At 36.2% G+C, this 60,948-nt stretch overlaps 1 protein-coding gene across 1 annotated transcript; it reads left to right on the forward strand.

Moving 5' to 3' along the window:
- Positions 1-35,663: 35,663 nt before the first annotated feature.
- On the forward strand, positions 35,664-36,197 carry LOC138925610 (uncharacterized). The gene has a single exon (XM_070276455.1). The coding sequence runs from the start codon at positions 35,664-35,666 to the stop codon at positions 36,195-36,197; it is 534 nt and encodes a 177-aa protein (XP_070132556.1).
- Positions 36,198-60,948: the final 24,751 nt, after the last annotated feature.

The following is a 60,948-nucleotide window of genomic DNA, read 5'->3' on the forward strand; positions in this document are numbered from 1 at the left end:
TTTCCCAAAACAAGTCAATTCAAATTCGAGCGCACAGTAACAGTATGTAAGTACCAGTATGTAAGTTAACAGAAAGATAGAAACTCAATGGAAGATTATTCTTGTCAGTCTTGTTTTTATTGATTTCATAGCTTTTATTTTTTAATTTTTAGCATTTTTAAACATTGATAAAAGCTATGAAATCAATAAAAATAAGACTGACAAGAATAATCTTCCATTGAGTTTCTATCTTTCTGTTAACTTACATACTGGTACTTACATACTGTTAAAAATTTAAAATCGGCCTAAAATTGGGCGTTCAGGAATTTTTAAGAGCAAAACACTTTCGAAAAACCGTTTTTTCGAAATAAATCAAGATTTGAGGGTGTAGGAAAAATTTCAAACATGGTTTTATACTATACTCGACCTAATGAACAATTCCTACTAGGTCTCTTCAAAAGTTCCTCCAACTTTTCTTTTTTTGTCGCACTGTGTAATTTTTGTCAAAACAAATGTTTGCCAAATGTCAATCAGTTTTGAAAAAATTTTTGGTAATGTGAAATTATTTTAATTTACTAAATTTCGTCTAGTGAGGACATCGGAGTTTCCAGACAAGTATTTTGACAGTACTCCAGACAGAATAAATAACATTCTAATTATACCCTTGCAGAGGGTATTATAATTTTGGTCAAAAGTGTGCAACGCAGTGAAGGAGACATCTCCGACCCTATAAAGTATATATATTCTTGATCAGGATCACCTCCTGAGTTGATATGAGCATGTCCGTCTGTCCGTCTGTCTGTCTGTTTCTACGCGAACTAGTCTCTCAGTTTTAAAGCTATCGACTTGAAACTTTGCACACTCCCTTCTTTCCTTTGCACGCAGTATATAAGTCTGAACGGCTCGGATCGGCTGACTATATCTTATAGCTGCCATATAACTGATTGATCGGAAATGATATAACTTTGGTGTTTTTAGAGTTAGAGAGTTCAAATTTTACATGAGAGCTATTTTTGGCAAAATAATACGACATGCCAAATTTCATAAGGATCGGCCGACTATATCTAATAGCTGTCATATAACTGAACGATCGGAAATGACACAACTTTCGTGTTTTTGAAGATTGAAAGCTGGAACTTAGTACAGATTCTATTTTTAGTCAGTTGATCCAGTAAAAACACCAAAGTTATACCATTTCCGATCAATCAGTTATATGGCAGCTATAGGATATAGTCGGCCGATCCGAGCCGTTCCGACTTATATACTGCGTGCAAAGGAAAGAAGGGTGTGTGCAAAGTTTCAAGACGATAGCTTTAAAACTGAGAGACTAGTTCGCGTAGAAACAGACAGACAGACAGACGGACAGACGGACAGACGGACATGCTCATATTAACTCAGGAGGTGATCCTGATCAAGAATATATATACTTTATAGGGTCGGAGATGTCTCCTTCACTGCACACTTTTGGACAAAATTATAATACCCTCTGCAAGTGTATAAAAAGTCCCAAACTTCTATCTTCAAACATACCAAAGTTGGTATTTCTACCAAATACCATTTCCGATGGTTCAGTTATATGGCAGCTACAAGATATAGTCGACCGATCGTTATGAAATTTGGTAGGTCGGATTAAAAAATTTAATCTGACCAAAAATATAATCTGTACTAAGTTCCAGCTTTCTATCTTCAAAAACACGAAAGTTGGGCCATTTCCAATCGTTTAGTTATATGGCAGCTGTAGGATATAGCCGGCCGATCCTTATGAAATTTATGAAATATATCCGGACAGACGGACATGCTTATATCAACTCAGGAGGTGATCCTGATCAAGAATATACATACTTTATAGGGTCGTAGATGTCTCCTTAACTGCGTTGCACACTTTTGACAAAAATTATAATACCCTCTGCAAGGGTATACCAAAATTTATAACAATCGGCCGACTATATCTTATAGCTGCCATATAACTGAACGATCGGAGATGGTTTTTGGTAGAAATACCAACTTTGGTACTTTTGAAGATAGAAGTTTGGGACTTTTTTTTAGATTTTTATATTATAATAAATTGGGTTATATTATCATATTCTCATAAGGATCGGCCAACTATTTCCGATGTTTGCGATATAATTCGGTTTTAACTGCAAGGGTATATCAACTTCGGCTCCGCCCGAAGTTAGCTTTACTTTCTTGTTAAAATATGTATTTTAAGAGATTCTATTTTTGTATTTTCATCATATTGTTTTTTTTTTAGAAAATAAATTTTATAGTAAGAGATAATACGCTTTATATCCTGATACATATGATACATAAGCATACCTTGTGAAAATCAATACGCGTATGTATCTATGTTTATATATTTATAGCCTATGAAGCTAAAATGCACTTGAAATGGGGCTATGTGAGTGGAAAAGATATGGCCAATTTCAATATCTACTGTCATTAAGTCTATTCACTTGATGACGAAGGAAGACGAATGAAATGGAGTTCCCGAGTCGAGGTCAAGGGCAACTGGGAGCATTTTAGTACCGAAATATCCAAAGACGAAGTTCGTGTTTGTTTTGTGGCCGATGGTTTTGTCCGGTTGCACTAAAATTGGTTTGCCTTTGTTTGGGGCCGGACAAGGCCACAAAAAAAAAGATGAGAACGGCCAAGGAATAAAAAAGGTTGATCCACAAATTACTCTTATTTCCTTAAAACGGCACAAAGGCAGTATCGGCGATGGCCAAAATAACAAAACGATATAACGTTGCAGATTTATATGTGGTTTAAACATTAATCATACAAATTTATGAAGAACAAGAAAGCAATGCTAACTTTGGGCGGAGCCGAAGTTGATATACCCTTGCAGTGAAAGCCGGATATATATCGCAAGCATCGGATAAAGTTGGCCGATCCTTATGATTACATCATAATAAAACCGATTAATTACAATAAAAAATCTAAAAAAAAGTCCCAAGCTTCTATCTTCAAAAATACGAAAGTTGATATTTCTACCAAATACCATTTCCGATCATTCAGTTATATTGCTGCTATAGGATATAATCGGCCGATCCTAATGAAATTTGGTTGGTTGGATCAACTGACTAAAAATAGAATCTGTACTAAGTTCCAGCTTTCAATCTTCAAAAACACGAAAGTTGTGTCATTTCCGATCGTTCAGTTATATGACAGCTATTAGATATAGTCGGCCGATCCTTATGAAATTTGGCATGTCGTATTATTTTGCCAAAAATAGCTCTCATGTAAAATTTGAACTCTCTAACTCTAAAAACACCAAAGTTATATCATTTCCGATCAATCAGTTATATGGCAGCTATAAGATATAGTCAGCCGATCCGAGCCGTTCAGACTTATATACTGCGTGCAAAGGAAAGAAGGGAGTGTGCAAAGTTTCAAGTCGATAGCTTTAAAACTGAGAGACTAGTTCGCGTAGAAACAGACAGACAGACGGACAGACGGACATGCTCATATCAACTCAGGAGGTGATCCTGATCAAGAATATATATACTTTATAGGGTCGGAGATGTCTCCTTCACTGCGTTGCACACTTTTGGACAAAATTGTAATACCCTCTGCAAGGGTATTTTTGGCAAAACATTACGTCATGCCAAATTTCATAAGGATTGGCCGACTATATCCTATAGCTGCCATATAACTGAACGATCGGAAATGACCCAACTTTCGTGTTTTTGAAGATTGAAAGCAGGAACTTGGTACAGATTATATTTTTGGTCAGTTAATCCGACCTACCAAATTTTATAACGATCGACTGACTATATCTTATAGCTGCCATATAACTGAACGATCGGAAATGTTATTTGGTAGAAATACCAACTTTGGTATTTTTGAAGATTGGGACTTTTTTTTAGATTTTATTTTATAATAAATAGGGTTATATAATTCTCATTATATATTCTCATAAGGATCGGCCAACTATATCCGATGTTTGCGATATATATCCGGTTTTAACTGCAAGGGTATATCAACTTCGGCTCCCCCCGAAGTTCGCTTTCCTTTCTTGTTTATTATACTAAAACTATTGAAATGGACAAAATTGAACTCACCAGTAACTCAAATTGGTTATAATAAGATTTAGAATTAAACCAACAAATTGAATTCCACCTAAAAACCTGTACAACAACAACTCAAAATATAGTGGGTAAACGAAGCGCTTATGTAGCATTATTTTGCCAAAAAATGTATATCATTTGTTCATATATGTATGTATATGTATGTAGAAACCTAAATGACCAAGTTTTGCATAAGAATGAAGAAAAAAGGGGAAACACAATATAATAAAATGATTAATCAGTTTCGACGAATCAACGCAGTGCTAAAAATTCCAATTTGGTGTCGGTCCCACAACGTTCTACCAGAATTTGGGTTCGCGTGAGGCTATATCCGATGTTCAGTTATGAAGGATGATACCAGCATTCATAATGGGAAATTGGAGGACTCAGGAATAATTTTCATCGGAACATAATAATAAATTAACAAATAAAATTTTGGCAGGCAAATGGATTTGTCGATGCTTGAGGATGTATGTATGTATAAGGTTGGATGTAAGTGTATAAGGATGTTAAATCAAATAAAGACAAATTTTCTATCGTTTTGATACCCTTTGTTATTATGCACAGGGTATTATAATTTTAGTCAAAATTGTCTAGCGCAGTGAAGGAGGCATTGGCGGCTCTATAAATAATACATATTCGTGATGAGGATCACCTCCTGAGACGATATAAGTATGTCCGCCTGTCCATCTGCCTGTCTCTTTCTAGTCGAACTTAACTCTCAGTTTTAAAGCTAGAAATTTTAAAGAACTACTTCCGTAGTAATTCGTTTTACTATTGCTGCTGCTTTCACTTTGATGACAGCTGGAGAGAGCACGCACATCCTTCTTCTCTTTAAAGTTTAAACGCATGTCAGAGCGTCCGAGAACGGCCCACTATATTCTATACCTGCTATATAAATGAACGATTTAAATAAAATAAATCAATTGATTTAATATCATTTTATGATGAAAAGGGGACTGACCAACTTTATTCGATATTTGCGATCTGGCCGTCATGAGCCATTCGGGGCTCTCCTAAAATCTACATTATTTAAAACGAAACCAATCGCTGCCGGGACTCTGACTGATTCGGGCCCCGGGACAACAACTGGATGGTCACCAAACAAAATAAATATCAACGACAAATCCGCTGGTTAAAAAATGTGGTTGATGAGAAAAAAAACATGGACCCATCCGTCAGCTCCGGTTTGAGCCATTAAAAGATATCAAAGAAGACACTGCAAAAACTAATATTAACTTCAGATTGGCTTATAGAATGAACCCTAATGAAATTTAACTCAGAATATTCACCAATCGGCCGGTGGGTGTGTCCTTCTGGCTGTAAAGTCAAAAAGTTGCATCCAAAATCCAGACAGATAGGTGGACACAATATTTTTTTTGCAATTTCTTAACCACTTTTTCGTCTGCATCCTTTTCATACGTCTTTTGGTGGTATTATTATTATTGCCGGTTTTTTAAAGCTACTTCAGGTCCCTAAGCGCCGTCAACTCAGAATAATACGATGATCGTTCCTCGCATTCACACGGACAGGCAAAAAGACACCATCATGAACAGACTGCGAGGACTTGAAAAAACCATGTCAGAACACGCAAATTGTCTGCCATCGAGACTAAGCCGCGATTTTTAACGAACTTGGAAAAAATCGATCATCTCACGCACTGTTTAAGTTCCCAAAAAAAAAAAAAATTGCGGCAGGAACTGGAGGCAAAGATGCAAGTCAATCTCTCGGTTGAGAAAAAGAAGATGAACACAAATGATTTTGGTTTTGGGCTTGGTCGTTTAATAATATTTTATTCATATATTAATATTTATTAAATATTTATTTATTATTAAAATATATTTATAATTTTCGTCGCAAACGTCGATAGGGCTATGTCCGTCGGTTTGTTTGTCTTTTTTTACGCGAACTAGTCTCTCAGTTTTAAAGCTATTCACATATATGTATGTCGATACGGCGGGAATCAATCGACTATATCCTATAGCTATAAGATATAGAGTTGGATACGACATACAAAATTTCAAACGTATCAGCCAGGGCCGTAGCTAGAGCCTCGGGGGCCCTGGGGCAACAAGTAAATTTGGGGCCCCTTTACAAAAGTCTTTTGCCCCGCGGGGCCCCTTCCCTTCGGGGGCCCTGGGGCACCGCCCCACCTGCCCCATGCCAGCTACGGCCCTGGTATCAGCCTACTATAGCTTCAATATAACTGAAAGATTAGGAATGACCCAACTTTCGGGTTTTTGAAGATAGAAAGTTTTAACTTTTTTTCCACGCAGTGAATAGGTCGGAACAGCCGGGATCTGCCGACTATATCCGATAGCTGCCATATAACTGATTGATTGGAAATGCTATACTTTGGTGTTTTTAAAGATAGAGAGTTTGGATTTTGTATGAAGGCTATTTGGCCTAAATACCAAATTTCATAAGAATCGGCTGACTTATAGGATATAGCTGCCATATAACTGAACAATCGGAAATAACCCAACTTTCGTGTTTTTGAATATAGAATATAGACCAAAGTTGGTATTTTTACCAAATACCATTGAAACAAGAAAGGAAAGCTAACTTCGGGCGGAGCCGAAGTTTATATACCCTTGCAGCTTAGACCGGATATATATCGCAAACATCGGATAAAGTTGGCCGATCCTTATTAGAATATAATAATATAACCCTATTTATTATAAAATAAAATCTAAAAAACGTCGCAAACTTCTATTTTCAAAAATACCAAAGTTGGTATTTATACCAAAAAACATTTCCGATCGTTCAGTTATATCGCAGCTATAATATATAGTCGGCCGATCCTTATAAAATTTGGTACATCGGATTAACTGACAAAAAATATAATCTGTACTAAGTTTCAGCTTTCTATCTTCAAAAACACGAAAGTTGTGTCATTTCCGATCGTTCAGTTATATGGCAGCTATTAGATATAGTCGGCCGATCCTTATGAAATTTGGCATGTCATATTATTTCGCCAAAAAAGTTCTTTCTCAAATATGAACTCTCTAACTTTAAAAACACCAAAGTTATACCACTTCCGATCAATCAGTTATATGGCAGCTATAGGATACAGTCGGCCGATCCGGGCCGCTCCGACTTATATACTGCGTGCAAAGGAAAGAAGGGTGTGTGCAAAGTTTCAAGACGATAGCTTCAAAACTGAGAGACTAGTTCGCGTAGAAACAGACAGATGGACAGACAGACGGACAGACGGACATGCTCATATCAATTCAGGAGGTAATCCTGATCAAGAATATATATACTTTATAGGGTCGGAGGTGTCTCCTTCACTGCGTTGCCGACTTTTGGACAAAATTATTATACCCTCAAAAAGGGTATAAAAATTATAATTCTGTATAAAGTTATAACTTTTAAACTTTGAATCCGTGGCGAACGTCGCCCAATTTCAAGTGTTAATAGCGCATGAGTCATATTATTCTTATAAACAACAAAAGTTCAAACACAAACAAAATGACGACGGAAAGAAATCATTTGTACTGTATATAAACGAGCTCTCGAAAAGATTTGTAACAATACATTCCAAAATGAACGAGGCATGAACCAAATGTCTACTTTTGTGCAGAGGGGGCGACTACGAAAATGCCTTTAAGTGCTTTATATTTGTTTACTTTCAGCTAAATATTTACCCTGGATCGAAAAAAAATTATAGAAGGCATTTAAATGTTATACGTTGTTCACCCACCATCCCGACCAAATCGGTTCTGGTATTCTGGCTAAGGAGGTGGCTTAGGTTTACAAATTTAATTGAAGAGCTGCTACCAGTATATGTAAGCATTTTTTCGTTTAAACACATTTTATGTCTGACTAGGTTGGCATTTTTTCTTGGCACTTGAACGATCAATTTAATCTCTCAAACAGAAATTAACATATAATTAACAAGAAAGGAAAGCTAACTTCGGGCGGAGCCAAGGTTGATATACCCTTGAAGCTAAAACCGGATATATATCGCAAGCATCGAATAAAGTTAGCCGATCCTTTTGAGAATATGACAATATAACCCAATTTATTATAATACAAAATTTAAAACAAGTTCAAAACTTCTATCTTTAAAAATACCAAAGTTGGTATTTCTACCAAAAACCATTTCCGATCGTTCAGTAATATGGCAGCTATGTATAAGATATAGTCGGCTGATCGTTATGAAATTTGGCATGTCGTATTATTTGTCGTCGCCAAAAATAGCACTCACCAAAAATTTGAACTCTATAACTCAATTTATTATCATATTCTCATAAGGATCGGCTAACTATATCCGATGTTTGCGATATATATCCGGTTTTAACTGCAAGGGTATATAAACTTGGGCTCCGCCCGAAGTTCGCTTTACTTTCTTGTTATTTCTTAAAGGCATACTTTAAAAATACTTAGTTAAGTAAAGTAGATCAATTAAGCTTGATAATAATAGTTATAAATCATCATTAATAATCGTAATAGTTGCTTATTGCGCCAGATCGCTAGATTAAATATTTGTCTTCTTTAAATTAGTTTTTTTTTTAATAAAAATGTAGCCTCGGTCGGCCATATATGCATGTACATTCAGTAAGTTAATACTTGGTGTATTCACTTTACCGGTGTGTATCTCTCACGCTTTAGTAAAGACACGCTTTTGTGAAAAAAGAATCCTGAAAAAATAAGTTAATTTAACAATGTAAAATAATGTAAGTAAGTTTAAGTCCTTTGCTGCAATTGCTTTACCAATAGTGTTAGTATTAATTTTAATTATAACTCTAACCTTTTAAATAATAATAACAATAACAATGTAAAATTTGTGTGATGGCCTGTGTGATAAATGTGATGTGATAAATTGTATTGCGTGAAGTCAAGCGCATACAAATGTATTTAATATTAAATGTTAGTACTCTTAACATAATTTGCAAGACTACCATGTTCACCAAGTAAACGAACGTATGTACATATGTATATATAATGAAAATATACATATACATATGTGTGTATTTGTCCATGTATACATAAATTCACGCACATATGTATCGCCCGTACCCCCGTTGAAACTATTTCTAGAGATTTGTTTGGCTGGCGTTTGTTTGCTTTTGTATTATTGTTATTAGAGCACATTTTTCATCGTAATTCTTTCACATGAAATAGTAAAAATAAAGACTACTAGAACGTTTCACACTGTTTTTTTTAATTTTTTAATACAGTTTTTTTATTGGTTCTGGTGCGTTTAGTGTTTATGCATGTGCCTTGATGAACGGGTGGCAATCCGTTCTAAAGGCCCATTAATGAACATATGTATGTATGTTTGTATGTATCTACATATATACATACATATGAATGTCGGTTTCGCGCTTTACCACATTAATAATTTTATTTTGTGTCTACACTTAAACAAAATATTCAATTTTTTAGCATAAATAATGTATTATTAATTTTTTTATGCTTAATAATATTTAATATTTAATTATGTATATTTAAAATGTATATGTACATACATATATACACAGTCTTATGCAACAGCTATACACAGAAGTCCAAAATATGTACATATGTATGTACATACCTTATTTTCCACTCGTCCTTCCTTGGTCATGTAAAAAATACTTAACTGTTAAGTATCAAAAAAAATAAATCTTAATAAAGCAAAGCAAACGACTGGAAAAGTCTGCGACTTAGTCGTACACATTAGGATACTTTTCTAACTTCGGAATATTCCTAAAAAAAAATAGACAAAAAAGCAAAAGGCAAATTGTATACAGAAAGTAAAAAATTACCATTAATATAGGGCAGCTCACCGACAGAAACCAAGTGCGAATGATGTGCAACACATGGCCCCATCGAATTAAATTCTTGCTAAGCTGATGCCGGGTACAGCTACACTCGGCACGGTGGCAACCAAGGCATTGTCTATAAGCCATGCACAGTGGAATATTTTCCCAATCTTCGAAACAATTCTTAAAATATTCGTTGCTATAAGAATACGCTAAATATCAGACGTACACATATGTACATATACATTTGTTATATACAAGGTACTCAATCGCAAGCAGTAGTTTGCGCGAGATTGCGCGAGGAAATTTGGCACGTCGTAATATTTAGCAAAAAATTTTTGCTCACGTGTAAAATTTGAATTCCTAACTCTAAAAACACAAAAGTTATACAATTTTCGATCAATCAGTTATATGGCAGCTATAGGATATATTCGGCCGATCCCGGCCGTTCCGACTTATATACTGAGTGCAAAGGAAAGAAGAGGGTGTGCAAAGTTTCAAGTCGTTAGCTTTAAAACTGAGAGACTAGTTCGCGTAGAAACAGACAGACAGACGGACATGCTCATATCAACTCAGGAGGTGATCCTGATCAAGAATATATATACTTTATAGGGTCGGAGATGTCTCCTTCTTTGCGTTGCACACTTTTGGACAAAATTATAATACCCTTTGCAAGGGTATAAAAATAATGTAAATTAAAAAGAAAAGAAAGAAAAACTAAAGAACTAGAAGGTTACAAGAAAAACTAAAGAACTCTTTTTTTAGTTTTAGAAAACTAAAACCATTATAATGAACATATTCTTAATAAACATAAAAAAAATCAAACAGAACAGACCGTCGTTTCAGAATATTTTTGAATGCGTATTTTTTTATAAATGTTTTGGGTTTTTGCCTGCTTGACAAAGCTATTTCACATAATTAAGAGGTATTTTTTATTTAATTATAAAATAAATATAAATATTAATTATGCATACTCAAAAATTTCAATTTTATTAATTTTCCCATAATACTTCCCGTAATTCTTCCCATAGTACCTTTACTCGAGGTATATTCGATACAAAGGCACTTGAATTTCCAAAAAAAACATTCTTATCTTATTTTGAGAAGCAGTGTGCAAGTGTGTACAAAATGGATAAAGACCGTTTCATCTTGAGACTTTCAAAGGCACAGCAGGTTGTCTTTAGAATTAAATAACATGCCGATATAAACATTTACACTCCCGACATCCACTCCCGTTGCCATTGTACACTGTATTTTCATATATATTTTTTAAATATAGGTAATTCTTTTTTGGAAAGGTCAATCGGAACCGAGTCGGCCGATTCTTTTTAAATTTAGTGAAACATATAACTTTGTTAAAAAGAAATAATCTGTACAAATCTTTTATTTTGAAAAAAATGTATTTAAGTTTCGATCAATCAAGGAAATGGCACCTACCTCTTATACATATGTTGCGTGCAAAGTAAATAAGGATGTGTGCAAAGTTTCAAGTCGATAGCTTTAAAGCTGAGACAGTAGCTCGCGTAGAACAAGACAGACAGACGTTTAGGCTATATCAATTCTGGAGGTGATCCTAAGATGTTTCCTCTAAGGGGTTATATACCTTCTTTATCGAAGAAAAAGAGCAAAGTTCGGATTTTTTTTTAGGTATGTAGCAATTGTTTAATTACAGGGATGTTTTAATATTTTGATAGTACACTTTATTAACAATGTTTGTGCAAAATTTGGTGGAACAAGAAAGGAAAGCTAACTTCGGGCGGAGCCGAAGTTTATATACCCTTGCAGTTAAAACCGGATATATATCGCAAACATCGGATATAGTTGGCCGATCCTTATGGGAATAGGAATATATAATCCAATTTATTACAATACAAAATCTAAAAAAAGTCCCAAACTTCTATCTTCAAAAATACGAAAGTTGATATTTCTACCAAATACCATTTCCGATCGTTCAGTTATATGGCAGCTATGGGATATAGTCAGCCGATCCTAATGAAATTCGGTAGGTTGGATTAACTAACCAAAAATAGAGTCTGTACTAAATTCCAGCTTTCTATCTTCAAAAACACGAAAGTTGGGTCATTTCCGATCGTTCAGTTATATGGCAGCTATAGGATATAGTCGGTCGATCCTTATGAAATTTGGAATGACGTAATGTTTTGCCAAAAATAGCTCTCATGTAAAATTTGAACTCTCTAACTCTAAAAACACCAAAGTTATACCATTTCCGATCAATCAGTTATATGGCAGCTATAGGATATAGTCAGCCGATCCGGGCCGTTCCGACTTATATACTGCGTGCAAAGGAAAGAAGGGTGTGTGCAAAGTTTCAAGACGATAGCATCAAAACTGAGAGACTAGTTCGCGTAGAAACAGACAGACAGACGGACAGACAGACGGACAGACGGACAGACGGACAGACGGACATGCTCATATCAACTCAGGAGGTGATCCTGATCAAGAATATATATACTTTATAGGGTCGGAGATGTCTCCTTCACTGCGTTGCACACTTTTGACCAAAATTATAATACCCTCTGCAAGGGTATAAAAATATTAAATAGTTTTTAAGGGGTGGCTGTTTCCCTTAGAGGCTTTTTTTTTTTTAGAGCCTTGCGGTGGCAGTTCCCCAGGTCGAACAGGTCAACTGAAACTATAAAAGTAAAAAAAATTGCAGTAGTTTAGTGTAATTCCTTGTGCTTGAACGATCGATTTTAAAATTTTTTTGTTTGTATGCATACGGGAACGCTTTATGCTAAAAATGAATTTGTCTCTAGAAATTTCACTAAAAAATTCATTTCGGCGAAAAAAAAAGTTTGTGCGTAAAAAGTCGATCGTTCAAGCACAAAAGAATTTCATTACGAACATTTGAAAAAAAAATTTGAAGTAAATCGGTTCAGTAGTTTTCCGCCAATCCATGTCACCGCAAAGTCATTTTTCAAGAAACACCATTTCGAGATATTCGCGTTTAAAGTTTCAAGTTCAGTTCAAGGCCGCGACAAGGCGCGCGGTTAGGAGCGCTGTAACTTTTTTTCTACTGCTCCAATCTCTATGAAAATTTGGGAAAATGTTCTCAAGGAGTTGTTCTTCAAGATAAATCAATAAAAAATTTTCGATTTTTTGAAAATAAAAAAGGTATATAACCTTAATATAACTTAATTCAATTCATACTTTTGACTAAAATTGTAATATCCTCTGCCAGGTTATAAATTTATTGCCGAAAATATCGATATTCTTAATTATACCCTTGCAGAGGGTATTATAATTTTGACCAAAAGTGTGCAACGCAGTGAAGGAGACATCTCCGACCCTATAAAGTATATATATTCTTGATCAAGATCACCTCCTGAGTTGATATGAGCATGTCCGTCTGTCTGTCCGTCTGTCTGTCCGTCTGTCTGTCTGTCTGTCTGTTTCTACGCGAACTAGTCTCTCAGTTTTGAAGCTATCGTCTTGAAACTTTTCACACACCCTTCTTTCCTTTGAACGCAGTATATAAGTCGGAACGGCCCGGATCGGCCGACTATATCCTATAGCTGCCATATAACTGATTGATCGGAAATGGTATAACTTTGGTGTTTTTAGAGTTAGAGAGTTCAAATTTGACATGAGAGCTATTTTTGGCAACACATTCCGTCATGCCAAATTTCATAAGGATCGGCAGACTATATCCTATAGCTGCCATATAACTGAACAATCGGAAATGACCCAACTTTCGTGTTTTTGAAGATAGAAAGCTGGAATTTAATACAGATTCTATTTTTGGTCAGTTGATCCAACCTACCAAATTTCATTAGGATCGGCCGACTATATCCCATAGCTGCCATATAACTGAACGATCGGAAATGGTATTAGGTAGATATATCAACTTTCGTATTTTTGAAGATAGAAGTTTGGGACTTTTTTTAGATTTTGTATTGTAATAAATTGGATTATATATTCCTATTCCCATAAGGATCGGCCAACTATATCCGATGTTTGCGATATATATCCGGTTTTAACTGCAAGGGTATATAAACTTCGGCTCCGCCCGAAGTTAGCTTTCCTTTCTTGTTTTTTGTAAGCTTTTGATAACGGTATCTTGTTGCTGCTCATTTAAATCCTTTAAGAGCATAAGAATATGCTGGGCATTCATAAGGTAATTCGTGGGTAAGAATTTTAAATCACCCTCTTTTATACCCTTACAGAGGATATTATAATATTTGTCAAAAGTGAGCAACGAAGTGAAGGAGACATCGTCGACCCTGAAAAGTGAAATAGAGTCTTGGTATTCCCTTAGTTTAATGGCCCAACTATCTCTAATTTTCGCGATGTATTTGTAGCTAATCGGATACATAAATTATAATATAATATAAACTGTCAGCTGCAAAGGTATATCAACTTTTGCTCTCCCGATATTTTTTTTATGTCCAGCGGTCAATGATAGCTTTTAGCTTATAGCTACTTATATATATATAAGTATACATATATGTAGATTACAGCTTATCGAAGCTGCCATTGAATGATCTTAAAAAATGACATGACATTAAACAATTTCAATCGCGTAGTGATTTTGACAAATTATAAACAGAGTATTAACGGATAAAGAATGGTGGCGCCAACAGTCAATACAGGCAAGCAATCTAACGTCTTTAAGGTTAATCTCAATCTGATAATGACGCCTTTCAAGAGCAAGAGTGCCCGATAGGCACCGGCCAAAATATACACAAAAAATCAAAGTCACTGTACTCAAAGGCACACAGGTATCTGAGTTTGTGGAAGTGTGTGTTCTTGAAGGATTTTTTTTTAGGTGATTATAATTTTAGTTAGTAATCAGTGTTGCTAGGCCGAACTTATTTGAATTCATATAATACTACATACTCTTAACCCTCAAGCTTTATTACAAAATTTTAAATATTTTAATTTTCTAAAATAAAATTTTTAAGATAAAATTATTTTGTATGGCTACGCTTAAAAAACTTGTTATTATTTGCTTTTTCTATGAAAGGTATTATTCTTTATTAATCGAAGGAGAAAAAAATTCATTGAAAAGAAACATTTTTAAAAAGCGTTCTTTTTATCAATTTTTCTTTTTTATAGTTTATAAACTGCATTCCAGGCGGATGGATTTATTATTATTGCTTATTATTAAAATTATTATTTTTTTTTATTCTGTGAAAAATGCTATCTCATCCAGTAAATGTGTAACGAATGTAGCGGCAGAAAAATGTGAGGATATGTATGACATGGTACGTCAGACGTCAGATTTCGATGACTATGGATTATCTTAAAAATGGGGGAAAATGTAAGTCACTATCACAGATCAAAATTAATTTGTGACCATCCACTTGCAATCGAGACTGACCCCTGACCACCAAAATAAAAATGAAAATAAAACAAAACAAAAAAGGAAATCTTACTTTGGGCGGAGCCGAAGTTAATATACCCTTGTAGTTAAGATTAAATATATTAGGCCGATTCTTATAAGAAATTTATAATAAAACAAGAAAGGAAAGCTAACTTCGGGCGGAGCCGAAGTTGATATACCTTGCAGTTAAAACCGGATATATATCGCAAACATCGGATATAGTTGGCCGATCCTTATGATAACATCATAATAAAACCAATTAAATACAATAAAAAATATAAAAAAAAATCCCAAACTTCTATCTTCAAAAATACCAAAGTTGGTAATTCAACCAAAAACCATTTCCGATCATTCAGTTATATGGCAGCTATAATATATAGTCAGCCGATCGTTATGAAATTTGGTAGGTCGGATTAACTGACCAAAAATATAATCTGTACCAAGTTCCAGCTTTCTATCTTCAAAAACACGAAACATGGGTCATTTCCGATCGTTCAGTTATATGGCAGCTATAAGATATAGTAGGTCGATCCTTATGAAATTTTGCATGTCGTATTTTTTTGCCAAAAGTAGCAAAATAATAATAAAAAAGTAGTTTCATGTAAAATTTGAACTCTCTATCTCTAAAAACACCAAAGGTTTACCATTTCCGACCAATCAGTTATATGGCAGCTATAGGATATAGTCAGCCGATCCGGGCCGATCCCGGCCGTTCCGACTTATATACTGCGAACAAAGGAAAGAAGGGTGTGTGCAAAGTTTCAAGACCATAGCTATAAAACTGAGAGACTAGACTCTCTACTTCGCGTAGAAACAGACAGACAGACCGACATGCTCATATCAACTCAGGAGGTGATCCTGATCAAGAATATATATACTTTATAGGGCCGGAGATGTCTCCTTCACTGCGTTGCACACTTTTGGACAATATTATAATACCATATGCAATGGTATAAATATAATATTGGGTTAAAAAAATTAAAAAAAAAGTCTCAAGCTTCTATCTACAAAAATACCAAAGTTTGTATTTTTACCAAATACCAAGTACCTTTTTCGATCGTTCAGTTATATGGCAGCTTTAGGATATAGACCTATAGGGTATAGAAATTTTGTATGTCGTATCATTTTGACAAAATATAATCCATACAAATCGCAACTTTTCGCAATTGTTTTGCTAAAAATAGCACTCATGCATAATCCGAACTCTAAAAACACTAAAGTTATGGCATTTCCGATCAATCAGTTATAGGAAGCTATTGGATATAGTCGGCTGATTACGGCCGTTACGACCTATATTATGCGTGCAAAGAAGGGTGTGTGCAAAGTTTCAAGTCGATAGTTTTAAAACTAAGACACTTTAAAACACTTTATAGGGTATAATACCCTAACTAACGTTTAAATCTTAAAGATATGGATTTTGAGGGAACAATTTTCGGCGCATACTTTTAAAATGTATGTATACCACCTCAAATTAAAAACTGGCATCAAGCAGTTACAAAATCTAAAAAGAAGTCCCAAATCTTCAAAAAATCAAAGTTAGTATTTTTACCAAATACCATTTTCAATCGTTCAGTTATACAGGGTGACAATAAATAACCCGGACAAACTTTGAAGCAATCTATTATAAATGTATTATGATGCAGACCTTAAAAAAATGCATTTATCGATAGCTTGTACTTTTCTAAAACAAATATATTTACATTTTTGTGATTCCCATCAATTTGATATTTGTTTCGGGATGTCTAAAAATCGTTGTGAAATTTTAAAACTGTTTCAACAAGGAAATCGCCAATGCGACATTGTTCGTTTGCTTGGAATACCAAAACAAACGGTCTCTGACGCTATCCGGCGATTTAATGAGCTTGGCCATGAAAGTGACCGTCCCGGACGAGGCAGACCATGTACCGCTAACTCTTCCAGAATTCGCCAGATAGTGAAGACGCGGATCACTCGGAATTGCAGAGTCTCGGTCAGAAAAATAGCCCATAAAATCGGAGTGAATCGAGAAAGTGTTCGGTAGATAGCAAAAAATGAACTTAATCTCCAGCCCTACAAGCTCCAAAAAATGCATCTTCTTACGAATGACAATAAGCGCGTGAGACTCCAAAGATGCCGTCAGCTAAAGCGTCGGGCCGCAGGTCAAAAATGGGAGCGTATTCTTTTCACGGACGAGAAGATATTCACCATCCAAAAGGCGCACAATCACCAAAATGACAGAAGCTGGTCTGCTAAAGCTCCAGGTACCTCTGCAATAATCGAGCGCCGTCAATTTGAGCAGTCTTTAATGGTTTGGGGAGGAATATGCGCCACTGGCAAAACACCCCTTGTTTTCATCGATCAAGGGGTCAAAATCAATCAGGAAGTGTACCGCCGGGACGTTTTGGAAACTGTTGTGCTTCCTTGGGGCCAGCAGCACTTCGGTGATACGGAGTGGACGTTTCAACAGGATTCAGCGTTAGCCCATAGAGCAAAATTGACTCAGGACTGGTGCAAAGCCAATTTCCCGGACTTTATTACATGCAGTGAACGGTCACCTTACTCGCCAGATCTTAATCCGATGGACTATAGTGTGTGGTCTATTTTGGAGTCCAGGGCATGTGCTTAATGCCACATAAGTTTGGAGACGCTGAAGCAATCATTGCTCCGAGAATGGGATCGATTATCGGAAGAACCTCCTGCGGCCCATTGCGCTAAATTTCCAGAAACGTTTAGGGCTCTGCATCGCAGCCCAAGGAAGCCACTACGAAACCAGCTGAATATAAGTTAACACAATACCTATTTAATAGTTGTGTATCTGCATTTTTTCTCAAATACAGGGGAACCTAATTGTTATGGGGAGGAGATAAAATTATGCGTTAAAGTTGTCGGCCTTTTTGTATTCAGCAAAAATTTGTTTTAGAACAACTTGTTAGAAATTAGTTTTTAAAGTCTGAGAGTTAAACTTAGTATGTTCTTTTAAGGAAATTTACAGAATTTCAAATACTGGCCCATCAGTAGGGGAGCTCGTAACTCCAATTTGTTCTGGAAAAACAACAACCACTAAATACAATTCAAGCCAAAGGAAATATAATAAAAAACGACGTCCACAGAAACTGAAAATATGGACCGACCAAGCCAGCAATTATCAAAAAAGGTGCATTGATAAAGCGTAGCGAAAAGAATGAGCTGGCTTCTACAGTCCCTGTCTGGTCTCACGCTCTGTGCCTTCGCTTACAATTTTACTTTTATAACTCATTATGTGCCATTTACTTAAGGAACAATATGTATCATTATTATTTGCAAAGCGTTAAAATATACAATTATATATACGTATATATGTATGTATACAATGTAAGTGCCTATCGTAAAATTTTAACTTAAAATAGAAAATTTCAAATTTCTATCACATGATTTTTATACTCTTGCAGAGGATATTATAGGAGAAGGAAACATTTATAATGCTTATGTATTCTTGATCTGGTTCACATCCTGAGTTGAAATAAGCGTATTCGTTTGTGTGTTTTATAGAGAATGACTTTATCTACTGGCTGATTGACAATAGCGGGTGGCTAGGTCTGCAGCAGCACATCCGGTCTCGGGTTGGGGAGTTTACGTTCTTGGGCTGGTACAACCTGTTTTGTGGCGACGCAAAAAATAGAGTTGGGATTTCCTACGGATTCTTTATTTTAGCAAAATGATCCGACCTACCAAATTTCATAAGGATCTGCAGACTATATATTGTAGCTGCCATATAACTGAACGATAGGAAATGGTATTTGTTAAAAATACCAACTTTGAAATTTTTAAAGATGATTTTTTAAAGCTTGGGACGTTTTTTTAAGATTTTGTATTATTAGATTGATTTACCATAGATTGGTTTTATAATGATTATTATTAAAAGAATCGGCTTTATATAAGGAGCTATATCGCATCGATATGTGCGATATATATAGCCGATTTTATCTGAAAGGTTATGTCAACCTCTGTTCCGCCGGAAGTTTCCGGAATCTTTCCTTTCTTGTTTTGAATGTTATAGTCTAAAAGGGATTTTATAATGAATTCTCATAACAATCAGTCAACAATAACCAATACTTTTGTTTTATATTTGATCTTAGCTCCAAGGGTGTATCCACTTCGGCTCCGCCCTTTCTTGTTTATTTATATTTATACCCTTGCAGAGGGTATTATAATTTTGGTCAAAAGTGTGCAACGCAGTGAAGGAGACATCTCCGACTCTATAACGTATATATATTCTTGATCAGGATCACCTCCTGAGTTGATATAAGTATGTCCGTCTGTCTGTCCCTCTGTCTGTCTGTCCGTTTCTACGCAAACTAGTCTCTCAGTTTTAAAGCTATCGTCTTGAAACTTTGCACACACCCTTCTTTCCTTTGCACGCAGTATATAAGTCGGAACGGCCCGGATCGGCCGACTATATTTTATAGCTGCCATATAACTGATTGATCGGAAATGGTATAACTTCGGTGTTTTTAGAGTTAGAGAGTACAAATTTTACATGAGAGCAAAATTATATTTTTGGCAAAATAATACGACATGCAAAATTTTCGGCCGACTATATCCTATAGCTGCCATATAACTGAACGATCGGAAATGACCCAACTTTCGTTTTTTTGAAGATAGAAAGCTGGAACTTGGTACAGATTCTATTTCTGGTCAGTTAATCGAAATTTGATAACGATCGGCCGACTATATCTTATATCTGCCATATAACTGAACGATCGGACGATTCCCTTCTTTTAAACACTTTTACTCCAGAGCGCTAGCAAGATTGCACTGGTAATTGACGGATTAATAATTGTAATTAGTGGAAAAAAACACAACTAGATGTTACACATTTTTTAAAAATATATTATAAAACAAAAAAGGAAAGCTAACTTCGGGCGGAGCCGAAGTTTATATACCCTTGCAGTTAAAACCGGATATATATCGCAAACATCGGATATAGTTGGCCGATCCTTATGGGAATAGGAATATATAAACTAATTTATTACAATACAAAATCTAAAAAAAGTCCCAAACTTTTATCTTCAAAAATACGAAAGTTGATATTTCTACCAAATATCATTTCCGATCGTTCAGTTATATGGCAGCTATGGGATATAGTCGGCCGATCCTAATGAAATTTGGTAGGTTGGATCAACTGACTAAAAATAGAATCTGTATTAAATTCCAGCTTTCTATCTTCAAAAACACGAAAGTTGGGTCATTTCCGATCGTTCAGTTATATGGCAGCTATAGGATATAGTCGGCCGATCCTTATGAAATTTGGCATGACGTAATGTTTTGCCAAAAATAGCTCTCATGTCAAATTTGAACTCTCTAACTCTAAACACCAAAGTTATACCATTTCCGATCAATCAGTTATATGGCAGCTATAGGATATAGTCGGCCGATCCGGGCCGTTCCGACTTATATACTGCGTGCAAAGGAAAGAAGGGTGTGTGAAAAGTTTCAAGACGATAGCTTTAAAACTGAGAGACTAGTTCGCGTAGAAACAGACAGACAGACGGACATGCTCATATCAACTCAGGAGGTGATCCTGATCAAGAATATATATTCTTTACAGGGTCGGAGATGTCTCCTTCACTGCGTTGCACACTTTTGACCAAAATTATAATACCTTCTGCAAGGGTATAAAAATGCACAAATTTTACTTTTAGGTAAAAATTGTATTCTTTTTGTTTAAAAAAATCAAAGATGTATTTTTTCAAAAGCTACAATATTAAACTATTAAAAAGCGTTGAAAATTTTTAAAATCAGTCTAAAATTACGCGCCTTTGAATTTTTAAGCGCAAAAAAAGTCCTGAAAAACGTTTTTTTCTAAATAAATCCAGATTTTAAGGGTGTTAAAAATATTTTAAACATAGTTTTGTGCTATGTTCGACCTGATAAGCAATTCCTACTATGCCGCCACTTTTTTTGTGTCGCACTGTTACCGATACTCCTATTACAGTTGCACATACATGTGTCCAATAGATATGAGCATACGTGTATATGTATCAGAGAAAATTTCAATTTAAAGTTTTGCGTCCTAGTTATACAAGGTTTTCTGATTTTAATATGTTACTGTTGACAGAGTAGAAAGCGGCCAGAGCCTCGGGCTGCATTTGAGTTCTGGAATTACTTAATATTTTTATTTATTGACCGTGACGAAGTGAGGCTAGGGCCGCACCTGCAAAGAAGTCCGTAAAATATATACATACAATAGGTGACAAAAGCCTTGGATCCGTTTTAGGTTCGCAGTGGCAAATATAAAGGTTCTTGTGGTCACTATCCGCATTTAAAGACCCCGTGAAGATGTTATGGACTGGCATCGGCTGACAGTTCCTGTTTATGTATTCATGCATAAGTTAATATGCCACCCCTTTCTGGTTACCGTCCACGTCTCTGCATATTCGTTCGTTGCCATTTAGCTGGAAAAGCTGGGGCGTTAAGAGAATGCGCGAACTACTGCGGCATGAAATTAAATCCAACTCGTAAATGTATCTGAAACGACGCTCGCCTCAGCTCTATCTTGCATATCCAAGTGCTGCGCTACATTCAACAACCAGAAGAGCCCCCAGATATTTTTTCGATGCACATGCATGTGCTCATGTCCGAAACCGAAACAAAGAAAACTCTTTACCACCACACAGTATTCCAACCGTGCCAAGTCCATGTGCATAGAGACAGCACTTGTTCACTGCCCCAGAAACGAATGAAACGCGAACGCGAACACAATCGCGAAACAAACGTTCAAACGAAGCGGCAATGATCGCCACGTTTTCTTAATTTTAGTCTTTTCTCCGTCTTGCCTTATTAATGAGCATCGTGAAAAGTGCGACCAAATGTGACGTTTAAATATTCATGAATCACTAACTATAACGCAGTCCCAGCTCATCCCTAGTTTCAAAAATGATATAGTTGGATGGACAACTAGACTTTTATTTGTCCATCCGACGATTTCCGTCGCTAGACATTCGTTTGCATATTTGCTGCGAGCGTATTTCTCTTCTCTAAATTATTCGTTTTTTTTAAAGAGGTTCACATACATAAATATATGTATATATTTGCATATAATACATAAGTATATAATTTGTCTTGGACGTAATATGAGTTTCCATATTTCGTCCAAATATGCACATTTTTGTATAACTTCACGGGCTTTTAAATTAAAGCCTAGTACTCTGACGACGAAAATCCGCTGTCACACGTATTACAGCGGCCGAACTGCATATAAAAAGAACGGTGTAAAAAAGAAAGAAGAAGAAATTTTTGCGTCCTAGATTTTGCCGGTACTCTGACGATGAAAATGATTGCTATCAAATTAAATGGCGTTGCCGGATCAACAAAAGTAAACAGCTGATCTCGGGATGTACAAATAATTCATTTTATTTATTTTGACACCCAAAACATGGAGCGAAAATTGAAAGAGAAATATTAGAGGGAGAGAGAGAGAGAAAGAGAACAGCTGTTCAGTATTACCCTTTTCCTTAATTTTTTTGGTCACACTAGCTCGGTAGCCAAATGAAGAGCGATTTTGCTAGCACACGTGTGACAGCGGATTTTCGCCGTCAGAGTACTAGGCTTAACTTTAAAAATTAGAAGAAATAATTGAATTTTATAATTTGGACTATAAATAAATTTTATATATTTACTTTATTGCGTAAATGCGACGAAACGGATGTTGCAGATGTTGCACGAAACCCTTGCAGAGGGTATTATAATTTTCGTCAAAAACGTGGAACGCAGTGAAGACATCTCTGACCCTATAAAGTTTATATGTATATTCTTGATCTGGATCACCTCCTGAGTCGATATGAGCATGTCCAAATTTTACACGAGAGCTATTTTTGACAAAACATTACGACTGCCATATAACTGAACGATCGGAAATTACCCAACTTTCGTGTTTTTGAAGATAGAAAGCTGAAACTTAATACAGATTCTATTTTTGGTAATCCGACCTACCAAATTTCATAACGATCGGTCGACTATATCTTATAGCTGCCATTTAACTGAACGATCGGAAATGGTTTTAGGTAGAAATACCAACTTTGGTATTTTTAAAGATAGAAGTTTGGGACTTGTTTTAAATTTTGTATTATTATAAATTGGGTTATATTATCATATTTTCAAAAGGATCGGCCAACTATATCTGATGTTGGCGATATAAATCCGGTTTTAACTGCAAGGGTATATCAACTTCGGCTCCGCCCGAAGTTAGCTTTCCTTTCTTGTTTTTTTTGTTTTGTTTTTATAAACAATTTTATATTTTCTTAAAAAATCATATTTCACCAATTTTTTTTTAATTAAAAATAAAATTTAAATTATTTTAATTTAATTTTAATTTTATTTCCATCTACAAATATTTATAAGCTTGTTAAACAAAAAAAATAATTGTTTTAAAAATAATAATATTTTTTTTATACGTACGCCATACATACGGTCGCAAACGTATGCCACTTAAAAATTCAATATAAAACAAGAAAGGAAAGCTAACTTCGGGCGGAGCCGAAGTTTATATACCCTTGCAGTTAAAACCGGATATATATCGCAAACATCGGATATAGTTGGCCGATCCTTATGGGAATAGGAATATATAATCCAATTTATTTCAATACAAAATCTAAAAAAAGTCCCAAACTTCTATCTTCAAAAATACGAAAGTTGATATTTCTACCAAATACCATTTCCGATCGTTCAGTTATATGGCAGCTATGGGATATAGTCGGCCGATCCTAATGAAATTTGGTAGGTTGGATCAACTGGCCAAAAATATAATCTGTATTCAGTTTTAGCTTTCTATCTTCAAAAACACGAAAGTTGGGTCATTTCCGATCGTTCAGTTATATGGCAGCTATAGGATATAGTCGGCCGATCCTTATGAAATTTGGCATGACGTAATGTTTTGCCAAAAATAGCTCACATGTCAGATTTGAACTCTCTAACTCTAAAAACACCAAAGTTATACCATTTCCGATCAATCAGTTATATGGCAGCTATAGGATATAGTCGGCCGATCCGGGCCGTTCCGACTTATATACTGCGTGCAAAGGAACGAAGGGTGTGTGCAAAGTTTCAAGACGATAGCTTTAAAACTGAGAGACTAGTTCGCGTAGAAACAGACAGACAGACGGACAGACAGACGGACAGACGGACAGACGGACAGACGGACATGCTCATATCAACTCAGGAGGTGATCCTGATCAAGAATATATATACTTTATAGGGTCGGAGATGTCTCCTTCACTGCGTTGCACACTTTTGACCAAAATTATAATACCCTCTGCAAGGGTATAAAAATTTGCTTGAAAAAGTCGGAATTTTTTTGTATATATCAATAGCTTACACTAAAATGACTTAACACATGAAGTTTCATCCACCTGCTTTCACTTAATGCAAAGCATTTACAATAAAATTTTGTTTTGGGTCGTGTTTTGGGTTTTCTCGTCTTCTTAGATTGTTATTAAGAGATTTAGTACAAAAAGAGCAAACACATTATATGTTTTCCTTGAAAAATAAATAAACATAAAAATGTCTTTAAATGTAAAAAAAAAGGTGAAAATTAAATTTTTTGACTTTTCGGGTTTTTTTTTTTTAAAGCTGAGATATGCTATGAATCCAATAGATTATGAAAATATGGATATTTATTGATGAAAATAAGAAAAAAGAATCGAGGACATTTATTTTTTCGGTCCTGGTTGACCATCTGCCGGAATAGCTCATATTTAATTACTTTAATAATTATCCCGAGGATCCCCTGCTCACCGCCACAGAAATATTGGGCATTGGAATCAGTGTGCACTGCTTCTTGTCTGAGAAGCACACCTTAATTAGTGAGAAAGCCAACAATAATCAGGATCAATACAGGTAGCAGTCTAAGAGCCGCAATTTGTTCCTGCTGGAACCCGCCAATTGCCGGAAAGATGGGAAAACATGATGATGGATCAAGGTTTTTTTTAGCTTGGATGTATTATTTTTCATATTGAGCCATCGATTCATACCAAACTGTACGACCAGATTTCTGCAACCATGATATGTTGGTATCTGATAATGAAAAAGGTCTTTTGTATATTCCAAATTCTAAAGCTGAGCTTTTCTTTCTCTTAGCGGGGCAGCAAACTTATGCGGCATTTTGAAATTAAACAAGAAAGGAAAGCAAACTTCGTGCGGAGCCAAAGTTTATATACCCTTGCAGTTACAACCGGATATATATCGCAAACATCGGATATTGTTGGCCGATCCCTATGAGAATATCATACTTGATCCAACCTACTAAATCGGTCGGTCGATTATATCTTATAGCTTCCGTATAACAGAACGATCGGAAATGGTATTTGGTAGAAATACCAACTTTGGTATTTTTGTATTTTTTGTTTGTATACTTTTTTGTATACGCTTGCAGAGAGTATTATAATTTTGTCCAAAAGTGTGCAACTCCGTAAAGGAGAAATCTCTGACCCTATAAAGTATATATATTCTTGATCAGGATCACCTCCTGATATAAGCATGTCCGTCTGTCTGTCTGTTTCTACGCGAACTTGTCTCTCAGTTTTAAAGCTATCGACTTGAAACTTTGCTATAGGATATATATATCCTATAGCTGCCATATAACTGATTGATCAGAAATGGTATAACTTTGGTGCTTTAAAGTAAGAGAACTCAAATTTTACACGGGAGTTATTTTTGTCAAAATATAACGACATGCCAAATATCATAAGGATCGTCCTACTATATCCTATAGCTGCCATATAACTGAACAATCGGAAATGGTTTTTTTAGAAATACCAACTATGGTATTTTTAAAGATAGAAGCTTGGGACTTTTTTCAATGTTTGCGATATATATCCGGTTTTGACTGCAAGGGTATATAAAATTCGGCCCGAAGTTAGCTTTCCTTTCATGTTTAGAATTTGTATTGTGAAAAATTGGTTTTAATATATGATATTTTTATAAGGATCGGAGAACTAAATCCAATGTTTGCGATATATATCCGGTTTTATCTGAAAGGTATATAAACTTCGTTTCCGCCCGAAGTTAGATTTTCTTTCTTGTTATACCCTTGCAGAGGGTATTATAATTTTGTCCAAAAGTGTGCAACGCAGTGAAGGAGACATCTCCGACCCTATAAAGTATATATATTCTTGATCAGGATCACCTCCTGAGTTGATATGAGCATGTCCGTCTGTCCGTCTGTCTGTCTGTCTGTCTGTCTGTCCGTTTCTACGCGAACTAGTCTCTCAGTTTTGAAGCTATCGTCTTGAAGCTTTGCACACACCCATCTTTCCTTTGCACGCAGTATATAAGTCGGAACGGCCGGGATCGGACGATTACATCCTATAGCTGCCACATAACTGATTGATCGGAAATGGTATTTGGTAGAAATATCAACTTTCTTATTTTTGAAGATAGAAGCTTGGGACTTGTTTTAGATTTTTTATTTTAGTTAATTGGTTTTATTATGATGTGTTCATAAGGATCGGCCAACTATATCCGATGTTTGTGATATATATCCGGTTTTAACTGCAAGGGTATATAAACTTCGGCTCCGCCCGAAGTTAGCTTTCCTTTCTTGTTTTTTAATGTAACTGGTCAGATTCACAATATACCGTTTTAATGTTTATATAGAATACAATTCTATATAAAATATAGCCGTAATTTAGTTTAAACAAACAAAGCAATAATTTAATTTTTTACAAATCATGCACCCCAGCTAAAGAACCATACCATACTGAAAAGGATTTGCTAATGATTGTGGTGTTTCAAAGCGCCGTCTTATAATTTGAGATATGATTGAAAACCCAAGGGTATTTTACGATGTGGCTCCGTTTTGACCGACCCCCCTTGTGCGATTGATTTGCATATGTAAATGTGCGATTCTCTGCGCAACCTTCGCGTTCTTCGTCCGTGCCTTTGAAGATGGGGCCAGACCCAGGATCAAGTTTTCCTAAATTTATGTCACAATTTGCATCGTCAATGTGTTAAATAAGCCGTTTAATATGTATAAAAAGACAAGCAATTTCCATTATATTATGTCTGTGTACATATAAGTCAGAAGCCACTTGGATAACAATGTGATGATAGAATAATTATGTTAAGCGAAAGCAAAGAATATTTATACCCGGTACTCTTAGCGTACAAGGGTATATTGTAGTCGTGTGAGTGTATGTAACATAGAGAAGGATTAATCTCCGACCCCATATAAAGTATACATATATGTATTCTTGACCAGCATCAACAGACGAGCCGATATAGCCATGTCCGTATGCCCGACTGTCCGTCTGTCCGTATGAACGCGTGGATCTCAGAGACTACTAGAGATAGAGCTATAGGATTTGGCACGGAGTCTCCTATAATACCCACACAGTTCAAATTTTTTTCAAATTTTTCCCACGTCCCCTTTCGCCCCCATAATTGACAATATCTGTAACGACAGTACAGGAAGTCTTTTTGAAAAATTTTTGATGCCAAGCTATTCTTATACCCTTACAGAGGGTATTATAATTTATAATTTTGGTAATAAGTCTGCAACGCAGTGAAGGAGACATCGCCGACCCTATAAAGAATATATATTCTCGATTAGGATCACCTCCTATATGAGCATGTCTGTCTGTCCGTTTGTTGGTCTGTTTGTCTGTTTCTAGTCTCTCAGTTTTAAAGCTATCGACTTTACACACATCCTTCCTTTGCGCGGAGTATACATATAAGGCAGTATTGGGCAGTGTTCTTGGCCCAATACTCTACAAACTATACACAGCAGATATGCCTGTTATAGATGAAGGAGGTTTGCTAGCCGAAACATATGCAGACGACACAGCTTTCCTAGCCTCGGCAAGCTTTCCATAGGATGCCTCTGACTATCTCCAGCGTCAGCTCGATGCCCTTGACCCGTGGCTTCAAAGATGGAACATTGCGATTAATCATGATAAGTCCGCCCAAACTACATTTACCTTGAGGAGAGGCGACTGTCCACAGATTAGCATAGGAGGCACTGGCATACCATCTAACTCAACCCCTAAATACTTGGGAATGACGTTGGACAGGCGTCTAACATGGAGGACCCATCTACTGCGCCAACTGGTGCTTTACTGGTTGATTGGACGAACCCTGAAGCTGAGGGTAAAACAACTAATATATACGTCAATAGTGAAGCCAGTTTGGACGTATGGTATCCAACTGTGGGGCACAGCGAGTCCAAGCAATATGAAAGTCATTCAGCTGGCACAGAACAGAGCTCTCAGGGCGCTGTCTGAGGCTCATCCTTACCATGACCATTTGACTATTCATGCTCAACTGGGCATCCCAACAGTTAGCGCTGAAGTTAGAAGATTCGCCGCTGAATACAAGGACAGGGACAAGGACAACACGACATTCCAACACATGTGCCACCAATTTGCTGGACAGCAGCACCACCACCAGAAGACTCGAGAGGAAGCATCCACTGGATTTACTTAATTAACTTTTTAGATACATAACTTGTATTTATCAAACTCCTATTGTCAAGGTTCACTTAAAAAATTTAATTATTGTCCCTAACTGAGGACAGATTGTAAATAAAACTTTCAATTGTAATAAAAAACAAGAAAGGAAAGCTAACTTTGGGCGGAGCCGAAGTTTATATACCCTTGCAGTTAAAACCGGATATATATCGCAAACATCGGATATAGTTGGCCGATCCTTATGAAATTTGCTAGGTTGGATGAACTGACCAAAAATAGAATCTGTATTAAATTCCAGCTTTCTATCTTCAAAAACACGAAAGTTGGGTCATTTCCGATCGTTCAGTTACATAGAAGCTATAAGATATAGTCGGCCGATCCTAATGAAATTTGGCATGTCGTAATGGTTTGTAAAAATAACTCTCGTGTCAAATTTGAACTCTGTAACTCTAAAAACACCAAAGTTATACCATTTCCGATCAATCAGTTATATGGCAGCTATAGGATATAGTCGGCCGATCCGGGCCGTTCCGACTTATATACTGCGTGCAAAGGAAAGAAGGGTGTGTGCAAAGTTTCAAGACGATAGCTTCAAAACTGAGAGACTAGTTCGCGTAGAAACGGACAGACAGACAGACGGACAGACAGACGGACAGACGGACATGCTCATATCAACTCAGGAGGTGATCCTGATCAAGAATATATATACTTTATAGGGTCGGAGATGTCTCCTTCACTGCGTTGCACACTTTTGGACAAAATTATAATACCCTCTGCAAGGGTATAACAACAAAGAAAAGCTAACTTCGGGCGGAGCCGAAGTTGACATACCCTTGCAGTTAAAACCGGATATATATCGCAAACATCGGATATAGTTGGCCTATCCTTTTGGGAATAAGAATATATCATTTAAATTATTACAATACAAAATCTAAAAAAAGTCCCAAACCTCTATCTTCAAACATACCAAAGTTGGTATTTCTACCAAAAACCATTTCCGATCGTTCTCCGCCTAAATTGACAGATCAGCCTTACGCATATAACATTCAAGCAGCAAATCTTATTTTCTGTCCTTTTTTCTCTGAGAACAACTTATTATCTTATCTTCTAAGGGTTAAACCCATTTGTTCGCCAGGCCCCGATGGAGTACCAGGCTGTGTGCTAAAGTACTGTGCCAGGGCTTTGTGCAAACCTCTTCGAAGACTTTTCAAGTTATCTCTAACGACGAAAATGATGGCTGTCAAATTGAATGGCGTCGCCGGATCAAAATAGTAAATAGCTGATCTCGCGGTGTAAAAATAATTCATTTGATTTATTTTGACACCTCAATCAAAGAGCGAAAATTGAAAGAGAAATATTAGCGGGAGAGAGAGAGAGAGAAAGAAAACAGCTTTTCAGTATTACCCTTTTCCTAAATTTTTTTGGTCACACTAGCTCGGTAGCCAAATAAAGAGCGATTTCGCTATCACACGTGTAACAGCGGATTTTCGTCGTCAGAGTACTAGGCTTTAAGTGGAACGAATCATTCATAATTCCCCTACATAAAAAAGGGGAATAGTCCGATGCTGCCAACTACAGAGGCATCTCTTGTTGCCGGCAATTCCAAAGTTATTTGAAAAATCAATTACCCCTCATTTGCAACACCTTTGCTCTTCGATCATCACTCCTTGTCAGCATGGCTTTATTAGACGTCGCTCTACCACCACAAATTTACTGGAGCTGACATCCTTTGTCATAGATGGCTTTTGTAAGGGATATCAAACCGATGTAATTTAAACAGACTTCAGCAAAGCATTTGATTCAGTTAATCACTCACTCTTGTTGAGTAAGCTGAATATGCTGGGCTTCCTATAGACCACTTAACGTTGATCTCCAGCTACTAAGATGGAAGGACACAAAGAGTCTTATTTAAAAACATACAGTCCCGTCTGGTCCGTGCTATCTCTGGCGTCCCTCAAGGTAGTCATTTTGGCCCGTTATTACTTACACTTTTTATAAACGACTTGCCCCTGCTTTAACGAAAGCTTTGTCTTCAGTACAAATCAATCTCTGCCCAATGCAGTCTTCAGTCTGATCTTGATAACTTTCAAAAATGGTGTTTAGTTAATAATCTTAATGGATAAAAATGCAAGCTTATGTCTTTTTATCGTTCTTGCCCTCTGTAAGCTACGTATTCTATTAATGGTATTGCCTTAGAGAAATTAGCTCAGGGTAATGATCTCGGTGTCCTATTAGACATTAAACTTAAATTTTCCGACCATATTTCCTTAATGGTTAATAAGGCTAAAGGAGTCCTTGGTTTTATTAAAAGGTGGTCAAAAGAATTTAATGACCCATACACAACCATAACATTATTTATTTCTTTGGTCCGTCCGATTCATGTGTCTAGAGTCCCCAATATGGAGTACATAAGGACCGCATAGAATCAGTACAGTAGCAGACTTTTACTTATAAACTTACCCAGCTTTACAAATCGTAGGACAATGCTCGGTGTAGCCTTTCTGCATAACCTTATTAACGGGGATGTAGAAAGCCAGCATTTACTAACACGCTTAAAATTTATCATTCCTAATAGAAGGACTCGAAACTTTAATCCTTTGTTCCTTAGCCATTGCAGTTCGACATATGCACTGCATGACCCTTTTAGGGTATTATGTTCGAACTACAATGATCTTTACTCTATAATATCTCTTTCCTGTCCCTCTAATTTAAAATATAGAATTTTACATATTCTTACTAACTCCTCCTAGCTTAACAAATTACAAATAGTTTAATACGTACTAACAAATCGTTTCTCGAGCGCCCCTCGGCCATCTGGGCCTCTAAGCTTTATGATGAATACAGGAGTGCTAGCTGATGCTCTTATTGATGCACAAGCCATTTCCCAATTCTGAAAAACCGCATAAACAAAAAAAAAAAAAAAAAAAACTTATACATATGTACATATGCCCGCACGAGGCGACGACAGAATACCACCTGTGACGGAAGAGGAGACAGCCGCCCAGATTTCAGTGTTGAGCAACAACAAGGCCCCGGGCGATGATGGCATCAATGCAACCGCATCATAACTGCTGCCACCTCCAAGCATTAAGATACTGACGAAAATTTACATTAAATGCTTAAGATTGGGTACTTTTCCACCAACTGGAAACATACTCAGGTAACCATGGTACCTAAGCCCGGAAAACCCGAAGCCGATCTTACCTCTTATCTTCCGATTAGTCTTCTATCGATACTCTCCAAAATACCCGAAAGCGTGTTTTTGAGTAGAGCTTTGCCAGTACTAAACGAGTCTGATGCCCAATCGAAACCAAGAAGTACTGCCTGGCTGTAATGCTGGATGTCAAATAAGCCTTTGACCAGGTCTGGCACTCCGGTCTCCTTCTTAAATTGAAGACTAACCGGCCCAGCCCTTACTACCTCTTCCTGGATTCGTTCCTGAAGGACCGAAAATTTGCAGTTAGATGCGGAGAGGCCACTTTCGGACTCAGGGAGGTCCGCGCCGGAGACCACCAAGGCAGCGTGTTGGGCCCTTTATTATACAACGTCTACACGGCCGATCTCCCAGTCTTGCGGAGCCCCAACATAATGGCAGCGACCTATACGGACGATACCACCTTCCTGACCGCTGCTGACAACGCTACAGAGGCAGCCGCTGCCATGCAGGAGCAACTAGATCTTCTCGGCAATTGGCAGAGAAGGTGGATTATTCAAGTGAATAACGATAAATGCACCGCCACCACATTTTCTCTCCGTCTACTGGGCTTCACGCTAGACAGGAGGCTTACTTGGAAGCCTCAGCTAGTCCAAAAGCGAAAGCAGTGTCAAATAAAATTAAAGGCGTACTATTGGCTGATGGGTAGGAGGTCGAAGCTGAGGACCTCTTCGAAAATCCTAATCTACAAGGCGATTATTCGGCCAATTTGGACATACGGAATCCAACTTTGGGCCAGCAAGTCTAATATTCGGACTATCCAGACATTTGAAAATAGAGCCCAGACAATCCACGAGGTGCTTGGCTTCCCATGGGTGAAGGAGGAGATCCAGAAACACAACCACCCCAAAGAATTGGGGACCACTCTCCTCGACAACAGCGAACAGATGCGGAGGCTGCGCAGAACTCACCCGCTAGACCTCAGACATAGACCTTATTTTTCCACCTCTGATTTAAGTTACACATAAGCCAAGTTTTCTGTCACAATATTTAATGGTTATCCATGTTGGACAGTTTTAAATAAACTCCCCCATAGGTCCATATAGATTGATTATTTGAAGGCATTGTTTGTTAGTAACATCTCGTGAACGTCTACCTTATTTCACCACCATTGCCATTACAATAACGTTACAATCGCTTCAATAATAAATGTGGTAATGTCTTTGGCGACTTACGAGAAACCAACTCGAGTACGAGTCGCATGTAGTTTATATTATGAGCCACTGGCAGTCATGTGCTTGTCGAAGCGTAAATGAATGACGAAAGCTTCAGCTTACCAATCACTACAATGCACAGTGGTCCGAATGCTGCCATAAATCCAATTTTTCAATAGTCATGGACTTAAAAATTTCGAATGCTTTTCAATTCTTAAATATTTGAACTATAATTTCCTAAAGAATAAGCTAGTTTCAATTCCGTTTATATAAAAACTTTTAACCTCAAAAGTGACAAGTGGCAGAAATCCTATAAAAATGTTATGTTATGTTTTTATACCCATGCACAGGGTAATATAATTTTGGTCAAAAGTATGCAACGCAGTAAATCTCCGACCCTATAAAGTATATATATTCTTGATCAGGATCACCTCCTGAGTTGATATAAGCATGTCCGTCTGTTCCTATTATAGACCAGGGCATGATTATACAAAGTACAATTATACAAGGTAGTCCATTCCACTGACATATCGTTCGGGTTTGGTTCCTTAATTTCAAACTGTCAAACTGAAAGGTGATTTTTTTTTCAAAACTTTAACCTTTAAGTGGCCAAGCAAAAATAAAAAATATTTTTGCAGTTCTTGTCGCAAGCACGTGCTAGGCGTAAAGTTTGTTTTTCTTTAGTTTTTTTAAACTAAAAATTCAAAACAGACATTGTTAAACGCCGCTGAGCAGGTCGATATTTGTGTTAATATAAAAAAAATTTATTTTAGGATACGTACATATATACTTTAGAATTAAGAACAATAACAAAGAATTATGTCAAATCAAAACTTATTAAAATAAAATTACAAAGGCTACAACTCTTGTCATAACTAAGAAAAACTTTTAGCCCAATGCCCCGTGTGAGGGTTAATCAAAGTACTGTATAGCCGTTTCACTCGCACTATTCAACGCTTACTATGTTAAAATTAAAATAAGTGACTTAAGTCAACGAATGGACTACCTTGTATAATTGTATCATGCTTTAAACAGGGGCAAGTTGGCTTTGCAAAGGCATATTACACAAAGTCATATTGGATGACAAAAATTGCCAACTATCTCGAAGTTCAATGGAGTACTGCCAAATACCAAATCAATCATTGCTGTGATTCAGCTCAAATATGTCAAACGCAAATGTCACATTGATGGATGATTATCGCAATTAAGAGGATAACGACGTCAGGGTTTTATCGTTGAGTTAACCCTGTGATTGAATGACTGACTGAAAGCAGTGACACTTCGGCATGTGTTTTCGCGTCTTCAATCAAAAGCCAAATTTAACCGAGCAACAATTAGATTGACTGTAACTTGCGCTTTTCGTGTTTATTCTAAGGGGCTTTAAATAAATAAATACAGAAAGATTTAGGAGTACATCGGACCAGACTAAAAGCATATTGTTTGTAAAATGGTGCCTGGTGTCATTTCAGCAAAAAAGACATTTGCAAAGAAAATTGCAAATTTTCATATCTCCTGGGAAAAATTGCTAGCTTTAAATTGTACTGTGTCTAATTTAATAGAAGGTAAACATATTTTTAATGGGAATATGGCTTCAGTGGGTTCGGCGCATTGTTTAAACGATTTATTGCCCCCACCGCACATCCACAAACAACATGACGTTATACAAAATTACAAACCTTCAAAAACATTAGAAACAAAGACAAACCTTCTGCAAAAGAATAAAGGTTCTCCCCGATCTACACAGGGGCTCGTCACCGTTATTATACCCTTGCAGAGGGTATTATAATTTTGGTCAAAAGTGTGCAACGCAGTGAAGGAGACATCTCCGACCCTATAAAGTATATATATTCTTGATCAGGATCACCTCCTGAGTTGATATGAGCATGTCCGTCTGTCCGTCTGTCCGTCTGTCTGTCTGTTTCTACGCGAACTAGTCTCTCAGTTTTAAAGCTATCGTCTTGAAACTTTGCACACACCCTTCTTTCCTTTGCACGCAGTATATAAGTTGGAACGGCCGAGATCGGCCGACTATATCCTATAGTTTCTATATAACTGAACGATGGAAAAGTACGCAACTTTCGTGTTTTTGAAGACAGAAAGTTTGAACTTCTTACAGATTTTATGTTTGGTCAGTTTTTCCTAACTATTAAATTTCAAAAGGATCGGACGACTACATTTTATAGTTGCAATCAGAAATGGTATTTGGTAAAAATACAAACTTTGGTATTTTTGGATGTACTAGAAGCTTGGGAATTTTTTTAAATTATGAATTCTAAAATATTGGTTTTATAGTCATAATAATTTATATATATTTTTATCATAACGATTTATATCGGATTATAACTTTAAGGGTACATTAACTTCGGCTCCGCCCAATGTTTATTTTCCTTTCATGTTATTGGGTTATTTTTTTTTCGGGCGGATCTGAATTTGATATAATTGTTGTAGTTGTGATTTTCGGACAACCAGGACAAACTTTGAAGCAATCTATTATAAATGTGTTATGATGCAGCCCTTAAATAAATGCATTTATCGATAGCTTGTACTTTTCTGAAACAAATTTATTTACATTTTTGTGATTCCCATCAATCTGATATTTGTTTCGGGATGTCTAAAAATCGTTGTGCTATTTTAAAACTGTTTCAACAAGGAAATCGCCAATGCGACATTGTTCGTTTGCTTGGCATACCAAAACAAACGGTCTCAGACGCTATCCGGCGATTTAATGAGCTTGGCCATGAAGGTGACCGTCCCGGACGAGGCAGACTCGGTCTCGGTCAGAAAAATAGTCCGTGGAATCGAAGTGAATCGAGAAAGTGTTCGGTTGATAGCAAAAAATGAACTTAATCTCAAGCCCTACAAGCTCCAAAAAATGCATCTTCGTACGGATGACAATAAGCGCGTGAGACTCCAAAGATGCCGTCAGCTAAAGCGTTGGGCCGCAGGTCAAAAATGGGAGCGTATTCTCTTCACGGACGAGAAGATATTTACCATCCAACAGGCGCACAATCACCAAAATGACAGAAGCTGGTTTGCTGAAGCTCCAGGTACCTCTGCAATAATCGAGCGCCGTCAATGTGAGCAGTCTTTAATGGTTTGGGGAGGAATATGCGCCACCGGCAAAACACCCCTTGTTTTCATCGATCAAGAGGTCAAAATCAATCAGGAAGTTTACCGCCGGGACATTTTGATCTTAATCCTTCTTAATCCGATGGACTACAGTGTGTGGTCTATTTTGGAGTTCAGGGCATGTGCTTAACGCCACATAAGTTTGGAGGCGCTGAAGCAATCATTGCTCCGAGAATGGGATCGATAATCGGAAGAAGGCCTGCGGCCTATTGCGCTAAATTTCCAGAAACGTTTAGAGCTCTGCATCGCAGCCCAAGGAAGCCACTTCGAAACCAGCTGAATATATTTTAACACAATACTTATTTAATAGTTGTGTATCTGCACTTTTTCTCAAATACAGTTCCTTAAAAAGTTATGATCAAAAATGTTTGTCCGGGTTATTTATTTTCACCCTGTATGGAACATACATCGACGTTGCCTATGAGAATTTTATTATTAAACATCAATTTTTTATTCAATAAATTTTAAGAAAAGTTCGAAAATTCTATCTTGAGAAGTTCAAAAGTTGATAATTTCCGATCGTTTGCTATTTCCGATCGTTTCAGTGCAGTAGGGGGTATTTTACCACTTTGTGTGGCATTTCGACGTTTTTGAAAAGTTTTAAAATTGGGTAGAAAGTAACTAAATTACTAGAAACTATTGTAAATGCATTAAGAAAACATCAAACTATTATGCTTTACCTAGTAATCCTAAAATGTTATATTTAACAGTCTGTTTGGTCATTGAGCGTTTTCAATGCCGTAAATAAAAGACGAATTTAATTAATTTTGGACGTTACAAATGTTTATTCCTGCATGCAGATGAAGCCGGATGATCCGCAGATAGACCAGCTTATGGTGCATGCAGGGACTCAAGTAACATACAGAGAGAGGGCGGCCCGACAAGTCACCTGGAGCTAAAGCTCTCGAAAGTATAGAGGGCGGCCCGACCTAAACATTGCCGAGCTAAAACTCTCTATAGAAAGCTTGTTGAGTCGAGCGGACGAGAGTTTAATGTTTTAAATAAACATTATACTAATCATTACACTAAACATTAAATAAACATTATTAAAACATTATTTAAACATAAACATTAAACGCCGTGCTGCTGCTTGACCCGACACAGTCTGTTAAGAGAAAAACAGCTGTAAAGTCAGTTGTTGCAATTGAGAGCGCTTGGGCTTATGTTGCTATATTTATACCCTTGCAGAGGGTATTATAATTTTGTCCAAAAGTGTGCAACGCAGTTAAGGAGACATCTCCGACCCTATAAAGTATATATATTCTTGATCAGGATCACCTCCTGAGTTGATATGAGCATGTCCGTCTGTCCGTCTGTCCGTCTGTCTGTCTGTCTGTTTCTACGCGAACTAGTCTCTCAGTTTTAAAGCTATCGACTTGAAACTTTGCACACACCCTTCTTTCCTTTGCACGCAGTATATAAGTCGGAACGACCGGGATCGGTCGACTATATCCTATAGCTGCCATATAACTGATTGATCGGAAATGGTATAACTTTGGTTTTGTTTTAGAGTTAGAGAGTTCAAATTTGACATGAAAGCTACTTTTGGCAAAATAATACGACGTGCCGAATTTCATAAGGAGCTGCCATATAACTGAAGGATCGGAATTGACCCAACTTTTGTGTTTTTGAAGATAGAAAGCTGGAACTTGGTACAGATTATATTTTTGTAAAATATAAAAGTTATATGGCAGCTATAAGATATAGTCGGCCGATCGTTATGAAATTTGGTAGGTTGGATCAATTGACCAAAAATATAATCTGTATTAAATTCCAGCTTTCTATCTTCAAAAACACGAAAGTTGGGTCATTTCAGATCGTTCAGTTATATGGTATGTATATAGGATATAGTCGGCCGATCCGTATAAAATTCGGCACGTCGTAAAATAGCTCTCGTGTAAAATTTGAACTCTCTTACTCTGAAAACACAAAGTTATACCATTCCCGATAAATCAGTTATATGGCAGCTATAGGATATAGTCCGACTTATATACTGCGTGCAAAGGAAAGAAGGGTGTGTGCAAAGTTTCAAGTCGATAGCTTTAAAACTGAGAGACTAGAAACAGACAGACAGACGGACCGACGGACAGACGGACATGCTCATATCAACTCAAGAGGTGATCCTGATCAAGAATATATATACTTTATAGGGTCAGAGATGTCTCCTTCACTGCGTTGCACACTTTTGGACAAAATTATAATACCCTCTGCAAGGGTATAAAAAGTTATAAATAGTCTTCTCGCAGGTTTTTACTGTGTGTTCAATTACAGAATTTGTTCAAATTGTGGGTATGTGTACTAACATTTTTGTCATTTTACAGAAGCCTTTACCCGGTGTTCGTAAAGTACAAGGGTCGTGTGAATGTGTGTAACATAGGAACGAAATCATCTCCGACATCCTCAAGTATATGGTGTATATTCTTGATCAACATGAATAGCCCGTATGTCCGTCCCTCCGTCTGTCTGTCTGTCTGTATGGATCTCAGAAATTATAAGACAGAGCTATGGAATTTGGAACTTAAATCTATCTATTTAAATCGAATAGTATTTAGAGGAGTTATAGACATTTCAGACTGCCTCCCTACTAAATCGGTAGTATGGCCGCAGGGGGCTGCGGTTGTTTTTTTGCCCAACCGCAAAGTATGCAACAAATATTTGTTGCCGAGAATTCATACCGTTAATGTCTAAACTTTAAAGGTTAGTTAAATTGTAGGTGGAAGAGATAAGTACCGGTTATTGTATAGTCGGGAAACTTGACTCTACCCGTCCTTTTTTAACTTATTTTCTAGAAATAAATTTGGATTTTAAATTTCGGTGTGAGTCTAAATGTATTTTGTAGTTTGTTCATTTCTAAATCAATATCCGTTAGTCTCTAGTAGTGCACTTTTCCGCACTACTAGATAAATTTACATTTTAGGTAGCCTCTTAGGTTACCGTGTCTTTTCCAAAGTAAAGTTGTTTGCTAGGTGGAGTTGCCGGAATATAGGTCAATTTTTCAGGACATCAAAAATTGTATAAACATTTTGTGTGCAAAATGGCCCTAATTTAAAAACTGGTAATAATATAAATTTTGTTTTTAATATATGGGGGAGGAAAGAAGTGTGGTGAAATTCTAGGCGAAGATTAATTTGACGGCAACATATACGCGAGGTGCTGATGGAATTTGGTAAGTATAGCAATAAAAATGCTAGTAATATAAATTTATTTTCTATTTTTTGTGGGCGGCGGGAGTGTTGACACGACCACTTTTTCTAGTACCTTTATATAGCCTAAACCCAACAATAACATAAAGCCCAACATAATACAAAAAAACCGCAATTATAAACCTCTTTTGGTTCACTTGTAATATTTAACCCCCATTTACCCCAAAGTCACTAGTCACAAAAATTTAGTTATATGGCAGCTATAGGATATAGTTGACCGATCGTTATGAAATTTGGTATATCGTATTATTTTGCCAAAAATTAAATGCATAAAAAACGCCAACTCCAAAGTTATCGCATTTCCTATCAATCAATATATTAATCAATATATCAATCAATATATGCTTATATCAACATATATCAACCAGGTTATCCTGGTGAAGAATATAAACTGCGTTGCACACTTTTGAGCAAAATTATGATAACCTCTGCAAGGGTATAAAAATGATAGTGAACAAGCCAATTTTTTAGACTTTTCTGAAGAGGTAACAAACAGATAATCCCACAAACGGATGTACAAATTAGACAAAATATTTTTTGCTGAGAAGAAGAATTTAAACTATTAAATAATTTTTGAACGGATTGTCGGATCGGTTGATTGAGGTGCCAATAGCTTTAGAAAGCTGTTGCATTTGAGGGCGGCAGTTTCAAAACCAAAAACTTTCAAGAAATGTTTGCTGCGCGGGTATTTAGGAGTCTACATTAACAATTTTTTATCTCTATGTTTTATAATCCACGTCTTTATACAGGTACACTGTTGCAATATTGGACTAAAATATTCCACAGTAACGCTACGGCAACCAATTAATGTGTTAACAAAAATTGTGGAGCTAGATACTGAGAAAATATCTATACTCGCACAATTAATGGGCTCCAATACCCAAACGTGCGTATAAAAAATCTGTAATGTTTATGAAAAAGACTTGACATTTGGCAGCTTGTTTACTTTATTTCGTCACATTCTGTTGATGATTTGTTAGTCATTTAGCGCCAACGGCTGCAACAAGCATTTGTTGCACTGAAAACTATAAATAAATGCGCCTTTATACAGGACTTTTGTTTGGTTTTTAAGATTTTTCTGTGCAGGTGTAGTTTGTGTTAAGAAAACTTTTATAAATAAAAACAAGAAAGGAAAGCTAACTTCGGGCTGAGCAGCAGTTAATATATCCTTGCAGTTAAAGCAACAAAGAAAACATAGTTGGCCGATCCTTATAAAAATATCGTAATAAAACCAATTAATTACAATAAAATGTCTAAAAAAAAAAGTCCCAAGCTTCTATCTAAAAAAATACCAAAGTTGGTATTTCTTTCAAATACCATTTACAAGCGTTCAGTTATAGGACAGCTATAAGATATATAGATAAGTAGGCCGATCGTTTTAAAATTTGGTAGGTCGTATTAACTGACCAAAAATATAATTTCTACTAAGTTCCAGCTTTCTATCTTTAAAAAAACGAAAGTTGGGTAATTTCCAATCGTTCTGTTATATGACAGCTATAGGATATAGTCGGCCGATCCCGGTCGTTCCGACTTTTATACTGCGTGCATAGAAGGGTGTGTGCGAAGTTTCAAGTCGATACCTTTAAAACTGAGAAACTAGTTTGCGTAGAAACAGACAGACGGACATGCTCATATCAACTCAGGAGGTGATCCTGATTACGAATATATATACTTTCTAGGGTCGGAGATGTCTCCTCCACTTTTGATGTCTCCTTTAAGATATAATACCCTCGGCAAGGGTATAAAAATCGGATGTAGTTGGTCGATCATTATGAGAATATCATAATATAACCAAATTATTACAATACAAAATATAAAAAAAAGACCCAAGCTTCTATTATCAAAAATACAAAAGTTGGTATTGTTACTAAACACCAAATACCATTTCCGATCGTTCAGTTATATGGCAGCTGTAGGATATAGTCGGCCTATCGTTATGAAATTTGAAAGGTATATAGGTATATAGAACGTGTAGGTCGTGTTATTTTGCCAAATAGCACTAATGAAAAATTCGAACGCTCTAACTCTAAAAACACCAACGCTCTAGCATTTCCGATCAATCAGTTACATGTTAGCTAAAGGATATTTTCGGCAGATCCCGGCCGTTCCGACTTATATACTGCGTGCAAAGGAAAGAAGAGTGTGTGCAAAGTTTTAAAGCGAATGCTTTAAAACTGAGAGACTAGTTCGCGTAGAAACAGACAGACAGACGGACATGCTCATATATCATGCTCGTTTATGACCAAAATTATAATACCCTCTGCAAGGGTATAAAAAATGTGTATTGTCGTCTTTCCTTGTGTCGATATTATTTGCAGACTTAAAAGTTTCTCGCAAAGCTCCTATGCTTACGCCACACTTCTAGCAGTTCTGAATTGCTGATCAAGATATTGCTTCCTAATAATACAAGTTACGCAAAAAACCTCAAAAAACGCACATGGGCTAATCCGGCAGATGGTCAACCAGGACCGAAAAAATAAATATCCATATTCCTCGATTCTTTTTTTTGTATTTTTATTAATAAATATCCAAATTATCATAATCTTTTGGATTCATAGCATGTCTCAACTTAAAAACAAAAAAAAACCCAAAAAGTCAAAAAATTTAATTTTCACCTTTTTTTTACTTTTAAAGACATTTTTATGTTTATTTATTACTCAAAGAAAACATATAATGTGATTGCTCTTTTTGTACTAAATCTCTTAATAACAATCTAATAAGACGAGAAAAATTCAAAGAGAGCAAATTATCGCTTAATTTGTATTTTGATTTTTAAATATGTTCTAATCGTACGTTCGCGACCAAAAACATAATTTTATTGCAATTGCTTCGCATTAAGTAAAAGCAGGTGGATGAAACTTCATGTGTTAAGTCATTTTAGTGTAAACTATTAAAATATAAAAAAAAAACTTCGGACTTTTTCAAGCAAATTTTTTTATATTGAATTTTAAAGTGGCGTACGTTTGCGACCGTATAAAAAATAATATTACTTTTTAAAAAATTTTTTTTTTGTTTAACAAGGTTATGAATATTTGTAGATGGATAAAAGAAATTTAATTTAATTAAAATTAAATTAAAATAATTAAATTAAAAACCTGATTTTTTAAGAATATATAAAATTATTTCTAAAAACAAAGAGGTAAATAACAAAAAAAAATTAATATTATATTTGAAAAAATTTTACGTTCGCGACCCGTACTTAATTTAATTTAAAAACAAGAAAGGAAAGCTAATTTCGGGCGGAGCCGAAGTTTATATACCCTTGCAGTTAAAACCGGATATATATCGCAAACATCGGATATAGTTGGCCGATCTTTATGATTACATCATAATAAAACCAATTTTCTAAAATACAAAATCTAAAAAAAAGTCCCAAGCTTCTATCTTCAAAAATACGAAAGTTGATAATTCTACCAAGTACCATTTCCGATCGTTCAGTTATATTGCTGCTATAGGATATAATCGGCCGATCCGAATGAAATTTGGTAGGTCGGATCAACTGGTCAATAATAGAATAGAAGATAGAAGATAAGTTTCAGCTTTCTATCTTCAAAAACACGAAAGTAAGGTCATTTCCGATCGTTCAGTTATATGACAGCTATAAGATATAGTCGGCCGATCGTTATGAAATTTGGCATGTCGTAATAATTTGCCAAAAATAGTTCTCGTGTCAAATTTTAACTCTCTAACTCTAAAACCACCAAAGTTATACCATTTCCGATAAATCAGTTATATGGCAGCTATAGGATATAGTCCGACTTATATACTGCGTGCAAAGGAAAGAAGGGTGTGTGCAAAGTTTCAAGTCGAGAGCTTTAAAACTGAGAGACTAGAAACAGACAGACAGACGGACCGACGGACAGATGGACATGCTCATATCAACTCAAGAGGTGATCCTGATCAAGAATATATATATTTTATAGGGTCGGCGATGTCTCCTTCACTGCATTGCACACTTTTGACCAAAATTATAATACCGAGCGCTATTTTTGGCAAAATAATACGACATGCCAAATTTCGTAAGGATCGGCCGAGTATATCCTATAGCTGTCATATAACAGAACGATCCGAAATGACCCAACTTTCGTGTTTTTAAAGATAGAAAGCTGGAACTTGGTACAGATTATATTGGTCAGTTAATCCGATCTACCAAATTTCATAACGATCGGCCGACTATATCTTATAGCTGCCATATAACTGAACGATCGAAAATGGTTTTTGGTAGAAATACCAACTTTGGTATTTTTGAAGATAGAAGCTTGAGACTTTTTTTAGATTTTGTATTGTAATAAATTGGATTATATATTCATATTTCCATAAGGATCGGCCAACTATATCCGATGTTTGCGATATATATCCGGTTTAAACTGCAAGGGTATATAAACTTCGGCTCCGCCCGAAGTTAGCTTTCCTTTCTTGTTTTTCTCCTAATCTATTACAGCTATCGGCATGGGCTTTGCTGAGTTTTGAAGAATAGAACAAAGGCTAACTTTGGAAAGAAGAGAGAGGTCCCAAGATTTTCCCGTTATATTTTTTTCTGGTTTTTCCTGGAACCATTCCTAGAAAGCTGTACATTTTTTCCTGCACTTGAATAGGGACAGACGTGATTTCTTCATTCTGAGCCAAATTCCATGCGATAAAGTATATTATTTGTCAACTTACACACCTTTTAAATATAAATTAAACAGAATGGGCCGCGGCAAAGCTCTAACTGCTGTTGAAAAAGGTATAATATTGGCGTATAAGGAATGTTATTTTACATACAGAAAAATTGCTGAAAAAATACGAAAAAGCAAAAATGTTATTTGCAATTTCCTTAAGAACCCTGCAAATTATGGGAATAACATGAAAGGACGCACCAAAAAAGTCCTTTTATCTACTGCAGAGCGCCGAATTGTTCGAGAAGAGTCAAATTCACACTGTGCGGCTTCGAAAATTCATTAAAAACTAAATTTAAATGCAAATGTGGATACAGTACGGAGAGTTATACGGCAAGCTAATCATCTGAAAAGATTGGAAGCGAGGAAGCGTTTTCTGAGGCAAAAAACATCTTTGGATCATTATCGTGGACTTTCCAACAGGATAATGCCCTAATCCACACAGCACAAGTGGTAAAAGCTTGGATTCGGCAGCAAAACCTGGATCTTATGGAGTAGCCCCCATATTCTCCGGATCTCAATGTAATTGAGAATGTGTGGGGATGGATGACAAAAAAATTATATGAACCTGGGAGACAATACAAAGACCTACAAGCATTAACGGATGCCATCAACACAGCCTGAAGTCAAATATCCTTATATTACATAAAGGCACTATATGACTCTATTCCTTATAGGATTTATGAGGTTATATCCAACAATGGTGGCCACACACATTATTAAAATAGTTTAATTTGACAAATTTTTAATAAATAAGACTTAATATTAATAAAATGTTGTATATTATTCCTTAAACACTAATTTTTAGTTCCTGTCCCTATTCAAGTGCATGCAAAAATGTACAGCTTTCTAGGAATGGTTAAAGCAAAAACGAAAAAAAAAATTATAAAGGTAAATGGTTGCGACCTCTCTTTTATTTCCATAGTTAGCCTACGTTCTCTTCTTCAGAAATCAAAAAGGCATATGCCAATAGCCCTAGTAGATTTATAGAAACATAAAACGAAACATAAAAAAATTCTTGTCCCTATTCAAGGCAACGGCAGTATATTAATAAATATATGTATATCCAACCTTATCGGATATTTGCGCTACAAATCCGCTCTTTACTGAAAGGGTGTATCAATTTCGGGTTCCCTCGAAGCTTTCCTTGTTTTTTGGTAAGGAAAAAAGAAAGAAAAAGGTAATGCAGGGTATTGTAATAAACATAATATATTGAAATCATGCACTGAATTTTAAATGACTTTATTCTTTTACTTGGTAGTGATATTGTCACAAAAAGAAGCAGTGAACACTAGTTGTGCCCAGTAGTGCTTTTGAAAGGTGAAAAGCCACAGCAGGCTAAACATCAGTCGTCTATTCATCCGGCCTGATAACTGTGGGCTAACTATAAAAGCGTTCCGTCCGAGCTTACGACACCCGTGGGAGTAGCCAATAATTTCAAATCGAATATGTAACCACCGACCCACTCGCACCAAATATACTCATAAACATTCGGCTGCACGCTACCCCAGGTTCGAATCTCATGTATCAAACGGCGCACATCTAAAGTAAAAGCGCCTTTAACCTGATTTCGGCGAAGCTTGCAGGTTTGTTCAGTCACGTAATGTTGCTGTTTTTTTGAAAGTTCTTCGTACGTATATGAAATTGGTATCGACTTAACACATCCAATTTGAAAAATATTCCAATGTATATTCCAATATTCTCTCTGCCTATACGGCATAATAGATACAACCAAAGATTATAAAGTATATAGATAGGACATCTCCAACAAAGAAACATTTTCTATGGCGGGTTCCAGCGCTGGAACGAGCGCGTTCCACGCGACAAGTTAAGTTTAATAAATTTTTCGCGCGACAACGAATGAGGGATAGCCCAGTAGTAGAGGGCTTGGCTGATGCGCAGAGTGAAATGAGTTCAAATTAGGCTCGAGACATTCACTTTTTATACCCTTGCAGAGGGTATTATAATATTGTCCAAAAGTTTGCAAAGTAAATAGATGGGACATCTCATACAAACAACAAGAAGGAAAGACTAACTTCGGGCGGAGCCGAAGTTGATATACCCTTGCAGTTAAAGCCGGATATATATAGCAATTATCGGATATAGTTGGCCGATCCTTATGAGAATATGATAATATAACCAAATTTATTATAACACAAAATCTAAAAAAAAGTCCCAAACTTCTATCTTCAACAATACCAAAGTTGATATTTCTACCAAATACCATTTCCGATCGTTCAGTTATATGGCAGCTATAAGATGTAGTCGGCCGATCAATATGAAATTTTGTAGGTCGGATTAACTGACCAAAAATAAAATCTATACGCAGGTCTAACTTTCTATCTTCAAAAACACGAAAGTTGGGTCATTTCCGATCGTTCAGTTATATGGCAGCTTTAGGATATATTCGGCCGATCCGCCTTATTAGGCAGGTCGTATTATTTTGCCAAACATAGCACTGTTGCAAAATCCGAATTCTCTAATTCTAAAAACACTAAAGTTATACCATTTCCGATCAATCAGTTATATGGCAGCTGTAAGATATAGTCGGCCGATCCCGCCCGTTCCGATTTATATACTGCGTGCAAAGGAAAGAAGGGTGTGTGCAACGTTTCAAGTCGATAGCTTCAAAACTAACCTAGTTTGCGCAGAAACAGACAGACGGACATGCTCATATCAACTCAAGAGGTGATCCTGATCGAGAATATATATCCTTTATAGGGTCGGTATAAAGTATATATATTTTAGATGTCCGTCTGTCTGTTTCTACGCAAACTACTCACTTAGTCTTAAAGCCAAGATTATAAAGTACATACATACATAGATGGGACATCAGGGCCCAAAACGGTCAACTTTTTTCGGGGAACGCAGATGCATACGATTCTGTTTTTAGAACTCTTAACATGTATGCGTTTATTTATATATTATAAAAATTTTTTGCAACGGGTTCAACAACGAACTGAGGCGATGTTAAGGTGATTTAAAAATGTTGTATTTTTCTTGATTGAGTTATATATTTTGGAAAAAACCATTGAAAGAATAAAAATATAATATATTTGTTAAATTAAGTTGTTAATAAAGCATGCATTGACATTGCAATGAATAAAAAAAAAACAAGAAAGGAAAGCTAACTTCGGGCGGAGCCGAAGTTTATATACCCTTGCAGTTAAAACCGGATATATATCGCAAACATCGGATATAGTTGGCCGATTCTTATGGAAATATGAATATATAATCCAATTTATTACAATACAAAATCTAAAAAAAGTCTCAAGCTTCTATCTTCAAAAATACGAAAGTTGATATTTCTACCAAATACCATTTCCGATCGTTCAATTATATGGCAGCTATAGGATATAGTCGGCCGATCCTTATGAAATTTGGTAGGTTGGATCAACTAACCAAAAATAGTCTGTACTAAATTCCAGCTTTCTATCTTTAAAAACACGAAAGTTGGGTCATTTCCGATCGTTGAGTTATATGGCAGCTATAGGATATAGTCGGCCGATCCTTATGAAATTTGGAATGACGTAATGTTTTGCCAAAAATAGCTCTCATGTCAAATTTGAACTCTCTTACTCTAAAAACACCAAAGTTATACCATTTCCGATCAATCAGTTATGTGGCAGCTATAGGATATAGTCGGCCGATCCGGGCCGTTCCGACTTATATACTGCGTGCAAAGGAAAGAAGGGTGTGTGCAAAGTTTCAAGACGATAGCTTTAAAACTGAGAGACTAGTTCGCGTAGAAACAGACAGACAGACGGACAGACGGACAGACGGACATGCTCATATCAACTCAGGAGGTGATCCTGATCAAGAATATATATACTTTATAAGGTCGGAGATGTCTCCTTCACTGCGTTGCACACTTTTGACCAAAATTATAATACCCTCTGCAAGGGTATAACAAGAAAGGAAAGCTAACTTCGGGCGGAGCCGATGTTGATATACCCTTGCAGTTAAAAACGGATATATATGGCAAACATCGGATATATTTGGCTGATCCTTATGAGAATATCATAATAAAACCCATTAATTACAATAAAAAATTTAAAACAAAGTCCCAAGCTTCTATCTTACAAAATACCAAAGTTGGTATTTCTACCACATACCATTTCCATTTACCGTGAATATTTATATGTATGTATATGTAATATAGTATGTATATGTAATATGAACGTTATAAATTTTCAAAATTTGGAAGGAACTCTAAATATTTTTCGCGTAAAAAATTTAGACCCTTAGCTCAGCTTTCTACCTAATAATCTTAGACTTAGAGTCCTAGAGACTTAGATTCCTATCATGGGAAATATGACATACATTCTTTTACTTTTATTTTTTAGAAATATAGCCCTCCCAACTTTAAAAATTATATTCAATAGTTTTTTCTATGGGAGTTGATAAAAGCTAAGAAAAAACTTTTTTTGTACGTAAAAAATTATTTTTTAAATTAGCGAGTGCCAGTCTTGGCACGGTCTTCAACCTGCCTGTCGGACCTGAATCGAAACAACTTGTTTTTCCAAGTCCGGATCTTAAGCTACGTCACCAAAGAATTAAAAATGTTATTTCTTCAGTGTGATCTAAATGAATGATATACCAATCACAAAGTATATTGATTCACAAAATTTTTGCTAGGGGGTACAACCAATTCGATTTTTCTTCTTCTTCTCAGCTAAAAAATGTCTCGTTTGTTCATCTGTTTTTGGGTTTGTCTGTTTCCTTTAAAGAAGAATCTAAAAAATTGAGCATGTTTAATTTCATTTTGTGTTTTACAATGTTTCGTACTTTCGTTAAGTTAATTTAAAAATAAAAAAAAATTGACCTAAATTAAAAAAAATTGGGAAAAATTATATGTTACGAACCAGTGCAGCTACCAAAACATACTTTATGTAATTTGAAAGTTTTTTTGAAGTGTGGAGCTAAAAATTTTGTGCAGCCACCTGTGTACCTTCTACAATGTAGAATATATATAATACATATACATATATATGTCATAGACACATATTAATGTCATAGACACATATATACATACGTACATACATATTCATATGTACGCATGGATTAAAAATTTTGTGTTTTAGAACTTGTGCTAATATTCGAAATCTTCTATATTTTCATATTTTTCTTATTACCGGGATCGGCCGTCTATATATCCTAGAGCTGACATATAACATATGACATATAAGAAGTAATTGTAACCTAACCAACATAAACAAAACTAATTAATTAGCCAGTAAATAAATAAATTAAGTTCAATGCATAACTCTGGCTAGTCGTTTGTATTCAAAAACCCCACGAGCAGAATTGTGCTCAACTATGACATTCCGCCCATGAAAGGCATTTGTCACAAAATTTTTGGTGGCCCATGAGGGGAACAATCCACACTTTAAAAAAAAAACTGTTGAAGCCATACTATTTCCATAGATATTTAAGGAAATAACCCCTGATTATGCAACACATCATTTCGTGATTTGATTTTAGTAGAGATGCCAGCCGTGTAAAATTAAGTATTTTAGTCTGGTCAAACGTTCACAAAAAATAAAAATTTTTCATTTACGACAGCAAATAAGAACCAGAAAATTAATTTATAAAGTCGCTAGATGGAAATTTTATTCAATTCAATTAAATTAAATTGATTAATTAATTAAATTAAATATTCAATTAAGCTTTTATGCACGGTGTTGCCACCTGATTTGTACCACCAATTTACGCTTTGAGGCTGAAATCATAGTCAACTTTCATGTGTTGCCGAATTCACGAAATGGCGTTATGCACACACGAATCAAAAAATGAAAGCGAGAATTCGGTATCGCATAAACGCAGTATATGTTGCATAAATTTACACGAATACAATAATACCTCTGAACTCTACGATTACCGAGTATGATAAACCGTATCTAAATATCTTGCTTTGTTTCTGAGATAGTTATTTTGGCCAGAAAAAAGTGGTCAAATTTCCTATAGTGCAAGATAGGTAGACACGAAATACTTTAACCGATATAAATGCGCATTTGTTGAATCAATATTTTATAACTCTAACGAGGTTTTCAAAATTTCAAATCGCTGTGGAGAAGGGCTCAATGTGTCCCGGCCTTACTCGTTAAAGTGTTTTATTGCCATAAATGGTCAGTTCCATCTGCCTGAATCGTACGTACATAGTCTGTACCACGTAAGTGGATGTCAGTCGAATGTGGGTGAGTGGATGGAAAAGTATCTGGAGTTAACGGGTCATATAGTAAGCTGTCATGCTCTCTGCCTTCTGCGGCGTCTGCGGCTTCTTTCGTTTTGTCGTTACACCTTTTCTCTGAAGTAAAATAAAATAATTTAAATGACCACGTCTTGGCTATTTTCCGTTACATTATGTTAAAATATTGCCCTGCCAATGGCGACTCTCGGTTTTGCTTTGAGTTTGGGATTGGGTTCTGACTGACGTCTTGTGGCCGCTTAGAAGCAACCCATAGCCCAGTTTACTTCAGTTCCTGGATCTTTTTAGGGCGGACAAGAGAAAGCGTGAAGCGTACAAAGTCATAGGGGTTTATGCATGAAGTGATAGCAGTTGCAGAGTGTGGGGCAGTTGGAAAGAAAAGCCACAGAGGAGAAGAGAATAGGCGAGCGTTTATACGTCCAAAGATGCTCACATCTTAATAACAATATACGAAATATGTATTTTTTGGTAAAATTTGCTTTAATAATCCATGAAGTGGATGGATAACTGCTTGTTGGCAGTGGCGCCTCCAGTGCCCAGAACTTGGTTTGTGGCTATTGCACAGTAGCCAGTCGTGACCGCTGTCTGTGGCTTTTTATTAGAAAGAAGTACCCGGCTCAGCACTTCTAGTCGTAGTGACATGTGAAATATTAGAAATAATTAAATTTTGATGCTAGTTCATATCTATTGGACCTTTAGCAATTGAGCATTCTAAGATTCTGGCATTTTAGCATTCCGCACGTCCGACATGCTTGGCAGATTGACTCAGTCTCTGGATAAATGTAGGACTTGACGTGAAGCGACATCGGAAAAGTTGTTTGTTCGTCAAACGGAAAGGACTCAAGCTATCTCTCGAGCCAACCGAGCAGTCGCATGCACGTAACGGGCATTCCACTTGTCATTAACCTTGTTATTAAAACACTTTTGTTTATGACCATAACATCTGATGTGCTTTGGCTAGTGGTCAACGAACAAAGGACAAAGTCAAGCAAATAACTTACGTGCCGCTTATTTATCACATTGTTTTGACCAGGGCTGGAGATGTGTGCGAAATAGATGTGTCCAGGCCCGAAAATGCTTATCAGCACGCGAACTATCAGGCAGACACTGAAAAAAATAAGAGAAATGTTGAGTACAAATTTTAACAATCCAAATGTTACGGCTTTGTGTCTTAAACTGTTTATTTTCACTACCTATTTTCTATTTATTGATTTTTGTAATATACGTTTTTATTGTTATATTTTTATTTGTTACTATCGTATAACCAATCTTCGTGGAATTGATGCCAGTTTTTCTTTCGGTGATTAACACAATGTAAACGAAATGAATTCAATTTGTTAGAGTTTCAGACACATACGCATTAAACAACTAATTTGAGGCATCGCTTCTGGACATATCACCAATTTTCTTTCAGCAGCTGGTTTCAGCAGGGTTTCAGCTGGTAGGAGAACACGAGCAGGCGGTTTGCTCGTTTAGAACAGAGCTTGGTAAATGTCGAAAATATTTTCATTCTCTCATCACCCGCCACACAAAATTGACACAACTAATAAAACAAAACAGTTTTGTGGTCAACTGGTAAGATGGCAAAGTTGGTACGAAAACCAGCACCACGTACGACCCCATCTGGGACATTGAGGGGTTGGAATGTGAACCGAATTTTTTTTGTTTCTAGCGATTGTCGGATAGCAGCGATATTCGCCACAACTACCTGGCAGTTGCTAAACGGTTTATCCTCTTTTTAGTGCTTGTAACAAATGAATATTGTGTCATTTGGCGATCATTACCCGAACAGTGATTGTAAAAACTTTTTTTCTGAAACTGTATTGCTAGATATTGCTAACTATTGAAATTAGTTGGACTTTTTGTGCGAAAAATCAACGTCATTCAACGGTTTCTGTACACTGTGTATAATGTAAGGCAAACTAAGGTTTGCGGTTCAACTCCTTGTGCATCAAAATTACGGATGGACAGACACGCTTTTATCAACTTAGGAAGTGATGCTGATAAAGAAAATATATACGTACCCTCTACGGTCGGGGATTTTTTCTTCACTGGAATGTTACAAAAACTATGTCACCCATTGTAAGGGTATACAAATTTATGGCCTAAAATTGTTGACTGGACAAAATGTTTAGGTTCTTCTTGCAAAGACCTGTAATATGTAAAACGGTTTTTAAACAACCCACCACTTTAATAGGGTCTCAACAATTTTTTGCCTTTCTTGCAGAATCATTAGCAAAGATGAAAAAGAACAGGATCAGACTGGGTCTTATTTATGGATCCAAATTGAATTCGTGTTTCTTGGGTGTAATTCTTTGTACACGAATTGCTCGGAAATTATTTATGGATCCGATGGGAAATGCGATGAATGTGTCGCAATGCCAACCTACGCCTGGCCGCAATACCTACGAGGGCCCTGGACCCCTTTCTAACAAGGAAGCCAGACGTATCCGGAGCCCCACAAGTGGGAATTCCGTGTACACAGTTGTAATAAACGAAAGTGTTTCCCGATACAAGGAACGCTTTATCCTATAATGTGGTAATCGTTCGCGTAAAAGGCGACAAATCATTTAAGCCCAACCCTTCGGTTCAACATAGTGGACAGCGTGACTCCCGCCCATCCCTCAGGCGGACCTCTAGTAGAAGGGTGACAACATCCTCTCAGAAAGCCTTCGTTCCTCTCTAGGGATTTGGAAAATGTGTGCTCGCTCCAAACCCTTTTTTAGCGAAATGGTAGCAAATGGTACACAGAGATCAAAACTGAGTTAATTTAACATGATAATGCCTGATCATTTTTCTGCAAGTTGGTTTTTATTGTTACGCATTTATAAACCTTCCCTTCCAGATTGATCAAATTTGAAAGGTAATTTATTTTTCGGACCTAGTCGAATCTGTAGTCTTTATTAACACATCCGTAATAAGCCAAAATACTGTATATAACTATTTGACTCCAAAACTGACTAGAAAGGTTTTTTTTACCGTGCAGCAGATATGGCTGTCTAAATTACCCCAATTGTGGTTCCTAACAAAAAGGCCAATTCGAATGGGCTATGAATCTTTTCGCCCGCTGGCTTTCCAAAATACAAAATTAGAATTAGTTTTTTATGACATCTTTATTTTGTCTAAATTAATACAAAGTATCGCTTGCCTGTGAGGCATTTCTTAAACGTAACTGACATGCAACCCTTTAACGCCCTAACCAAAATTCACAGACTCCCCATTTTTTTTATTAGTTGATTATCAATGGGCTGATGATAAATGGGTCATTACAAAGGTACCGTAATTGGGGTCTTCAAGGCAATATCTTATTGATACTTTTTGAATATGAAACTTGGATATATTATCTTCCGAATGCCAATCAGAGTTATACTTTACTTGAGATGAGGTAATAAATAAATATAGTATAGAAAAAGATAATAAAAACAAAGATTAAGACGACATTTCATTTCAGTCCCAAATTTATATTTTGAAGCTACTGCAAATAATAATAATATGTTTGAAGAAATAAAAAACCCAACGAAAGTTGGGTCATTTCTTGTCGTTCAGTTATATGGCAGCTATAAGATATAGTCGGCCGATCCTTATGAAGTTTGGCATGTCGTATTATTGTCGTATTTTTATTGCCAAAAAATAGCTCTCTTGCAAAATTTAAACTCTCTTACTCTAAAAACACCGAAGTTATGCCATTTACGATCAATCAGTTATATGGCAGCTATAGGATATAGTCGACCGCTCCCGGTCGTTCCGACTTATATACTGCGTGCAAAGGAAAGAAGGGTGTGTGCAAAATTTCAAGTCGATAGCTTTAAAATTGAGAGACTAGTTTGCGTAGAAACAGACAGACGGTCAGACGGACATGCTCATATCAACTTAGGAGGTGATCCTGATCAAGAATATATATATTTTAAAGGGTCGGAGATGTCTCCTTCACTGCGTTGCACACTTTGGACAAAATTATAATACCCTCTGCATGGGTACAAAAATCCCAGGTGGAAAAAGTTTTAATTCGGGAGTTCGGGAGGGGCCGGGCGAGGATTCATTTGAATTGCTATAACTTAAGTGTTTCTTAAGTTAAAAGATTTAGATTATTTCAAATATTTTTATTTACACTTTTGAATTATTAAAAACATATTTAAATATTATTGTATTCAAATATTTCGAAAGGGAAATTCGCATAGAGGTCTTGGAGGCTTTTATGCTCAACAGAAACGAAACCACGTTGGTCAACTACACTATTTATTAAATTTAAACTTGCTAGTAGTGCTAGTAGGGATAAGAATATGAATTAGTTGTAACTAATAGCCGATGTAGGCGAGAGAGTGAAGCTTCTTACAACGAGTGATCGGTTAGTGTTAGTGGTGTGCAGGGGAAAAGGCCAAAGAGAATGCCGATTGACTTCCCACAGATCGGCCAACTACATCCGATATTGGCATTCGTATCCAATCCGATACATATCTTATCGTATATGGTTCCACTTATCTCCAAGAGTATATTAACTTCGCTTCCGCCCGTTAGCTTTCCTTTTTGGCTTGAGAATAATTTTGAGTGCAAAATGTTGATTAAACATTTTTGATGAAGTGCTTTAAAGCTAAGAATTTTCGACTGACAGACGGACATGTCAGCCATGACTGACAAAGAAAAGTTAACGGTTAACGTTAAGCCTAGTACTGAGTTGACGAAAATCCGCTGTCGAACGAGTGACAGCTGTCAAACTCCATATAAAAAAAACGGAGTAAAAAAAGGAAGAAGAAGAAATTTTTGCCTTCTAGATTTTGCCGGTACTGTGTTGACGAAAATTTTTGTTATCGAATTGAATGGCGTTGCCGGATCAAAAAAAATAAACAGCTGATCTCGGGGAGTTGAAAGAACTAATTTTATTTATTTCTATAGGTGAAACATGGAGGGACAACTGATCAAACGAAAAAATAGGCGGCCCGAAAAATTTCGGCGCGCGAGGAGAAAGTAAAATTAATTAGTGCGGTCAAGGCGAAGCCCATAATATGGGATTTGACCCACAAGGGGCATTTTAATTCCATAAAATGGCATTGAAATGATTTGTGATTGATTTTGATTTTGACCCAGTTTTCTATTTCTTAATCAGCTCCTTAGCGGCGAAATACATAAAGAAAACACCAAAATCCAATCGGTTTGAATTCTTTTTTGCTTATTTGTTTTTGGTTTACAAACAACAGCTGTTCAGTATTACCCTTTTTCTTAATATTTTTGGTCACACTAGCTCGGTAGCTGAATAAAGTGCGATTTCTCTAGCGGATTTTCGACAGCGGATTTTCGTCAACTCAGTACTAGGCTTTAAAATGGTTACCGCACTGGTAAGCTGCTGCCTAGTCTCATCCATGTAGTTAATAATAACATTATATACACGTAACATAAGTCATATGTCACTAAAAGTCCTCATAATATTTAAAGAAAGAGAATAGAACCCGAATTAGAGAAATATCTTACTTTGACTAAGCGTCGGAGTCTGTACCTCTTTATGTATTTTCGATTAATCAATGTATGACTTTCATTTGTAAGAAAGAAGATTTCAAGATGACATATCTGACAGGATGAAAAATTATTCCGCGGTCTTCTGGCAGCATTTTAACAATTTCATTTGTGTTAATTTACATGTTCAACAAAGGTCGTGAAATAAATGGCGACAACAAATCAGGCACTGGTGGTAGGCTCATGTAAATTGTATCTGCTGCCCCCTGATAATTGTTTCTGGTGCAGGCCTCTCGCTCGCTCCTGCGCCAATGGCAGTATTTGGGCGGGGTGGGTTTTTGAGACGACAGAGTACGGGATAGCCTGATCCGGAGACACCCAAACACGTCGTCGGGTGGCAGCCAGTCAAGTCCCATGTGAGCAGTGAAGTTTTTTAATCAAGCCGCCTGTCAAGTGTTTTCAAAACAAATATCGCGCTTATCCATCAATCAAAACACGCAAAATGGCAGCGTGACTTTCTACTAAGCAACGGCAACACCGGCAGAGCTGGCGAGAGCGTCAAGTGGTTCTGGCACTTGCATAATCCAGTATACTTCCCTTTGCCGCAGGCTTCTCATCCAGTTTGTACCAAGCACTATGGAATGGAAGGGAACAATAAAGCGACACCGTTAAAAATTTGCATAAAAGGGTCAATAAATTTACGTAACTATTCCACTTTTCTTCAAAATGGTAAGAGTTTTTAAATTAAGTACTTATGTATGTTCATATGGTCATAGGTATATAACAACAGGGAAATGGTCATCAAAGTTTGGGTGTCCAACCTAAGCTCGCCGGCCTAAAAATTATTATTCCTACCTTATAAAAGCCAATACAAAAATTCTTTAAAAAAATTAAAAACAACTTCTAACTTTAAAAATACCAAAGTTGATATTTCTACCAAATACCATTTCCGATCGTTCAGCTATAAGATATAGTCAGAAGACTGAAATATACCTGTAACTCTGCGCTCTCTTATTAGGTGCCTGACTAGTACTTTTGAGGCTTAAATAATTCTATTCGATTTTGGTGCAATATACTATATTTTGATGCCGTATACGTGATGCACGTAGTGCCATGAGAAAGCAATTACCGCTTTGTATATTAAACCTTGTTCATTAGGGATAACTTGTTCTGATTATTAAATAGCCTTTTTAGTTTATTCAGCTTTGTATTAATGGGCTTTGTAACAAAGCTGGAAAACAATCGATTGCACTATCGATACTACGATGTTTCTTAAATTTTCTAAACATCGATGGTTTTGCGGCCACTATCGATTGTTTTTGTTATATCTGTGCATTGAGGACAAAGTGTAAGTAAATATTTATTTTTAATATTTTAGTAAGATTAATATGAACCGGCAAAAAGGAGAATGAAGAGGCAATTGAAACACAGCATGCACAAATACGCAAAGAGGAAACGTTTTTTATGTTTTTAGCTTAGTTTTTCAGCTCATGTTTTTAATTATGATTAATTATGATCTCTAATAAAAAAAATTCTTTATTGTTATTTTATTTTTAAAACATCGATGTTTACTTTCAAAAACATCGATGGTCTCAAACATTAATTGTTTTCCCGCTCTACTTTGTAATGGACACCATGTGGGTTCGGAAAGTTAGCCGATTGTCTAAATAAACTCCGAGGTACTTGTAACCTGGGGCAGTTCTTGGTCTAAATTTTTGAATTCTTTAATTTTAAGACTCTTAAATAAACACAGGACAGGATTGTGGACACATGGCGTATTTGGTCATTTGGTAACTGGTCACACTGGCGCATTTGCTGGGAATACCCATATTCAAATTTGTGGACCATTCTTCGAATCTATGAGTTTATTCTTGCAGCGCATCGATGATATTTTTTTATCAAAATATGGGATGATAATATTTAAAATATCACTGGGAAATATCGATATATTTGATATTTTTTGAATAAATTGTTTTCCTGCACAATTAGGGGATTCCCTTAACTGTTGAATCTCTTACTAAAAAGTCAAGTTTCCTTAATAATTATTTAATTATATTTTTATATATTGTATAAACTTAACTTTTATTTTATGATATACAAAATTAAACCCAATGTTTTGAATTTAGGTATTTTAAGAACACCCTTTGCTTTATGTATGTGTCCGTCATATAATTTCAGCTCCTTATGTCGGAGCAAAATAAGAAGCTGAAATTATACTTCAGCTTGCCTCAAGCTGCGTGGGAAAGCAACCCATTGGATGTATGGAAATCCCATAAAGCGATCCCATCCATAAAATCCCATATCCTACTGGTCAATTTGGTACAGAAGTTCAATCCGCGTTTCTTTAAAATTCAGTAACCAAGGAAAAAATATTCAAAAATATAAAAAACAAACATCGATATTTAGGCAAAAAAATATTACGATATAATTATACCAATATTAGAAAAAATATCGATATATTGATATTTTGATATGTTATCAACAACTCTATCTCTGTCAGAAACACATTTTTGTTGCATACTTATGCGCTTGGGCAAAAAAACAACGGCAGCCCCACTACTATCACCTACGGCCATACGACCGATTCATTAGGGAAGCAGACTAAAAAGTCTATAACTCCTCTTAAATCTATCCGATTTAAAATTTTGACTCAAACTTGAACTGCGTTGGTATTGTAGGAGTATCCATGCCAAATACCAGTTCTTTCTCTTATAGTCTCTAAGATCCACACGATTATACGGACGTACGGACAAACGGACATGGCTATATCGACTCGGATGCTGATCAAAAATAGGGTTTATAGGGTTGGAGATGTTTCCCATATACATACATATGTTTATGCCCATATATAATATTTATATGTATGTATGTGTCTTACTTGGTGATGTGTAAAAGTTTGGTTCGATGCGATGACTTTTTAACACTTTCTTACCTTATACCTTAAAATCAAAGCAGTAAGCTGTAATATTCTTTATTTATAAAATATGTTCAAATAATTATCAAATTAAAAATTAAAAATTTTAGCTGTACAATAGTGTTGACAATTTTAACTAGAGTGTGACAAACTTGGCAAAAAGTTAACAGCTCTCCCCCTTTTCCCTTTCACGTATTCGCGCAGAAGTTTTGACAGCATTTTAAATTGACACCTTCGTCTGCTTAATATAGGCGGTTCTGGGTGGATTGCGCGATTAGTAGGAACAGAACTTAAAAGGAGTTCTAAAGTCGGCTCAAAAGGAAATTTTATATTTATTAAAGCAGTTTTAGCTACTAAAACAAGCTATGTACATTCACATATGTATGTACATAAATACGTGGTGTTACCTGTATATATACATGAGTCATATTGTTAATAACTTTTACCCAAAATAAATTTACCAAGATGTTTCCTTACAACTGAAATTAAAATACAGAAACTGTACACATTTCAAAAATTTAAAATTTACGTAGAACAATAGGGGAAAAAATTAGTATTTCAAAAATATGGCAACTACTTAAAGTTTGTTAATATCCTTCGGTACATAAGCTTATCAAAAATTGTGTGCTGAAGAAAATATTATGGAATACGCAATTATATACTGTTTCCAAAAATTTAATAAAATTTGATCAATTTCTTTTTAAAGTTGAAATTCGTGTTCTTCGAAGGCGCAAATTCGCGCGACAATATTCCACATGAATATCCGCCAGCGGATTATAAGTACATATAAGCAGTACTCCGGCTGGGGCACGCAGCTTTTGTGTTCCATGGTCCAGTGATAAATCTAAAAATAACCCCGTTCGTGACTAAAACTCAAACATATAGAGGGGTGTTGATATAACACACATCACTCTGAACAGTCACGCTCTAAAGTCTAGTCTCTAGTTGCAGAATTTCTCAAATAGTGCCCAATAATAGCCACCTACACAGTATGTGCAACAACAAGAAAGGAAAGCTAACTTCGGGCGGAGCCGAAGTTGATATACCCTTGCAGTTAAAACCGGATATATATCGCAAACATCGGATATAGTTGGCCGATCCTTATGATTACATCATAATAAAACATAATTAATTAAAATAAAAAATCTAAAAAGAGTCCCAAGCTTCTATCTTCAAAAATACGAAAGTTGATATTTTTACCAAATACTATTTTCGATTGTTCAGTTATATGGCAGCTATAGGATATTGTCGGCCGATCATAATGAAATTTGGTAGGTTGGACCAAAAATAGAATCTGTACTAAGTTCCAGCTTTCTATCTTCAAAAACACGAAAGTTGGGTCATTTTCGATCGTTCAGTTGTATGGCAGCTATAAGATAAAATCGGCCGATCCTTATATAATTTGGCATGTCGTAATGTTTTTCTCTCGTGTCAAATTTGAACTTTCTAACTCTAAAAACACCAAAGTTATACCAGAGGGACAGACAGACGGACATGCTTATATCAACTCAGGAGGTGATCCTGATCAAGAATATATATACTTTAAAGGGTCGGAGATGTCTCCTTCACTGCGTTGCACACTTTTGGGAAAAATTATAATACCCTCTGTAAGTGTATAAAAATTCTATTAATTTGCATTTGCTGACCACCAAAGATGACGAATTCGATCCATTTTCCTTCGATGCCACCCTTTAATTTGTGAATAAGGCCACAAAAATTATGTATATGTGCGGACGGGGAAATAAAATATTGGGTTGGTTAGACTCACTTTACGAGCAAGGCACGAAAATACTTTCGAAGACAAATACTTTCGATTCGTGTTTTGGCAGACACGGGTGGTCAGGGTCAGACTGCATTCACTCGACCCTTAGTCGCGAACGCCTTCTTTGGCGCGTGACATTTTTGTCAAAAATAAATTAAAATACCCTCTGTACTCAAAACGTCAACGGCTGCCAACGTCACAACACACGGCGTGCAAAGCATGTACATATTTTCCTTGCATGTTTATTGAAAAGAAATTCAACGTTGTTCCTAGGCTGCTCTTTTTTGGCCAACGATTCGAAGACTCCGATGTTTATTTCTGTTACATATCGAATTTATTAGAATACACCCCACCACCTATAGTTTATTATATATTATATATATTTTACTTTTTTATGTATGTATGTACATAAATGTATACATACATAATATAAGCTCATAAAAAATTAAGCATAGAAAATTCAAACTCTAAAAACACCAAAGTTATTTGGTGGAAAGTTGCTTATATAAAATCAATTAGTTATATAGCAGCTCTAGGATATAAAGTCGGCCGATCCCGGTAATACCCAAAATAATAAAATATGGAAGATAACAATTACCTTCCTCGTGACTGCAGATTAGCCAAGTCAGCAAGAACACTTCAAATATATGTAAGCACAAACTCCAAATGTACGAATTCCAAGTATGTCTTT

Source organism: Drosophila bipectinata, chromosome XR (genome assembly GCF_030179905.1).
Source record: "Drosophila bipectinata strain 14024-0381.07 chromosome XR, DbipHiC1v2, whole genome shotgun sequence".
In the NCBI taxonomy this organism is placed as follows: Eukaryota; Metazoa; Arthropoda; class Insecta; order Diptera; family Drosophilidae; genus Drosophila; species Drosophila bipectinata.

Coding starts and splice junctions, on each gene's coding strand:
- LOC138925610 (XM_070276455.1), top strand. CDS start 35,664: ATGAGCTTGGCCATGAAGGTGACCGTCCCGGACGAGGCAGACTCGGTC.